Below are 72,089 nucleotides of genomic sequence, written 5' to 3'. Positions count from 1 at the left end.
GTATTTACCAAAGAACACATCTTTTTAAGTGCATTTCATATTTTATCCTTTTGACAAATCTAACATTTTTCTTTTCACTGTCGTTTCTCACTCTCTCTTCTATTTACTTTCTCCTATACATGCAACCAATCTAATTTTTCCTCTCCGCTCTTCTCTTTCCTCTCTTTTTTTTCCATGCGTGCATGCATAACATAGGCCTGATATATAAATCATATCAAGCCCACAACGTTTAGAGTTTAGTTGATTTTTTGATAACATTAGAATATATTTGGAGAAGTCGAAATAATCAATAGATTACATATTTAAATTCTTTGCAACCCCATAAATCAATAGAGACTGATCCATTATTTATTTCAGCTTCTACGGAGATGTAAAATTGTAATAATGATGAATTGACAAAAATCCTCATGTGTGGACCTGATATGATTCATATTAGGGCCAACGTATGAGGATTGTTTTACTAATTCTTTTTTTTTTATTATATTTTAACATCTTTTAGAAGTTGGAATAAATAATAGATAGCATATTTGAACTCCTTGCAATATCAAAAATACACATGAATTGAAATGGGTGCAATCGGAGCTCTCGATATCCATCAATGGGTTTTGACCGAAACCTACTGATCGACCTAGATACCTCATATTGCAGTCATTTTAGGTCCTGTGGATTTCTAAAATTACAAGGAGTTCAAATATGCTCTCCGTTGTTATTTTTGACATTCCTAGTGGTGGACTAGAGGTTTTGAAAAACATAAATCCCTCTTTCTTTCTTTTTTTTCTTTTTTCCTTTTTTTCTGTTGTTAGGCCTAATATGGGGAGATATCATGCCCACATGCTCATGTTGGGCCTAATATCTCTTCATATCAGGGCCAATAACAAAAAAAAAAAAAAAAAAAAAAGGAGATATTTAGGTTTTTCAAACCCTCTGGTCTACCATTAGGAATGATGAAAATAACAATGGAAAATATATTTGGATTCCTTACAATTTTAGAAATCCACAGAACCTAAAATGATTGCAATCTGAGGTCTCTAGGTCTATTAGTGGGTTTCGGTCAAAACCACTGATGGACCTAAAGAGCTCCGATTGCACTCATTTCAATTTCTATGAATTTCTGATGTTGCAAGGAGTTCAAATATGCTCTCCATTGTTATTTTTGGTATTCCTAGCGGTGGAACAGAGGTTTTGAAAAAACTAAAACGTATGGGGATTCTTTTGCTGATTCTTTCTCATTATATTTTAACATCTTTTAGAAGTTGAAATAAATAATAGATAACATATTTAAACTCCTTGCAATTTTAGACATCCATAGAAATTGAAATGAGTGCAATCAGAGCTCTCTAGGTCCATCATTGGGTTTTGATCAAACCTCACTGATCGACCTAGAGACCTTAAATTACGGTCATTTCAGGTCCTGTGGATTTCTAAAATTGTAAAGAGTCCAAATATGCTCTCCATTATTATTTTTGGTGTTTCTAGTGGTGGACCAGAGGTTTTGAAAAATTTAAATCTCTCTCTCTCTCTTTTTTTTTTTTTTTTTTTTCTATTGTTAGGCCTGAAATCTCCCCATATCAGGCCCACATTAAGCCTAATATAGGAAGATATCAGGCTCACATTAGATCTGATATCTCTTCATATCAGGCCCAATAACAAAGAAAAAGAAAAAAAAAGAGGATTTAGGTTTTTCAAAACCTCTGGTCCATCACTAGGAATGTTGAAAATAATAATGAAGAGCATATTTGTATACCTTGCAATTTTAGAAATCCATATGACCTGAAATTGTTGCAATCTGAGGTATCTAGGTCGATCAGTAGGCTTCGGTCAAAACTCACTGATTAACCTAGAGAGCTCCGATTACATCCATTTCTGTTCCTATGAATTTCTGATGTTGCAAGGAGTTCAAATATGATCTTCATTGTTATTTTTGGCATTCCTAGTGGTGGACCAAAGGTTTTGAAAAACCTAAATCTCTCTTTCTTTCTTTTTTCCTTGATCTTTTCTTTTTCTATTGTTGGGCCTGATATCTTCCCATATCAGGCCCAATGTGGGTCTGATATCTCTTCATATCAAGCCCAACAATAGAAATAAAAAAAGAAAAAGAAAAAAAGAAATAGAGAGATTTAGTTTTTTCAAAACATCTGATCTGATATTAGGAATGCCAAAAATAATAACGGAGAGTATATTTGGACTCCTTGTAATTTTAGAGATCTACAGAACCTGAAATGACTACAATCTGAGATATCTAGATCGATTAATGAGTTTCCGTCAGAATCCATTGATCGACTTAGAGATCTCATATTGCAATCATTTCAGGTCCTGTAGATTTCTAAAATTATAAGGAGTCTAAATATGCCCTATATTGTTATTTTCGTCATTCCTAGTGGTGGACCAGAGGTTTTGAAAAACTTAAATCTCTTTTTTTTTTTTTTTTTTCCTTTTTTTTTTTTTCCTATTGTAAGGTTTGATATCTCCTCATATCATACCCACATTGGGTCTGCTATGGAGAGATATCAGGTCCAATGTGGATCTGATCTCCTATTATAGGTTTGAGAAAAATATTGAAAAAAAAAAAGATAAAAAAGAGGACAGAAAGAGAAGATACGTTGTATGCATAGTAAAAAAGATAAGAGAGAGAAATGATAAAAAAAAAAATCAATTAAATTTGTCAAAAGGATAGAATAGGAAAATCATCGTAAAAATATATCTTTTGGTAAATATTAAAGTAATATATATCTTTTAATAAATTTTAAAATTTAAGTACGTATTTTGATAAATTATCGAAAAAAATTCCAAAATTTTCAAAACCATCGAAAAATAATTAATGAAACAAGTGTAGGTGTGTTTTCTTACAATCAGCGACGGTGAGGACACTCCTAACATCAAAAGGGCTACGGTGACTGGTATGTAAAATTAACGCCTCTGTCCTGTGAGAGAAAAGGTCCGAGTTTTTTTTTAAAATGATCAAAAATATTTAAAAATAATAAGCAGTATAATCTCTTACGTTGACTCGATGTGAGCGCACTCAAGACCATAATAAGATCATAATAGATGGATAGGTGTACTTCCGATGATACAGTGACAAAAGTGATTCATTCAGGGGGTTACGGATATATTATTTAAGATTTTATATTAGGATTTAGAAAATGAATTATAGTATTATGTATAAAATAATTTTTTTAAAAAAATGGGTGTTGATGAGATGCTCGAGGTTAGACCCGACCCCGGGCCGGGTCTGGCCCGGACCCGGCCCGGGCCCGTAACCGGGTCGAACCGGAACCGGCCCGGCAAGTTGTCGGGCCGGTTCCGGTTCATTGGATGTAAAACCGGCGAACCGCCGGTTAACCGGCGGGTTGAACTGGCGGTTCAGCCGCAGAATTTTTTTTTTTTTTTTTTTTTAAACGGCTTGAACCGCCGGTTAACCGGCGGTTCATAGCCGTTGGAACCGCCGGTTAACCGGCGGTTCGTAGCCATTGGGAGGGTTTTTTAGGTATTTTTTTTCAACGGTTAGGATCATTTGACCGTTTTTTGATCAATGGCTATGATTTAATGTCCGTTACTATCAAAACTCTATAAATAGAGAGCTTATTTCATCATTTGTCACACACATCTTCTCTACTCTTAATCTCATTTTTGTATTCTCTAATCTCTACACGCTTTCGTTTTCAATTACAATGGAAGGAGGCCGCGGAGGTGCATCATCTCGAGCTCGGAAGGGAAAGCAAATAATGAATCCGCGGGAGGAGGACCCCAACATTCAATCCACCGATGATGAGATCGAGCATCTTCCGAATCCGACACCCGACACACAAGGAAGTACCGATGCAATTACTTCTAAGGTTCGGGAACTTCCTCCTCTAAAATCTTCTATTTTTACTAAACATTTTGAGAAGGTCACTCTTCCGTCGGGAGAAATGCGTGCAAAATGTAAGCACTGCAATGCTTCCTACAAATTCGGCGGCGGCTATGGGTCATTGAAACGACATGTAGAAACGAAGCACCCGACGGAATATGGACTCAACCGTTCTCAAACACAATTATCAAGATTTTTTTTCAACTAGCGGTAGTACCGATTCCGGTTTATTTTTATATTCGGATAATAAATTAAGAGAATCATTAGCTAAATTTGTTTCCGTAGAACATCTTTCTTTTAGTTTTGGATCTAAATGCACATTTGAAGATTTTTGTAAAGAATCTCTTAATCCATGTGCTAAACGTGTTCCTAGGACTACACTTACTCGTACAATTAAAAAATTAATAAAACAAGGAAAAAAGAATTTAATTGATGAATTTAGTAAATTAGATAATAAAGTTTCTTTATGTTCCGATATTTGGAGTGATCATTGGCAAACACATTCGTATATGGGTGTGACTTGCCATTGGATCGATAACTCTTGGAATCTCCAAAAAAGATTATTAGCTTATAGAGTTTTTGATGAATCACATAATGCTCATAATATCGCACAATTATTATGTTTAATTTTAGAAGAATATGATTTAACTCATAAAATATTTTCAATATCATTAGATAATGCTAGTTCTAATACCGCTTGTATAGATGATCTAAAATTTGTTTGTCAACCTATTATTGGAGGTTTATTTTTTCATATTCGTTGTGTATGCCATGTTTTAAATTTATGTGTTCAAGATGGTTTAAAAATTTTAGAAAGTTATATTAAACCAATTAGAATTGCAATTTCTTATTTATGGTCTCATCCATCTATAATGAAACAATGGGGTAGGTTTTGTAAAATTAATGGAATGAGACCTAAAAAATTTCCACGTGATGTACCAACACGTTGGAATTCAACATACCAATTATTACAAGATTCATTTCAATATAAAGAATTATTATGTTCATTTTTTGCACAAAACACTAATGCTAATATATATTTATTTTCACAACAATGGAATATTTGTAGTAGTATTTGTGAAATTTTAAAAGTATTTAATGATGCAACCGAACAACTTTCCGGTGTTTATTATCCTTTGCTCAATTAGTTTTAGAAAATTTTTCTAATATAGTATTAGTTTTAAATGAACATATTAATAATGAATCTTTATCTCCTTGCATCTTAGCTATGAAAACTAAATGAGAAAAATATTTTTATTTAATTCCTGAAATTTATTTAATTGCATTTGCTTTAGATCCTAGATTTAAATTAGAAGTTTTACAAGAAATGTTAACTTTATATTATGATGCTTTAATTCCAATTAAAGATTCTTCTTCCCCGATCCATTAATATTATATATAATGTTAGAATTTATTTATATGATATTTATAATCAATATTATGCAAAATATGGAACACAAATTAATATTTCGAAATTCAACAAACTACTAGTAGTAATTTAAAACTTACAAAAGCACAACTCTTATTGAACAAAACGTCCACGGGGATCCTCAAGTTCCACACAGGAACTTGAGAATTATTTTACGACTTCTTTTGATTTTAATGAAGCAGATAGCCAAAATTTCAATATCTTAAAGTGGTGGTCACAGAAGACTTAAAGCTTTACCATCCTCTCCGTAATCGCCAAATAAATTTTAACTTGTCTAGTGGTCAATTATTGTTGTGGAGCAGATGTTCAGTGTCGGTGGCAACATATTAGATGAATGATGATCAACTTGGTCTTCCGACTCATTGAAAGCCCAAGCATTACTGGACGATTGGACCAGAGCGGAGAAAAAGAATCCAAGGAATGCAACTTTCGGATGACGAAGTTGAAGATTTTGATACTGAAGGAACAAATCTGATAGGAACAGGAAATGGAAGTGAATGAAAATATAAAAGGATAAAAATGTAAAAGAACTACGTGGGCTTTGATTCCCCTAAAGGGATACGTAGGCAACTTAAATATGTGCAAGCCCTTTTTTTAATAAATTTTAATTTCTAATTTTTAATGTTTAATGTTTAATTTTTAATTTTTAATTTTTTTAACATATTAATCTTGAACCGTGAACCGAACCGTGAACCGGCGGTTCTGAACCGTGAACCGTAACCGTCTTGGGCGGTTAAGGTTAAGGGTCGACCTGCCTGGAACCGTCGAACCGGCGGTTCCGAACCGTCGAACCGTCGGTTCCGAACCGTGGTCAGGTCTACTCGAGGTAAGGGGTACGGTGGAATAACTTCGTTCTAGTACCTAAATTTTTTATTTGTTTTGAAAAATTTTCATGCTTAATATTATAATTCAGCACTAAACTATAAGTCCAAATTTTAAATGATATATCCGTAAAAAAAAAAATAACTACAAAAGAGGGTTGGGCAGGATCAAACGAACCACCGTGGAGGTAGGGATTAAAAATGAATTCCATCTATCAATTTGATTATGTACAATATCTGATTAAGATCGGAGGTTGTAGGGTTCGATCAGATCAAGTTGAATTTGAGATCTATTTTTTTTATTTGGATCAGATTTAGATTGATCCGGATTAATTTGAATTAAGTTTGGAGAGAAAAGTAAATTGTCTTTCTATTGTCATTTTAAAGTTATTTGTTTTACTAATATTTTTTAAAATTAAATTATTATTATTATTATTATTTAATTATTTTATTAAAGTATAAAAGAATAATATCAAAAAATTAGATTGGATTGGTGGGTTTACATAAGATAAAATTACCGGTATATTTTCTTATAATTACAGGCAGTAACAACACCGGTTTACATAAAAGACATTTAAAAAAACCTTAAAAATTTAAAATTCTTATCATTTTTATTACTAATCATTAACACCACTACTCATTTTAATGGATCAGAATGTAACAAATATGCAACGCATTTCGTATCATTTGTCAGACAAACAATGATAAAATGAGCAGAATTTAAATTTTTATAATATTTTGACGATTTTAATACTTGAAAAAAGAGAAAATCCATGAGACAAAATGTAATTTCCCTTTCACAAATAAATTCTCATAAGAATTAGGGTGAAAAGCAAAACATTGAAGATGCTATACGTTATCGTGGAGATAAAATGTAAGCTGATAAAAACATATATGGACGGATTGAAATCAACATCAGCATGATGAATTCAGCTGCTCTATAATCTGAAGTAGCTCCCTCGCAAACTTATCATCCCTCGGCGACCAGCTGCAGCAGAAATTTACCATCGACTTGGGAATGTCATGCTTGTTCTTCATCCTATATTGACAATCTTCCTTCGAACAAACAGAAACATGGAAGGAGCGAAGCTGCAGATGATCTGGAGCAATTTGAATGTTCTTACAGTCTATTTTTGCCCTAAATTTCACCAGCAAATCGTGAAGGGAACTAGGGCTGTAAACGAGCTGAGCCAAGTCGAGTTTTGGGATATTCAAGTTTGGTTGATAAGATAATCGAGCCAAACCGAGTTTAAAATGAACTAAGCTTTTGAAATGATTGTTCAAACTTGGTTTGATTTATTTTTTATGAGCTTGAACTTATTTGAAGTTTAACTTGAGCTTGGCTTGTTTAGATGTTATCGAGCTCTCAATTCAAGCTTGGCTTGAGCTTGGTTCAAGCTTGCCTTGAGCTTGGTTCAAGTTTAGTTTGTTTAAATATTATCGAACTCTCAATTCAAGCTTTTTTGATTGTTTGAAAACTTTAGTTATTTGATTGATTATTAAACTTGATAATTTAAACTTATTTGTTTATTTTATTTTATTTTATTATTTATTTAGCATCTTGAAAAGAGTTTTATTAATAAATATGATTTATGAACACTATTCACGAGCATTGTTCACGAACGTTGTTCACAAACGTTAACGAGCTGAACACATATGTGTTCAAGCTTGTTTGTTTAGTTTAACGAGTTGTTCAAACTTGTTTATTTAATTAATCTTATGTATATTGAATAAACATAAACAAACTCTTATCAAGTCGAATATCAAATTTATTTACGAACGCTTAGTTCATTTACAACCCTAAAGGGAACTGTCCGTTGTCGAACTCGTTAGCACAACCACCTCCATGAGAGAGAACTCTCACAAAATGAGATGATATGTGCTTCGTTTGTTGCCAGCTCCATCGAATTCCATAGGGCGGCAAAAGGCATATAGTACTTGATGTTCTTCTACTCCGAGAGTCTGTACAAGCTCATCCTCATCGATAATCTTTGCAGTTTTAGTTTTCTCCATCACAAGAATGCCTTGGGCACCAGAAGCATCATTGGAAGTCGAGTATGAAATGAGCAGCTTGTCATCTGTTTTACCAAGTGATCCTGTCCAGAAACAGAGCTGATGGCAAATTGGGAATGTGGCTTCGTTGTTGACACAGAAGAGACTCCATGTGGATCTGCTGACTCGAAGAAGACTCCTCGCGCACCCTGAAAGCAAAGGGAACGTATTCTCAGCGTTGGCCTTTCGACGCTCAAGTCAGTCTTCGACGATCTCAAGCAGTAGAAAATAGTAGGTAAGAGATGCAGGAAACCAAATAATGCATACCTCTCCTTGTAACTGGAACCCCCTTTTTAGAGTGTCATTGTAGTGTATGTGCACGTTCCCCCAAACATGTGCACACTTTCCCAAATGTCCTATGAAAAGACAAGGCGAAGAGTATACCTGACACCATTCCTTAAACAGTCCCATAATCTTCTGATATAACAGTCTGGAAGCTTCTAAAGGATAATTACTGCTGGACATGCACTGCTATCAGCAGCATAATGTTGGATCAATACACAATTGAGAGGGGGATGAATCACGTAGTTTTCAAAAACTTATTTTCTCATTTTTAAAATCGTGAGTGCAAACGCAGCGGAAAGTAAATAAGAAATCGAAAACAAAAAACACAGTCGGTTTACTTGGTTCTTAGCGTTCGGCGACTCCTACTCCAAGACCCAGGTCCCGCGAACCTACCGATGGGTAATCCACAAAAAAATCTCTTCTGGTACCTCCGGAAGAGGGAATCGAGTACACAAAAGATTAGAACAAGTGCAACACACTGCACTTTTCTTTTTGCAGAAATTAAGTACACAAACAAAATTCGTTACCAACACTTATGGATCGAAATGGGAGCGCTCGTGTGTCGTTGTTGGTCTACCAACCACGATCGGAAGTCCTCAGAACAGTCGTCGAGCACAGTTTCTTTGCAGCAGAAGCCTGGAGCAGTCGGAAGCTCAAATGGATGCGCAGTAGCTCGTATATCAGTGTTCTTTTGAAGCCTTCTCAAGACTGCCTTAAATAGGGCTTGGAAGGCGCCTTCCATAGCTGTTGAAGGCGCCTTCAACCTGGTAAATTTGATCCCGAGTAGCCCAGCAGTTATCCGAGGCTGCGTTCAAAATTTATCCAATAGAAGGCTCCTTCCATAGCCATGGAAAGCGTCTTCTATGAACAATACAAAGGCGCCTTCGGATACTGTTTATCCGAAGGCAAATTTTCTTCTTTGTCCTGCAAAACAATGTTAGTCCAAATAACATGCAATACAAGGACAATAATAATTAATAATAAAAAGTGTAATTAGTTCCTGTCCTCCCAGGACTAGGAACTAAGGTCTCAGTTTAGGGATTCCAAATGGAACTAAACTGGACCGACGCCTACGGTCCCTCAACCGGGACGCGTCCTCACAAGATCACTCTCCTCTAGTGATTTACCTTAACTTACCAATTTCCCAGACATCTAGTCAACCCGTCGACCTGTCTAGATTTCATATCATCTATCTGATCAGCCCGTTAACCTATCTGGACTTCTCGTCAAATATCTGGTCAGCCCGTCAACCTATCTGGACTTCGTACCAGTTATCTGATTCGCCCGTTGACCTAGCTAGATTTCCTATCAGATATCTGGTCAACCCGTCGACCTATCTGGACTTCTCCTACACACTTAATCAAGTGGTTAGATCACAACAAAACCTAACTCAACTTACTTGTCATTCATCAAAACCTGAATTACACCGTTAATGTAAATTAAACCAACAATCTCCCCCTTTTTGATGCAATGACAACCTGAGTTAAGTTAGAAAAAATGCAAACATAAATAGACAAATAATATGGTTTAAGTTATTCAGATTTCGGTGTTTTCTAACTTTTCGGTGTTTGCTAACTTAATCCTTAACCCTCCTCCTTTGACATCCATCAAAAATATGAATAGACAACTAAGCAAACAAAATGTGCTAAGTAATCAGAAAAAAATTGACAATAGGATAATTTTTAGGATTACTTGGGGAAGTTAAAAAAAATTATAATCATAAAAGTTTTTCAAAGGGTTTTCAACATATGTTAAAATACGTTCAAAAATTATTAAAATACATTCAAAATAGTTTTGAAAACATTTATCATTTCAAAATGATAAAATATAGAGAACAATTATTAAGAAGCTTAAAAGTGAAAAATAAGTTTTGCAAGAAAGAAACTTTTCCAAAGTGTTTTCAAAGACATCTTTTAAAGTAGTTTTCAAAAAGTAGAAGAAGTTACAAATTGATTGTTTAAAGACATCTTAAAACAGATTTTAAAACACTCTATATCAGAATTTCACAAGGCTAATAAAGTTGAAATTTTAAAAATCTACTATTTTAAAAAAAAACTTTAAGAGTTTTGAGCATGGGAAAAAACTATAAAATTTTTTTTGAAAATGCTAGGTTTTACAACAATGAAACTTTTCCAAGAATAAAAAGTATTTTCCAATAATAAAATTTAAAATACTAAGTGTCGTAACAATTTGTAAAACTTTTGAAAATATTTTTAAAATAATGGTTTAAAGTAGTTTACAAAAAAAATTAAAACAGTTGCCAAATTTATTTTTCAAAACCTATGAATTGAGAAATAACAGAGTTTTTCAACACATATTTTCAAAGGTGAATTTATGAAAAGTATAAACGTGATTTGAAGATAATTTTTAGAAATATTTTGAAAATCAATCCTCCCCCTGAACCTGATATTATTTCAAAATAATCTAATCAACTATAAATTGTAGGACCGAAAAGAATTTAGATATCTCCACAATGGTATGATATTGTCCACTTTGGGCTTAAGCCCTCATAGTTTTGCTCTTGGGCTCTCCCCGAAAGGCCTCATGCCAATGGAGATATCTTTTCTCTTATAAACCCATGATCCACCCCCTCAAACCAAGGACCACAGGCTTCCCACGTTCGATCCTCGACCCACCAGGTCTTCCTACCCCTCGATCCACCCGACCTACTAGGACTTCCTTGCCTAGCCGCAACTAGGACTTTCTGCTTGGTGGTCCTCTTGATCCGAACATAGGAACCCCCATTTTCTTTATTCGAGGTTAATATTGTACCCACATGGCTCAATCAGACCATAGCTCTTGTGCACAGTCAGTGGTTAAACCTTCTGGCAGTCCGGGCTCTGATACCAATTATAGGATCTAAAAGAATTTAGATATCTCCACAATGGTATGATATTGTCTACTTTTGGCCTAAACCCTTATGGTTTTTCTCTTGGGCTCTCCCCAAAAGGTCTCATGCCAAAGGAGATATCTTTTCTCTTATAAACCCATTATCTTTCCCATGTGTTTTTAATATAGGACTATGTTTGTAATCTTGCAACCCCAACATAAATTATCCTTAACTGTCTAACCGTTAATTATTAACTAACTATCAGAAAATAGTAGTGTTCACTTGGTCAGTTAGATTAAGTCTTTTATCCAGTTAATGTTTGACTAAACTGGATTACTTAATCTGATCACTATAAATTTGGTATTTAACGTCCAGACTTATGTTGATGCACTGATATAAGTATCTTAAGTCCAAACAATCTGCCTATACATCTCACCCCTTTCTATGTTTTGGCAATACACAAAGAAGGTAGCCCTAATGTGTTGATGAGATGCTCAAGTCCTAAATCTATAGACATATGTTTTCTATGGATTTGATCTTAGACTAAGGCTAAAATTGATTTTGAAAATTCTAAAAATAAGGAAACTTTGAGAAAAATAGAAGAAAAAAAATTTACCCTAGAATTTAGAAATTATTTGAAAAATAATTTTGAAAATAGTAGTCCTAGTCTATTAAACATATTCCTAATTATCAACGTAAATTGTTAAATTCACTTTTAGGGAGTTTGGTGAATATGCCAGCTAAGTTTGACTTGAACTCAATATACTTGAGTTTAATGTCACCTTTAGTGACATGATCTCTAATAAAGTGGTGTCTAATTTCGATGTGTTTAGTTCTTGAATGATGCACAAGATTTTTTGTTAAATTAATTGAGCTAACATTGTCAATTAGAACTTTTGTATTTGTAAAGTTTAAATTAAAATCTTTTAGAGTGTGCATTATCCATAATAATTATGCAACACATTCTCCTATTGCTATATATTCTGCCTCAGTAGTAGATAAGGCAACACAATGTTATTTTCTACTAAACCAGCTGACAAGTGATGGTCCAAGTAATTGGCATCCACCACTTGTACTCTTACGGTCTAGTTTACAACCAGCATAATCTGAGTCAGAGTAACCTATGAGTTCAAAGTTGAGTGTTCTAGAATACCAAATTCCTACATTTCATGTTCCTTTTAGATATCTGAAAATTCTTTTTACATTAGTTAAGTGGGATTCTTTAGCATAGGTTTGGTATCTAGCACACATACTAACCGTAAATAAAATATCAAGTCGATTTGTGGCTAAATATAAAAGACTACCTATCGCACTTCTATAGTATTTTAGGTCTACGGATTTCCATTTGGGTCATTATCTAAGGTTGTGTTAGTTGTCATTGGTGTTTTTATTTCCTTGGTAGTTTTCATTCCAAATTTTTTAAGTAATTCCTTGATATACTTTTGTTAGTAAACATAATTTCCTTCATTAGTTTGTTTAATTTGTAAACCTAAAAGGTAAGTTGGTTTATCTATTAAGCTCATTTTAAATTCTTGTTCCATTAAGGTTATAAATTCTTGTAAAAATTCTGATTTGGTTGAACCAAAGATTATGTCATCTACGTATACTTGGGCTATAAAAATATCTTGGTTGATTGCTTTTACAAATAAAGTTGGATCAATTTATCCTTGGTTCAATCCTTTGAAAATTAGGTAGGAGGTCAACCTTCATACCAGACCCTGGGTGCTTGTTTAAGACCATACAAGACTTTCTTAAGTTTAAAGACATGGTCAAGATGATCTAGACTTTCAAACCCAGGTGGTTGACCCACATAAACTTCTTCTTTTATTAGCTCATTTAAAAAGCCAGATTTAACATCCATTTGATAAAGCTTAAATCCTTTATGGGTTGCATAGCTAAATAGCATTCTAATAGACTAAAGTCTAGCTACTGGGGTATATGTTTCATCATAGTCAAGTCCTTTTACTTGACTAAACCCTTTAGCCACTAGCCTAGACTTGTTTCTAATAATTTCTCCATTTTTACTTAGTTTATTTCTGAATACCCATTTTGTTTCTATTATCTTTTTATTGTTAGGTGTTGGTACTAAGTCCTAGACTTCGTTTCTTTCAAATTGGGCTAGTTCTTCCTACATGGCTATGATCCAGTTTGGGTCAAGTAAGGATTCTTCTAGCATTTTGGGTTCAATTTTTTATATCAAAAATATTTGACTTAAATTTCTAAAGGATGATCTAGTCTGAACTCTTAGATCTGGGTCACCAATTATTTGATCAATTGGATTGTTTGGGTTAACTCTTACAGTTCTAGTAGGTTCATTTACATGAGGTTGATCTTCTTCTGCATATTCGTGACTTAGGTTTTCACTAGCTCCCCCTTGATTACTGTTACCTTGAACAAAATCAATTGTTTGAATCTGGGTTTGTTCTAAGTTTTGGTTGGTCTCTTCAAATTTTACATTTGAGATTTCTTCAATTCTTAGTGTAACTTTGTTATATACTTTGTATCTTCTACTGTTTAATGAGTAGCCTACAAAGATTTCATTTTCTACTTTTGAGGTAAATTTTCCTAAGTATTCTCTTGTGTTTAGTATATAGGCTAGACATCCAAATACTTTAAAGTATTTAATATTAGGTTATTTATTATAATAGAGGTTAAATGAGGTTTCATTATAAGTTTTATTTATTGTGGTTCTGTTTTGTACATAGCAGGCTGTGCTAACAGCTTCTGCCCAAAAATATTTTGGTAGTTTATATTCATTTAGCATTGTCCTAGAGGCTTCAAGTAGAGTTCTATTCTTTCTTTCTACTATTCCATTTTGTTGGGTGTTTTAGGATATGAAAATTTGTGATGATAACTATTTTCCGGTAGAATTGATTAAAGTTATGATTTCTAAATTCACCTCCGTTATCACTTCTGATTCTTTTAAATTTTCTATCTTTTTCATTTTTAATTTGTTTGCAAAAATTACTAAAGACTTCAAATGTTTCATCCTTATTTTTTACGAATTTTACCCAGGTGAATTTAGAGTAATCATCTATTATTAATAGGCAATAAAGGCTCCCATTTATTGATTTGATTTCATGGGAGTCAAATAGGTCCAAGTGCAACAATTCTAGTATAAAATTTGTTTGAAGTTGATTAGTTGATTTGTGAGTTGACTTTGTTTGTTTTCCTTGTCGGCATGTGATCCTGTCCGAACGTTGAATCGATGGATACTGGGCATGTGGCGCTCTCCAGACCGATGATGTGGCTCTCTGAATGACTGTATGGAGCTCCAGCGAACCGGCAAAGAAGTCGGGTCAGGAAGGGGTTCCCGGCGACGACCCTCCGACGCTCAAGTCAGGCAAAAGGAAACGAAGGAAGTGACTTCCAAAATGAAGGATTGCGTACCTCAGGCGACGTGTGAGGCCCCTTATATAGAGTTGTGAAGAGGCTCACGCACACATACCGAGGCGAATACGTGTCCTCTAACCATACCTCAGTATGGGCTTGTCAGAAGAGTTTACCTGACACCATACTGCTACAGTCCGAGCACATCTCTGATGGGACAGTGGAACCCTCTGTCGTAAGATCCTGCGTATGGTCTGGTCGTTGAACATACCCGCTGTCAGAAGATGTTCCCTTGTCCTTTTGTCTCTTCTTATTCCATGCCGAGTGCCCGTCCGGTCGACAATCCCCTCACGTCCGGCCGGTCGTATGTGCTGGTCCGCTAAGGAGGTCCCGGGTCGTGTGCTCTGTGGAGACTGTTAGAAGTATGGCTACGTTATACCTTCGGCCGAGCGGCCATACGACCCTGTTCAACATGAGCGTCGGAACCCCGGCTCCCCGCCGAGGTGTCTTTGCTTCCGCTAGGATCCCGCTCGTCCGGTCGGCCTCCTCTTCTCCGATCGGTCGTTTGACTTTTGACCTCCACGTGGCGTTGACTTCCCTCAAAGGGGGTCCCCCGTCGTTACCGTCGGATCACTTGCCTCCCCTTCAAGTCTAGTCGAAGGAGGCGATTAGTCCGACTGACTGGACCATCAGTTTCGCCGAGCGGCGTCCATAAGCAACTGTCCTCCGCTCGACCCCCACGGGAGCAGCTAAAACGCCAGTCAACGCCAACTCTTCTCGGTATCTTTTCGAAGTTTTCGCCAATCTCCATCATTAAGGTCGAGCACGCGCTCTGTGCCTCGTTAAGGCGCTCATTAAATGCTCACCCGTGATGGAATGCCACGTGGCCTTGCTATCGTCATCGTACGGCGGCGGCGCCGCGGGTGACGAGACCGAGGCGGTTCAAAATGGACGGCGCGATGCGTGCTCCGATTCTCGTGACCTGGATCCGACGGTGGAGGTCGCTCGGGCTCCACCCTATAAAGCCTTCTCTTCTTCCCTTCGCCTCACTTTTACTGTCGCGTGCTCACCGCTGCTTCTCGCGTTCCAGATTTCCGGCAATCTCGCTCTTTTGTTTTCGGCGATCTCCGGTTCTCTTCCCTCGATCCTCTTCTTCGTCGTAAGGTTCTCCTTCTTTCTCTCTTTGGTTCTTGTGTTTTCTTTGCATTTCTTTCCCGAGTTTCGATCCTCGGGGCATCGTTTCGTTTGCTGTCTTCTTTCTCCCATTCTCTACCTTTCTTCGCCTTTTTTGATTTCGTCCGCTCGGACAATGGCTAGCTCTTCCCAGCCACAAGACCAAGCCCTCGGCCCATGGTATACCACCATGGAGCCGCGCTTCGATCGGCGCGACGCCGACATTCTGATAAATAGTTTTGACATCCCTTCTGACCTCGAAATTATCTTACCCACTCCCTCCGCTCGGCCACACAAACCGCCGCGCGGCGCCTTTTGTGTTTTCCGCGACCAGTTCACTGCCGGTCTGCGACTCCCCATTCATCCCTTCATCGTTGAAGTTTGCAACTTTTTCAGCATTCCGCTAGGAAGCCTAGTCCCCAACACTTTCCGCCTTCTATGCGGCGGCGTCGTCCTATTCAAAATCCATAACATTCTCCTCCGACCGGAGATCTTCTACTATTTCTATTACCCTAAACAGTCCGAGCTGGGCACTTACATGTTCTAGGCTCTGCTTGGTTTAGTTTTCTTCAATAAACTACCCTCTTCCGATAAGCATTGGAAAGAATTTTACTTTTATATTCGCCTTCCCGAGCGGGCCCCCTTCCTAACGAAGAGGCAGATCGGACCACCCACCTCACCAGAGCTCAAAAGGTTCAAAACCCGACCGGACTATCTTCATGCCGCCAACATGCTGGCCGGTTTGAGGTTTGACATCAGCAAATTCCTGCCTGAAGGGGTGATGTATATATTCAGTCTGAGTCTGATCAAGACCCCCCTTCCGAGTGGCTTCGGTAAGAATTTTACTTTGTGCATTCATTTAAATTGTTAACTGATTTTCTCTATTTTCCTTTGCAGCAAATGTTGTCATGGAGTCAGTGATGGCTGGTATTTTGAAGAGGAAGGCGGCGGCGCTCGAGGCCGCGGCGGCCAAAGAGATGGAGACACTTGGCATCCAGCCGGTCGGCTCTAATGAAGAAGAGAGCGATACCAATGCAGGGGAGTCGGCCGCTCAGGCTTCTCTCCCGGAGCCAGTGGCTGGCACAACTGCTAGTCGAGAGCCTTCCGCCCGGGAGGAAGGCTCGGCTCAAGAGGAAGAGAGACCCACCCGACAAAAGCGGCGCCGCACGGAGACACCACTCCGCTCGGCTACATCGGTGGTCCATCCTTCCGAGCGGACCACGGCTGATTCTCGAGGCAAAGCCCCAGCAGTCGAGGCGATATCGTCCGATCGGACCCCCATCACAATTGGACGCGTCGGCGGACCCTCTTGAGGTCGTTCCAGTTAGCGTCCTTCCGCCCGCTCCCCACCGAGTCCAGCGTTCAACAGTTTTGTCCCAGTTCTCTGCGCCGGCTTCCGATCCTTCTCCGGCTTCCGCCCAGACGACCCCCGGTCAGCACCGCACCGTCCGGGTCTCCTTGCATCTCCCCTCCGAGGAATTAATGTCCGAAGTTGATCGGCCTACCGCGCCCGAGCACACGATCACTTTGAAGGGGCCTCTAGCCGAAATGTGGGCTGACGCCCGGGCACGTGTGGCGATGATTCCACTCAGCAACTTGGCCAATAGCCACATGCAATAGGCCACTGGGGTAAGTGCATTTTCTTCCTAAACTTTTTATGCATTCTTTCCGATCGGCCCTTAATAATTTTCGTTTGTGCCAGAGATGGGTGGAGGAGATTGCTGTCTCCAATCGGCTCGCCATGGTGGATGAGGAGCTCAAAAGGCTGCGGAGTTCGGGCGGTGCTCCTTCCCAAGGCCCATCGTATGCCGAGCTGCAGAAGGAGCTCAAAAAGACTCAAAATCTGTTGGAGGCCGAACGGAAGAAGACGGCCGACCAGGCTCATAATCTGGTCGAACTTGATCGCCTGAATAAATCCTTGGATCGCAAGATAAACCTGGCGACCGAGCGGAAGAAGATAGCTATCTCTGATCTGGAGAAGAAGAATGTAGAGGCTCGTGGCCTGGAGCAGAAAGTGAAAGAGCTGATGGAGCAGCTCGATGGAGAGAAGGCGGGCCGCTCGGCCGATGCAAATAAGCATAAGGAAGAGCTGAAAACTCTACAGGAGTCCCTCGCAGCCTCCCAAGCGGCATTCAAGGAATATCAAGACGCTGAGCCAGGCCGAGTCGCAGCCCTGCGGCTAAACTACATCCGTTCGGCTGAATTTTCAGAGAAAGTCTGCGAATGGATGTACACTGCCTTCGACCTTGCTATGACCGCCACCACGACATATTTCAAGTCCAAGAGTCTTCTTCCCGACTCCGCTCTCATCCCGGCCGCAGATCAAGTGACGCTCCTCGACAACATCCCGAAGGACCTTTACGATTATCTAGAATAGAAGTTTATATGTAATTCGGCCGCTCGGTCAAACACTATCCTTTTTGTAATTCGGCCATTCAGCTTTAATTTCTCTAATGATATGCCATCCTTTTGCTTGCCTTTTTTTTTTTTTTTTGCAAGTCAATACGTGTGATGTCCGCTCGGCTACCCAACTTCCGTTCATGTTTCCTCCTTTCCCCGTGATTCACTTTTCATCCCTCCTCGCGTTCGAAAGGAATTTTTACGAAGTATTTTGCATAGCTAGTCTGCTCGGCTGAATATATCCTATCTCGACAAAAGAGGTTGTCCGCTGGATGTTGACGAAGTACTTTGGGGTACTCGGCCAATCGACTAAACGACTCACCAACGAAACCTCTTTATTGCATTCATCCGGCCGGAGGGTTTATAGTCATCGGCTCGACTCTTGATTTTTAACGTCGGAGCTCGACGGTCTTCAGCTCGGAGGGTTTATAGTCGCCGGCACGACTCTCGATTTTTAACGTCGGAGCTCGACGGTCTTCCGCTCGGAGGGTTTATAGTCGCCGGCTCGACTCTCGATTTTTAACGTCGGAGCTCGACGATCTTCCGCTCGGAGGGTTTATAGTCGTCGGCTCGACTCTCGATTTTTAACGTCGGAGCTCAACGGTCTTCTGCTCGGAGAGTTTATAGTCGCCGGCTCAACTCTCGATTTTTAACGTCGGAGCTCGACGGTCTTCCGCTCAGAGGGCTTATAGTCGCTGGCTCGACTCTCGATTTTTAACGTCGAAGCTCGACGGTCTTCCACTCGGAGGGTTTATGGTCGCCGGCTCGACTCTCGATTTTTAACGTCGGAGCTCGACGGCCTTTAAGGCTAATTTCAACAATTCCGTTCGGCGAAGATTGCCAAATGCGTTTATCTTATCATTTTGCTTCCTGCATTAAGAGAACACAGGTGACCAAGAGATACACAAAATGAATTACACCAGCGCACCTCTCACCCAGCTCGGTACGGATGGAGATGATTTGCGCTCCATGGTCGATCCAGCCGTCGTCCGTCCCCATCTTCCAAATAATAAGCACCCGAGCGGAGTTTTTCGATGACTTTGAAGGGACCCGCCCAAGGAGCCTCCAGCTTGCCAACGTCGCCGGCCGGCTTTACTTTCTTCCAAACTAGGTCGCCGACTTGGAACGCCCTAGGGATCACGCGCCAATTGTAGTTCTGCTTCATTCTTTGCCTGTACGCCATCAGCCGGACGGATGCTTTGGCTCGCTCTTCATCGATCAAGTCCAACTCCAGGTTCCTCCGCTCGGCGTTGTCATCATCATAATTCTGGATCCGGACGGACTCAACGCCGACTTCAACTGGGATGACTGCTTCGCCACCGTACACTAAATGGAACGGCGTAACTCCTGTTCCCTCTTTTGGTGTCGTGCGAATAGCCCATAAGACGCCTGACAGCTCGTCCACCCAACTTCCTCCCATGTGGTCGAGCCGAGCCCGAAAAATGCGAAGAATCTCCCGGTTGGCTACTTCCGTTTGGTCGTTGCTCTGGGGATACGCCACGGAAGTAAAGTGTTGCTCGATGCCATAACTTTCACACCATTCTTCGAGCTGCTTCCCTACGAACTGTCGTCCGTTATCAGATATGAGCCGACGAGGAACGCCGAACCAACAGATTATATGCTGCCAGATGAACTTTTTGACCATTTGCTCGGTGATCTTCGCCAGCGGCTCGGCCTCCACCCATTTGGAAAAGTAGTCGACCGCCACTAGAAGAAACTTCCACTGACCGGTCGCCATAGGGAACGGACCCACAATATCCATTCCCCATTGATCGAACGGACAGGAGACTGTAGATGCTTTCATTTCCTCGGCCGGTCGGTGGGAGACATTGTGGTACTTCTGACAGGAGAGGCACATGGCGATGGTCCGAGCGGTGTCTGCTTGCAGGGTTGGCCAGAAATATCCGGCAAGCAGGATCTTCCTGGCCAGTGATCGTCCGCCCGGATGTCCGCCGCACGACCCTTGATGTACTTCCTGGAGGATGTATTCCGCGTCTTCAGAGCTCACACACTTCAAGAGTGGGCGGGAGAAAGCCTTCTTGAAGAGTTGATCTCCAACGAGTGTGAACCAGCCGGCTCTTCTCCTCAATAGCTGGGCTTCATCCCGATCGAAAGGTGTTGCACCCGAGCGGAGAAACTCCATGATGGCCGTCCTCCAGTCATTCGGGAAAGTGAGGCCCTCCATCCGGTCGATATGTGCCACCATAGATACTTGTTCAATCGGCTGTCGTATAACGACCGGTGATATTGAACTTGCAAGTTTGGCTAACTCATCTGCAGCCTGGTTCTCCTCTCGGGGTATCTTCTGGATAATTACCTCTCTGAAGTTGGCCTTGAGCTTTTCGAAGGCTTCAGCGTAGAGCTTGAGCCGAGAGTTGTTAATCTCAAAAGTGCCCGAGAGTTGCTGAGCGGCCAACTAGGAGTCCGAATGGATTGTCACCCGACCGGCTCCTACATGTCGGGCTGCCTGCAAGCCGGCTATGAGGGCTTCATACTCCGCTTCGTTATTTGTGGCTCTGTAGTCCAGCCGGACGGATAAATGCATTCGTTCTTCTTGTGGAGAGATCAATAACACCCCAATTCCACTCCCGAGCCGAGTGGACGACCCATCCACAAAAATTTTCCACATGGCTTCGGGCTCGGGCTTCTGCACCTCGGTAACAAAATCTGCCAAGGACTACGCCTTTATCGCCGACCGGGGTTGATACTGAATATCAAACTCACTCAACTCCGTTGTCCACTTGATGAGCCGTCCGGACGCTTTTGGGTTCAGCAGCACTCTCCCCAATGGGCTATTCGTCCGGACGATGATTATATGTGCTAGGAAATAAGGACGAAGTCTCCGAGCGGCGAGGACCAAAGCAAAAGCCAGCTTCTCGAGTCCGGTGTAGCGAGATTCAGCGTCTTTTAAAATATGGCTTAAAAAATACACAGGTTCTTCTCCGCTCACCCTCACTAATGCCGAGCCTACTGCCTGCTCGGTTGAAGATAAATAGATACAGAGCGGCTCACCTACAGCTGGCTTGGCTAGCACTGGCAAAGAGTTCAGATATGTCTTCAGTTCTTCAAACGCCCGATCGCATTCTTAATCCCACTGAAACTTGGTAGCTTTGCGCAAGATTTTGAAAAACAGGAGGCTCCGATCGGCGGTCTTAGAGATGAATCTGGACAATGCAGTTATCCGACCGGTCAGACGATGTACTTCCCTTAGATTTCTTGGGGGCGGCATATCTTGCAGCGCTTTGATCTTGCTGGGATTTGCCTCTATGCCCCGCTCAGTCACTATATAACCCAAAAAACGTCCGCCTTTTGCTCCGAACAGACACTTCTGAGGATTCAGCTTAACTCCATACTTCCTCAGCGTTCGGAAAGTCTCCTCCATGTCTTTAAAGAGATCAGCCGCTCGGATGGACTTGATGAGAATATCATCCACGTATACCTCCAAATTTCGTCTGATCTGCTCCTTGAACACTTTATTCATCAAGCGCTGGTAAGTTGCTCCCGCGTTCTTCAGTCCGGACGGCATCACATTGTAGCAGTAAGTGTCGTCAGCTGTAACGAAGCTGACCTTCTCTTGATCTTCTCGGGCGAGCGGCACTTGATGGTAGCCCTGATAGGCATCGAGAATGCATATCAACTCGCAGCCGGCTGTGGAGTTCACCAGTTGATCGATCCGGGGTAAAGGATAAAAATCCTTTGAGCATGCTTTGTTGAGATCCCGGAAATCGATGCAAACTCTCCACTTGTTGCCCGGCTTGGAAACTAGTACTACGTTCGCCAGCCAGCTTGGGAACTGGACCTCGCATATGTGGCCGGCCTCCAGGAGCTTCTCGACCTCCGCTCGGATGATGGCATTTTGTTCGGCGCTGAAGTCCCTCTTCCTTTGCTTCACCGGCCGAGCGTCCAGTCGGACGTGGAGTTCATGCTGCGCTATACTTGGCAAAATTCCGGGCAGCTCATGCGTCGACCAAATGAAGACATCACAGTTTCTCTGGAGACATTTGATCACTTCCTCTTTCTGGCTTGCCTCCAGATCGGCTGCAATGAATGTGGTGGCCTCCGCTCGGGTTGGGTGAATCTGCACTTCCTCTTTTTCTTCATAAACCAAAGAGGGTGGTTTTTCGGTTATAGCGTTCACCTCGATCCGTGGCGTATTCCGAGCGGAATTAGCTTCGGCTCGGACCATCTCGACGTAACATCGCCGAGCTGCCAGCTGGTCTCCTCGCACTTCTCCCACTTTATCTTCCACCGGGAACTTGATTTTCTGGTGGAAGGTGGAGACGGCCGCTCGGAACTCGCTGAGCGCCGGTCGCCCCAAGATAACATTGTATGCTGAGGGAGAGTCGACAACGATGAAGTTTGCAGTCCGTGTCCTTCTGAGTGGCTCTTCTCCCAGCGAAATAGCCAGTCGGACCTGTCCGACCGGCAGAACTTCATTGCCCGTAAACCCATAGAGGGGGGTTGTCATGGGCAGCAGCTCGGCTCGATCTATTTGCAGTTGGTCGAAGACCTTCTTGAATATGATATTGACCGAGCTTCCTGTATCGATGAAAACGTGGTGAATAGTATAGTTAGCTATTACCGCTTTGATGAGGAGAGCGTCGTCATGTGGCACTTCAACTCCTTCCAAGTCCCTGGGCCCGAAACTGATTTTGGGGCCGCTCGCCCGTTCTTGGCTACAGCCGACCGCATGGATCTGAAGCTGTCTGACGCTTACCTTCCGTGCTCTGTTGGAGTCGCCTCCGGTCGACCCCCAGAGATGATGTTGATTTCGTCGCGGGACGTGTTGCTTCTATTTTTTTCTTCCCGGGCGGACGGCCTAGACCGCTCCTTAGATACTCGGGGATTGTCCTCGTGCCTCTGAGGACGATGTCACTCGGGAGACTGTCTCCGATCGGCCTCATGGTGTCATTGTCGCCTGTCGGATGATGGCGATCGACGGTGGCCACCCCGAGGCATGGGGTGGGCGATCAGGGGAAGGCTCCGGCAATCTCTCGTATTATGCGTGTCCATCCGGTGGAATGAGCAAAACATTGGGGTCCATACCTTCTTTTTTGGTTTGGGTTGCTCGGCAGATACCTCTTGAATGGCGTGGGATCTTGCATGTGGCTGAGGGCGGGCTGCTTCAGCTCGTGGTCCTCTGGGCGGCTGGTGACCAGTGTGAGGCTTCCGCTCGGCAGGGGATTGATGCTCGGTTGGAGCTTCTTTCCTTCTGGCCGCTTGGGCTTCCTCCACGTTGATGTACTCGTTGGCCCGATGCAGCATATGATCATAATCCCGGGGCGGCTTTCGAATGAGCGAGCGGAAGAAGTCACCATCTGTCAGACCCTGAGTGAATGCATTCATCATTGTTTCCGAGGTGGCCGTTGGAATATCCATGGCCACCCGGTTGAATCGCTGGATGTAAGCTCGGAGCGATTCTCTGGGCTCTTGTCTCATGGCGAATAGACTGACACTGGTCTTCTGATAATGCCGACTGCTTGCAAAATGGTGGAGGAAGGCCGTGCGGAAGTCCTTAAAACTTGTGATGGATCCGTCCGGCAGCCTCCGATACCACCGTTGCGCCGATCCCGAGAGAGTGGTAAGGAATACCCGGCACTTTACTCCATCTGTGTATTGGTGTAGGGTAGCAGTGTTGTCGAACTTACCCAAATGATCGTCCGGGTCGGTGGTTCCATTGTATTCCCCGATCGTCGGTGGAACATAATGCTTTGGCAGAGGGTCTCGCAGGATAGCCTCTGAAAATTGCCGGTTGATCCGCTCGGGGGAGGCGTTCGTTCGGGGAGCCTTGCCTTTTCTGTTGTCTCGCGTGGGTGCCTCGTCGGATGAAGATCCTTGATCACGGTGAACTGCTGCAACTTCGGGAGGCGTACGGAATAGGACCCGGTGAAAGGGAACTGTAGCAGGCGGTGCCTCCGCTCGGCCTGCCGACGTGGGCGTCGCTTGTTGCTCCATCCGCTCGACTTATTCCTTCTGTTTCTGTTGTTCCATGAGCTTAGCTGCCCTTGACTCGATCAGAGCGTCGAGCTCCTCCGTGGAGAGCGTCACTGTATGCAGTCGTCCAGCTTCGTCCATTGCTTTCGCTCGGATGCAGGTGCGTTCCCACAGACGGCGCCAAATTGATCCTGTCTGAACGTTGAATCGATGGACACTGGGCACGTGGCGCTCTCCAGACCGATGATGTGGCTCTCTGAATGACTGTATGGAGCTCCGGCGAACCTGCAAAGAAGTCGGGCCGGGAAGGGGTTCCCGGCGACGACCCTCCGACGCTCAAGTCAGGCAAAAGGAAACGAAGGAAGTGGCTTCCAAAATGAAGGATTGCGTACCTCAGGCGAAGTGTGAGGCCCCTTATATAGAGCTGTGAAGAGGCTCACGCACACATACCGAGGCGAATACGTGTCCTCTAACCATACCTCAGTATGGGCTTGTCAGAAGAGTTTACCTGACACCATACTGCTACAGTCCGAGCACATCTCTGATGGGACAGTGGAACCCTCTATCGTAAGATCCTGCGTATGACCTGGTCGTTGAACATACCCGCTGTCAGAAGATGTTCCCTTGTCCTTTTGTCTCTTCTTACTCCATGCCGAGTGCCCGTCTGGTCGGCAATCCCCTCACGTCCGGCCGGTCGCATGTGCTGGTCTGCTCAGGAGGTTCCCGGGTCGTGTGCTCTGTGGAGACTGTTAGCAGTATGACTACGTTATACCTTCGGCCGAGCGGCCATATGACCCTGTTCAACATGAGCGTCGGAACCCCGGCTCCCCGCCGGGGTGTCTTTGCTTCCGCTAGGATCCCGCTCGTCCGGTCGGTCTCCTCTTCTCCGATCGGTCGTTTGACTTTTGACCTCCACGTGGCGTTGACTTCCCTCAAAGGGGGTCCCCCGTCGTTACCGCCGGATCAACATGCATTACAAATTGTTGAGTCTAAGTTGGATAACTTTGGTGAGCCTCTAACTCATCCATTTAATTTGCTTAGATTTCTAAAGTTGTGTGTGACATTCTTCTATATCATAACCAGGTTTCTTCTTTTTGTGTTAAGTGACACTTAAGTGAGGAAGTAGTTAGATTGATTGCATAGATATTGTCCTTCCTAAACCCTTTTAGTTTTATGGTAGGGTCATCTATGTGCTGAATTAAGTATTCAGAAGATAGGAACCTAACCCTATATCCAGAATTACACAATTAACTAATGCTAATAAGATTGTATTTGAGATTTTCAACAAGTAATATTTTCTTAACAATAAAATCAATTTTGAGTTCAATATTACCTATCCCAATTACCTTGAGTTTGTCGTTGTTTTCAAAGGCAACTGTTCGTAAGTTTTTGTATATTAATTGAGTGAATTTGGTGTGATCCCCAGTCATGTGTTTGGAATAACCACTGTCCAATATCCACTTAGTTTCCTACAACATGTAGGAGTTAAAACCAATTTAGATTAAGCTTGATTTAAAATTCGATTAGGGTGAACAAGTTAAGTTTAACTTTAAGTTTTAAGTTTTAATTTTAATTTTAATTTCTAAGTTTAATTTTAGTTTAAGTTTAAATTTTTTAATTTTAGTTTAAGTTTAATTTTTGATTTAAAGTCCTTAGTCATCCCACCTGATGTACGTTTTTAATCAGGAAATCGTATAATTTTGTAAGATGAGTTAAGTTTGATTTCAGGGTTTGGTTTAACTTTGTGTTAGATTCAGGTTTAGCTTTAGGTTCAATAAACAGACATTCTTTGAATAAACTTCTGGGCTATGATGAGTCACTTGGACATTATTAGAGTAACCATACCTTTGAGGTTTTCTAAATAGTCTCATCCACTGAACTTAGTACAAAACTTTGGTCTAACTAGTTAGGATTCGTAAGGGGTAACTTCAGTTAATTCCACTAAGCCAAATGCACCAAGTCAAAGCCATATCTTCCTAGACAAGCATAGACAGAGTTTCTCTAACATACTATCATCCAAAATATCACCGGTACATTTGTCAAGTTAAACTATTGTCCCCATTTTATCTAGTCCTAATTACCCAGCCGGGTAAGTTATTATTTTGGAGGTGCCAACTAATTTGGAGCTCCCCCTGAATTGTTGAGTTTGATTTTTAAGTTTTGGGTTTGTGTTGATTTTTTTTATAATTATAGCAAACTTGATGGTAATTTGATTTGTTTGGTTTTATTTTATCTTTTGGATGTAGGTTTGATTTTGTTTTGTTTTTAAGTTTAGAATTTAGTTTTGAAGATTTATTTTGGTTTGAATTTAAGGTTTTAGTTGGATTTGACTTTATATAATGGCACATAATATTGGTTAATTCCTATTCGCGTGGTTAGACACGCTTTTGGAACCCAAGCTTTAGTTTGGATTTTATTTTGATTAACTAAGGATATAAAGGATTTGTTGATTGAGCTAGACTTGTATCCAAGTCCGGACTTGTTGTACACAGCTCTTTATGACCCAAGTATCATATCAAGGTACTTAGATCTAGTTGTGAATTTTTGTAGTAATTCTTTTAGTTCAATTATTTCATTTTTCAGTCTGAAATTATCCTCCTCAAGTTTTGCAACTTGAGTTGGGATTTTAGTTTGAATTGGTTCAGTTGTTGAACTTGATTTTAATTGTTTATTTAGTTTGTTATTTTCTTTTATTAATTCATTTATGTAATTTTCAGAGTTAGTTAATTTCTTATTTAAACATGCAATAATCTTAAAAAATCTTTTGCTTAAAGTAAAGTATACCTCATCGGAACATTTGGAAACGAGTGCGGACTCATGGTTCGATTCAGGTTTTGACCCGTCTTCCGATTCGTTCTCTGATTATGATTCGTAAGTCATCAGCGTGAGGTAGTTGGTGTGCACATTTTCCCAAGCATATGCACACTTTCCCAAATGTCCTATGAAAAAATAAGGTGAAAAGTGTACCTGACATCATTCCTTAAGCAGCCCCACAATCTTCTGATGTAATAGCCTGAAAGCTTCTAAAGGACGATTGCCTAATAGACATGCACTACTGTCAACGGCACAAACTCCCAAAAAGATATGACTGGGTGATGCGCAGCCGAGCGGGTGGTCCGCTTGGCCGGTCTGCTTCCGCTCGGCCTTGTCCCAAGGGCATGCCGAGCTGACTCTTTACTTGCTTCCTGGCTGCCTGTGGTTATCATGCTCTAATCAGACGTAAAAGTCGGTCGGCCAAACCATCTGCTGCTTACTTCTCATTAGCATCAGAGGGTTGTTTATCCGACCGACTTGGTGTCTTCCTCGCTCAGCTTTATATAGTCCGCTCGGTCGTATATAGTTCACTCGGCAGTACATGGTCCGCTTGGCCACCTTGGACACTCCACTTAACTCTGTCCTCCACGTCGGTCGATCATTCTTACTTTGACCTATCTCTGGTAGGACCCCTCATTATTACCGGATCAGTAATATATATATGTACCAAACTGGATCGAGCACTCATTAATGGAAAATGGTTAGAAGCTGAGTTCCAAAGCTTTGCAGAATTCACTTAAGATCACTCAGCATGTCTGGTCTCTATCATGGGTGGAGGAATTCACATTCATAAACCATTCAAATTCTTCACTGTGTGGGTCCAACATGACTCGTTCTCACAACTAGTGGAGACAAAATGGGTTGAATACAAGCAACAAGTGGTCGGAAGCAACAAACAATATGGGCTCTCACATATCCTAAAGACATTGAAGTTAAATTGGAAGAGATTAAGCGTAGAGCATTATCAACAAATATATGTCAGAGTTGTAGTTGCTCGAGAACGCTTGGAAGAGGCACAAGGTGATGGATTGTTGCATGGTCATTAGGGATGTAAATGAGTCAAGCTGAGCTGAACAGTCATAGACTCGAGTTCGAACTCTGTTCGTTGCCCTTAAGTTCGAGTTCGGCTCGAGTTCGATTCGAGTTTTAGTTCTTAAGCTCGAGTTCGCTCGTACTAAAATTAAATAGCTCGAGTTCAACTCGAAAAAAACTCATTTAAAAATTAAACGACCTTAGTTCGAGCTTGTTTAAGATAATTAGTTATAATAATTAATAATATATTATTATATTGATTATTTATGTGATATTTAATTATATATATATAAAAGATAAACAAGTCTCTTAACGAACATGTTTGCGAGCATCTTAACGAACACGTTCACGAGCCTCTAAACAAACATGTTCGCGAGCTCATGAGTCAAATACTGTTAAGCTCGAGTTCGGCTCGATAATGTTTTCGAGCTCGAAATTAGACCCGAGCTCTACTCGTTAACTTAATCTTGGGAGGATATGTGCAGGCCCAAAAGAGGAGGACTGGGATTTCGAATCCTGAAAGCTTGGAACCTCACCTTATTAGCCAAGCTACTTTGGTGGATACAGGCGAAGGAGGATGCTCTTTGGATAAAGTGGATACGTCATACCTACTTAAGGAGGGCGAACATATGGACTTGGGAGGTGGTGCACTCAGATTCACCGTTGATCGAGTGGTTGTTGTAGATTTGTGACCTTATCCTTATAGCTACTGGGTCGTTGGCAAGTGCTATGCAAAGGTTGGCGGATTGGTTTGAGCATGGAGGTGTGGTCAAGGCTTATGACTTGTTTAGGCGTCCCAGTCCTAAGAAGCCGGACAGCATAGAAGGCCTACATCCAACCTAGCCAAGCAGTTACGCTTTGGATGCGGACTAAAAAGTAACTGCCCACCAGAGAGACTTGATTATTTGGAGATTAGTGTTGCGCATTTTGTAGGCGAAATAGAGACGCAAGAGCACTTGTTCTTTGGGTGCCCTCCTGTTGCAGTCTTATGACAGAGGATCCGAGAATGACTACATATGGGGCAAGAGATGTCTATCTACCGACAGATGCTGCGAGTCTTCGGGCGTTTCTTTAAAGGAGTCGTCTCTTGAATAAAGCTCTTGCAATGTCTGCTTTGATACATTTTGTATGGAGAGTTAGGAATAATTATATCTTTGACAAGGGACAGTTGGAGAGTGAGAGAATCTTTAGAAATATACAAATCTATGTTTATCGGTCATTAGGAGTATTTTCTGATCTAATATTACATCAAACATGAAGTGCGGCTAAACTTGCATTGATATAAATATTTTACTTATAAAAAAAAAGAAATTACTATGAAAATATAAAGGTAGGAAGCAAATATTCATAAGAAAATAATTATAAAATATTTTCCACCGACCGATTGTTGAAAGAAAAAGAGAGAGGGAAACTTATTTTTATTAAAAATATCTAAATAATAATAATTTATTTAAGTTCATATTTTGAGTACCATTGCATGTGAAAATGAGTTTCTGTCCAAATTCAATGGTATATATATATATATATAAAAGAAAACTAGGGAAAGATTTCCTTTGAGTTTTCCTTCCCTCCCCAAAATGGAAGGAAGGTGCTGCCGGCATAATTTTCTATCCTTTTATTTCATTCTTAGTTTGCTTTCCTGTAGGAAATACAGCCTATACTATGCAAAAGCATTGCAAGCGATCATTTCTACATCCAGTACTGGTCAATGTTGAAAGAAATACTGCACCAATTCAATGGTATACAAAGCACATAACAAACATTATATATTACATTCCAGTATTTGGCATGAATGGACACGTTAATTACCTAGACTCTTTTGTGACATTTGTGAAAAGAAAGTTTTCCCTACATGTTTCTATAAAGAAATAGGACAAATCTTAATGATTGAGATGAATCACACTTGCTTAGCAGCTCAAATTAAAAATGCATAGGACAGCTCAATATTAATAGTAGATAAACAAGAATCCATCTAAAATGAAATGAGGAAAACAAGATATTCTTCATCCTAAAACTGCCATCTGCAAAAAAGAAAAGAAAAAAAAAAAAGTCAAAGGAAAGATAAAAACTCACAAGGACGTACCAGCAGAGAAGTAGATGGGGACCTTTAACTTCATTCGTTCCCAGTAATCATCCAATAAAATGCAAAGTTCCTGAAACACAAGATATTTTCACGAGAAGAAATGGCACCATGGGTGAAAATGATACCAATATCTAGTACAAGGAGATTCTCATATAATGTAGTCCTTTGATAATGCTCCATTGTTAAGGATTTTCCTAGTGGAATGTGAAGCCAGTCCCCAAATATGTATCAATTGATCCAACGTTATCAAAAAAAAAAAAAAAGAAGAAGAAGAAGAATTTGTAAATCGCCTTCTTGTGTTGGAATAAAAACCCACTAAGAACTCTAGTGTTGGAATGACTTATCCTTTGAACTTGATTAATCAAGATTAAAATTCATGTAGATATTTCTTCTTTCCTTTTTATCTACTTAGCAATTTATATTTTTCCTTGTTTACCTTGGCCTCTAATTTTGTAGGCGAGGGTTAGTTTTGAAGCCTTATTTGGTTTCAACCCCCTGTATAGAGTTGCTTGGAGATTACCGTGCTAAATACCATATTTTGTTTCCCAAGTTTTACTTTTTGTTATGTTCGTTTGTATTATTGTTAATATATATTCTTATTGTACTTTTTATGACAAAGGGATGAATGCATATTTCTGTTGAATAGATGTTGTTTACCTTGAGTTATCTATTGTTGTTACAGTTTGGTTACAAATTAATGTAATGTCATAAAGTGGCGTATGTCCTGTTAAATGGAATTACACCTCCAGCTATGACAATTCATCATTCATATAATAGTTTAATTGGCAACTTCATGGTACAACTTATAATGAAAAAGAGTCTTGGTGCATAGTAAAATTATTACCATATGACCTAGAATTCGAGTCAACAGCCTTTTACAAGACAAAATAAGACTACGCACAATAGACCATTCCCCGAGACTCCGAATTGATGAGAATTTCGTGCGCCGAACTATCCTTTATGGTACAACTTATAATAGAAATAAAAGAAATGATTAGATAACTAAGAAATTTGGAATATTTTTCTATCATCTCTCTTATATGCACAATAACAAATACTGCATACCGCCTTTAAGAACTCTCTTTCTCGAGCATATTCTGAGTCGCGAATAGTTGTTGCATAGGTGGATCTACAATGAGAATATAGATCATACTTACATAATTGTATATTGTGCAAAGAATATAGATCATACTTGCATATAAAAAAGCAGGAACAAGAACACATGGCAGCAGCAAAGAAAAATAAACTTTTTATTTTCCACAGATTTTATAAACAAAGCAATTCAATAAGCCCAGTGATTCCAATTAAATTTTGCGCCAATAGGCGCGTGTTTGTTCCTATATTCAACCATCTAACTAAGTTGAATAAGACTAAAAGGCTCGATTGGCTAGACATAATAACTATCATGGTTCCTAGAATTTTAGATTCTTAAGCTAAAACAATCTATGCAAGTTGTTGCTGGCCAAATTGTTTCTGAATAGTCCATCTGAATCATTTAGTTATACTATGTCAAGATGCCCATCACATTGTTGGAATGGAGATGGTTCCAGCTAGGCTTGAGGAGTAGGTTAGACAACTGATGAAGAAATGATCAACACCCACTTAGATTGCCAAGCTAATGGATATCAGTGCTCAGAGAAGAGCTCCATGTGAATATGATAGTGACTGTGCTTACAACCCTCCACAGCATAATGCCAGAGTACCCATAAAGTGCTAGAGTGGTGCTTGGGATACAAAGGAGATGGAGAATCATCTCTATGACATGGCAGAATACAGTCAAAAAGGCAATGAGAACCAAAAGTAACAACTCAGCCATATACTTGGCGGCAATACCAAGCTATAAGGGCAAAATAGCATGAGAACCAGAGAGAAAATTGTGCATCTGTAGCTGAGAGGTGGGCAAGGCAATTTGTGAGTATGTCAGAGTTCTTGGTAAGTGTGCTTGATATCTCAAGCATAGCCAAGAATAATTTTCCTTATACCTACAATAATAGATTAACAAGAGTAGCAATCTATATGATAAGATTGCATTTATCATTTTTTTTTGTTAATATAAATGGCTATGCAACCAATTTTACCCCCACATTGCCTGTAAGGTTTACTTATAGAAAACTCTAGCTCCATAAAACATGTCGAATGTAAAGCCAGACACTAAGGCCTTGACCTTCATGAACAGATTTGCAGAGATAATCATATTGGTCTATCAAATATGAATTCCCATGACCAAGGTTTTAAAAAAGTGTATGTTGCTAGTACAAGGGCATACATGCTGTTTCATAGTTTCACATGGTCTATGTATTCTTTTTTTTAAAAAAAAAATTATATTGACAATAATGTATTTATCACACTGTTACTGCTACAAACCACTGCCAAGCTCTTGAATGTATTTCTTTGCTCTCAATACCGTACATATGTGCTTCTCCAAAGTTCAAGCTTGCTCCAGTTTGGATAGTTCAATGATAAAATTTGAGTCTATTTGTCCTACTTCCAAAAACAAATAAATTACTAAAAATCGCAAAACATATATGCTGCATTCTCAGTTATAGCAAGATCTAACTGTAAATGATCGATTTGAGCAGCTCCAAGATGTCGATCTGGTGTCATATTGTAATCCCCTTGTACAAAATAGTGCTTTCTCCAACTCTTGCATAATTCATTGCAGCTCCAAGGACCTTGAAAAAAATAAAATAACCAAGATTACGGCAAATTAGATAATTGGGAAAACAGAAAGAGACAAGGAAAGCACATTGGTGTTTCCATATGCAGCAAGCTCTTCCATCAACCTTGCAAGTGGGTTGAGAAAGCATGTACATATCCCTTTCAATCGGCATCATTAATTCACCTTCATTTGCTACTTACTGCCTTGTCAGCAAGGTTTGGAACATGATTTTTAACACAGTAAATCAATTTTCAAGTTAACAATGATATGACAGATTGATAGTGCTGATTCTATTAGGATTGGGGCATGTGCACATACAGTTTTAATTTTCTTAGGCACAGTAGCATCGCGCGTCACGGGATCGGTGCTGGTGGCGCCGAATGTGTCCTACGACGCCTTCAAACGCCTCCAACCCACCTTCTATCGTGCGAGTGCGACGCACATGATGACGCACACAAAATTGTCGAGCGTATGATACCGGTTTCGCTCCCATGTCAAAACAATAAAAATTGTTCATGCCGAACGACACATAATGGTATTTTAATCACTACTTGCCACCATCCTCATTATGTCATTATCTGCTCCTCACCTCTTCCCTAACAACACCATTTGTACAGGAGAACACCAATTCGCCGCCCCACCTACACAGTGCTACATGCACCCACCACCACAAATACGTCTCCTTCCTTGTAGATGACCCTCAACATGCTTCATCGTGACTGCATCTCTTCCGCCTTCTGCTCATCCTCACCATGCTTCATATTATGCAACTCCTTGCATTGACCTAATAATCATTATCATCATCATCAAGCCATGTTATTGTAACTATTGTTACATACACTAAAAAAGTTGTGAACAGAATATAATTAGGTCACTCTGCTCATCTATGACATTACCGAGCGCATCCAATGATGCAAAAACACAAAAAGGTAAAATCATTCAATCAATGGCCTATAAGAATGGGTTTGATTCTCTATTAGTGTATGAGCACAAGAATATTAAAATTGACAACATAGAGTTGACTAAATTGTACATTTCTACTCAATAAAACCCATCACTTGGATGTATCTAGTATGATCTATTTGATTTGGCAAACCCGAAATCGATGTCAATATGAAAGGGGTGTGCCAAACATTGAGAGGATGCTTGGAAAGGTTCAAACACATGTCTTTAGATTTTTGAGTGCTCCTCATTTAAATCCTTGATCTACTTTAATACAATTTACCTTTATAAAAAAAACATAGAAGAGTTAATGAAATTTTACTAGATGATAACGACTGGCTTGCAACACACAACAATTATATATACTCTTTTGACTATCTCGAACTAAAAGCTTATAATTCATCTTCCCAACAAACTTCTAAAAATTAATTCTGACAAGTAAAAAAATTGAATGTGCAAAGACTGAGATGCAGCATACAAGTGGAACAGAGACAAGATGGATAAAAGAAAAGGAAAATAAACTAAAATGTATTGTAAGAAAAACAAAAAAAATGAAAAAAAAAAAAAAACGCACATGTCCAGCATAATAAGCACGAATCTCAAGATCCTCATCAACTTGAATAGTTTGTTTTATGTCCAAGGGTGTAACTGCATAGAGAGATTGTAAACAATACCAATTATCTTTCTCAAATGTTCTATGAACAAGAAAAGATGACAGGAAAAATAAAAGATCACAATAAAACAAGAAACTTAAGTGCTAATGTTAATGTAACCAGGATATAAGGAAAGGTCCCAGCCAAATTAGTTATGTGATCTATTGACCACTGAACTCAACTGAGGTCAATATCACCAATTCACTATAACAACTCTAATTACATAATTTCCTGTCCTCCATCTCTCCTCACAGAAACATTACTAATCCTAATTGTTAGTTGGGCCAGTGTCCTAGGACTCCTTAAACATTTTACACTACTTGCTCAGACTTGTAAATATTTCTAATAAAGTTTTCCTATTAATGTACAAAATCAATCCCAACAAGAGTTGAACCAAACCATCATTTACGTTAATTGGGGCATAATTGGAGTCGAATTTTTGTGTCAATAAATCCATTAGGTGGGCCTTGTGATGAATCAAGTTTGATTTCAATTTATTTTGGCTAGTTTAGAGTTGAACTATTTTTGTTTTTTTTGCTTTTTGATAATAGGCAGATAGCCTTCCCTGTAGTTCACCTGCCAAGTAAATCTTACCTCTGGAGCACAGCTTACACACTTAGAAGCCAAATCTTTCTCTCCTCCAAATTTATGTAGGGGATTCACACAGTTTCTTTTGATTGGTAAAAAGGTCAATTTGATTGGCTTAATTAAGGTAATTCTAAAGTGATACAGTGATATAGGATAAATTACCTGTGCAAAAGAGCATCAAGTTTGGTAATTCATCAAAACAATATGTTTCTACCGAGTCACTTGGAACGGTGTGAGATTGCAAACTGTCTCTAACTTATTGATGAATCAATTTGAATGTAAATTTCTTGATTGTTGTAAGTATTAAAAAGTGAAAACTTTAAGTCTAATTTTTTTAAAAGAGCTTCCGGTCCACAAAGATATAGTAGCATGAGTCGCTCACAATCATTATTTATTATGTGGCAACATATTGTTGTATATATATATATATATATATATGAAGGGGAGCCTTGGTGCAACGGTAAAGTTGTCGCCATGTGACCAAAAGATCACGGGTTCGAATCCTGGAAACAGCCTCTTGCAAAAAGCAGGATAAGGCTGCGTACAATGGATCCTTCCCCGGGACCCCGCATGGCGGGAGCTTAGTGCACCGGGCTGCCCTTTTTTTTATATTGCTGTATATCACTTATGGTTTAAAATCTCGAGCATGCAAAGGTTCAGTCCTAGATCGGAACGATACAATTAAAGTACAGTATCGTGTCATGCCAATATAGTACAATCTCATGTCACGGGTTCGAATCCTGGAAATAGTCTCTTGCAAAAGACAGGGTAAGGCTGCGTACAATGGATCCTTCCCCGGGACCCCGCATGACGGGAGCTTCGTGCACAGGACTACCTTTTTTTATCGTGTCATGCCAATATAGTTTCAGTATTTTTTTAAATATAAAATATATTAACTAAAAAAATTAATCTAAATATTTTAAAATTAAAAAAATTAAAAAAAAATAAATATATATAAATATTAAAATAATAAGACAATTTTATTAGGCTTTAATTAAGCTTATTTAAATTATCTCAATTATAACTAGGAGTTGATTAAAATTATTAACCTAAGTTATTTATTAAAGCCTAAGTTAAAAATCACCCCACCTCCCTTTGTTCCACGACGGCCGCAAGCACGCGCAGCGCATTCGGACAAGTCACCAGAGTCGGGCGACTCATCCAGACATGTTGTCAGGTTTGCGTGACGCATTCAGATGCGTCCTCAGCCCATGCGACGCGTCCGAATGCATCACCAGGCATGCGCAACGTGTCCGAACGCATAGCGGCGTGGCGGCGTTGTGTTGGTTCGTGGGTTGAACGAGATGTTTCCCCCTTATCAGACGAAACGACTCAAGATTTTAATCTATGATATGACTAATGATAATTTTAACCTAAGTGTTGGATAATATTATTCATACCCGGAGAACCTAGATCACTTTTATATATATATATATATATATATGAAATAATTAAAGTTTGAATCATTAACAAGTGACTATTAAAGTACAAATAGTGCTCACTATCTTAAAAAACTAACAATGCTTATAATGTGCTTACTACAAGCTTAAGTGGATGTGAATTTTCATAGTTGTTTTTCTTTTGAATTCTTAATTGAAGATTATAATGTCGTGCACTCCTCTCTTATCCTCTAATTTTAGCCTCTGAGTCAAGCTTTCATAGCAAAGACAACTTCATTATAATTATCAATTATCATTCATCTTAGAAGTTGGTACTAGCTATGTTATTGCATACGATAAATTATAAATATTAAATATAGTCCCAAAATAATTATAGGATCTTACAATCCTATGATCTGAACCTATGGATTGTTGGTGCAATCGACCTCCAAGGTTTTAATGTTAGACAAATATGTTTAAGTATGAAGCTTGATCTAGGGAAGCCCTAGTTGTAGGCTAGGCAAGGGAAGTCCTAGTTGTAGGCTAGGTAAGGGAAATCTCGGTATATCGTGGAAGCCAGGTGAATAGGTCTGGAGGACCTGATCTCTGAGTAGCCGAATACTGAGGTAAGGGAAATCTCGATATATCGTGGAAGCCAGGTGGATAGGTTTGGAAGACCTGATCCCTGGGTAGCCGAATACTGAGTCTTGGTGAGTGAAGCCAGGTGGAGAAAACCCTAGGGGGAGATAACCTTAGGTAACGAGAAGTCTTGTAGGAGTGAACTCCAAGCAAGGTTGATCAGATGGTTTCCGGTCGACCGCTCGCGGTCGACCGGACCAGCTGATCTCGGTAAATCTAGGATTAGGTTTACCATTATATTTTGTATTACTATTATTGTTGTTGGCTAATATAGTATTGCTGGAAAAATCTTAGTGGATCAGGTGATCAGACACTGAGCAGGTAAAGTCCAAACATCTGGAGGACCATGTTTGGCAGGTAGGTTGAGATAAACAACTGGAGGAGCGACAGTGAAGTCGGGTTCCCGTAGGTAACAACCTTAGGTCGCTGATCCAACTGAAGAAACCGGGAAGGTTTCAAAGTTGAGATCAAGACAGTTCTACTGTCTTTTATACTCATACATTATAATATTATTATTGTGATAACATCTATTTTGCAGGTTTATTGTCTAACATTGTTTTGCAAGTTTGGCTGGATCGGTCGACCGAACCAGATAATCGGTCGACCGAACAAGAAGAGATCAAAGCAATGTTCAGATCAGACCAGAACAGACAAAGTCCGATCAAGACACGATCCGTCGACCGAACCGGTGGATCGATCGACCGAACCATTATGACTCAACATAGACAGCAACGATCAGGAGCAGAAGGAAATTAAGCTGATCGGTCGACCGAACCAATGGATCGGTCGACCGAACCAATCAACAATTAATGCACAGTAAATGCGGATCTCGGCAAATCTCGACGAACAGGGAAGGAGCCTGTTCGGTCGACCGAAAAATGGGATCGGTCGATCGAACCCTTAAAGATCAGTAAATGCAAAAGATCAAGCCAGTGTCAGACTCCAGCCAGGAAGGAAGGGAGCGGGTTCGGCCGACCGAATAGAGGGATCAGTCGACCGAACGACATTGGCACTAATAAAAAGGAGCTAGGCTCGAAAAAGACTCTCTGATTGACTCAAGTTCTGTTTTGCAAGTAACCCGTGCTACAAGTCTTCATTAGCTCAGCAAGCCAAACCATTCGGGAGTGCCGACCAAAGCTTAAACTGCACTACTTGTCGGTATCTTTTATTTATAAGCTTGCATTGTAATTTACTTAAGCAAGATAGTAGGTTGTTACTATCTTGTTCATTTGTACGATCTGCTTCTTTCCGAAGATTTCGGAAAGAAGGGTTATAGTGATTTGCCCATCGGTGCGATCAAGGATCGCAGGCCTTCGAGTAGGAGTCGACCTAGACTCCGAACGAAGTAAATGAACTTGTCTATTTACTTTCCGCTGTGCACGACTCTGATTTAAAAGGAAAGGAGAAATTTTAAAAAGGCGCGATATTCACCACCCCCCCGCCCCCCCCCCCCCCCTCTATCGCACTCATTCGATCTATCATGGACCTTTTTTCATTTCTAGGTAGGATTTCAATCCTAAACAACCTTGTTGATAACGAAATTCAGTAAACCAAACAAAAACTAGGCCACCCTTAGCTCTTTGCATTGCCTTCTCTATATCAATGGAGTAGAAGATTGATATATATAATCCTTATTTTACCTCACTGATTACGGAGAGAAGCAGAATATTCTTGAATTGGATGACAATAAACGTCTCATTTTAATTTTTTAAGATATCTTTATATACTTGGTAAATGCAAGAGTCATTCAGCATATAAGCAAATATTTTTATAAGAACTCCTATCTCATTGTAGGTGAAAAGCAACATCGCAGAAGCAATCACAATCAGTTAGATACTTGGGAAGTAATATAAATGCTGAAATTAACTCTTTCATTCTGAATAAGTTGCATTCTTCTAGTTTAGCAGTAGATATGTGAGATGTTTGATCTTTGCATAAGAATCAATTAGAACCTAAAGCACCTAGTCCAAAGAAGACAATTGGAAGCATTGAGTTTGATATTGGTTTTCAGGGAACTATAAGGTTTAAGTTCATTGATCAAGGATGTTATAAGCGAAGAGAAGGTGACAAATTGATTAATAATTAATATTGTAGGACTTAGATGAGCATGATGAAATAGGAGTAACCCTAAGATGAAAAAAGAAATTAATTTAGAATTTATAGTTGAGAGATTACATACCCTAAAACCAGGAAATAAGAAAGGGAAGAAGAGATTTCTACAAGACAGAAAGGAAGAGAGGTTATAGAATGGCTACAGAGTAGACAAGGAGAGCTACTACAAATGAAAAGGAGTGGGAGTGTAATACAGGAGTATGACATTGGAGAGAGGGTGGCGATTTGATCATGATACTAGAGGAGAGTGGAGAACATGTTGTATAAGTGCATCGAAAGAGGAGAGATCATAGTCACCAGAGAAGGGGGATGGGACCAAGAAGGAAAGAGGAAAAGGATGGTGGCAGTAACACAAAGCAGAAACTTCAATTGTGTTAATCAATCAAATACACTGCATGTATAATCTGTTGGAACCTTGACGTCCGCTAGAGGGGGGTGAATAACGTCTCACCCAAAACATCGCTTCTTACAATAGTTAGTACGTACAGCGGAATACAAAAATAAATACTCGCAATAGAAAACAAACCTAACACGTTGATTTAGCGTGGTTCAGAGATAAAGTTCCTACTCTACGACTGTCCGTAAGGTAGACAATCCCGATCCATCGGTGGATGATTCCCCGGAGAACTTCCGTCTAACTCGCGTAGCTCCTTGTGGGTGGAGAAATCTCACCACAACCTCGTACAAGCACGCTAGACCACTTGGGCACTTGGAGACTCTATTAGGGTTAACCACGACTAATTTCGTCAATCTTGGCCAAGCACCCCGAGCTCTATTAAATAGAGCTCGGGAGGAAAACACCTACTGTTTTCCCCGTCAGTCAACTGGTCCTATGTGAAATTCGACTGTTACAATCCAACGGCTCGATACCAGTCGACTGATACTTCCATCAGTCGACTGCTCCACACTAACCGAATAAACAGAAGCATTCTGTTCTCTCTCAGTCGATTGTCCGATCGACCGCACCAGTCGACTGATGAAAACACTAGTTGACTGCTACAGTAACACTACAGTACTGCTGCAGTAACGCTACAGTGAAACCCTAATGCTAGGATTTAATCCCCAAGTACATTCACTCAGCACTCGTCCTCGTCCGACCAACCTAGACCTAGCCTTCTAGCCTCCTCCATCAGTCTTGCGTCCCTTGGATGCCTCTTCATCATTCACGTCTTGCCTTCTGGAGCTTCCATCGGCCTTATCATTGTTGTCGGGTCTTCCTTTGCCAAGAGATCGCACCTCCGGGACTTCATTCATTGCCAAGTCACACTTGGACTTACGTTACCAAGACTACATGCTTGGACTTACCTCCTTTGCCAAGATCACCCTTGTACTTTCCTTGTTGTACTTGTATCCTGCATACTCACAATGCATATTAAATACAACAATAAACCTAACTTAAATATTTGCCTAAACATCAAAACCTAGGGTATCCAGATTGCTCCAACATAACCAACAATCTGGAGCTAAAACCATTAATCAAACAATCAAGATGAGAAGATGAGAAGCAGTAATTGAAAACTAAGTTATAAAAACAAGGGTTGAGTGGAGCTATGCAATTAATCTTACATTACTTGACGGTAGCAATCGTAAACGAAAGAAGGGAAAAAAACTGAGAGATTGTTAATCATTACTAATCATTAGTTGAAGAAACAAACAAAAACAAATTTGGTACAAGCCTAACTCAACTACTATATTAGTCCTCAGCAGCATGCATACTACTGAACCAAAGATAGGCATACAAAATATGTGTTTAAAGATCTTATGGACATCAAGGTCACATTTCAGAAAGTTAGGCATACCTTTGTTCATGCACTCCATAATATGATCATATGTAAACAACTCTTCCTTTCCTCTTCGATCTACAATAACTTTTCTGTAATCTTCTAACATCAATGGGGCCAAGGCCTTAGTTGGATAATGCACAAACAAAGTGAGAATAATGAATTATTTGACCTAAACATATCTGAAACAAGCAAGTATAAATATTCTACTTGTCAAGCCTACCGGAATGATGAAAAAAAAAAAGCAAATAAGTTTCCCAAAACCCATTTGAATTCATACATATAATAGTTCGACCATATTGTCTAAACTGCAGTGTATCAATATGTAAAGTAAAACTCATACATGATTCCATATAGATGCTGATTAGCATCATATACATTCACAACAGCTAATCACATCAATTAGATATACTCAGATAATTTTTGTACTACAATTTGAAGTATAGCGTGTAGTGTATTTGGATCCAAGGAAAGAGAAATACTATGAATAAAACAGAACAAACAATAGATGTAAACAAAATAACTTGTCACAGTTATGATGTACGTAGAGAAAACAGCTAGCAGAAATAGAACTTTGAGAGGTAATGAAAACTTGCCGTCATGCATATGGGTCCACAATACCCACAAACTGCTTAAAGTAAGGAAGAGCACCAACATGATCTAGATGGCTGAAATATAGAAGATTGAATTACTTTCAGCAAATAAGGAGACAAGAAAACAATTACACATCCCTATGCGTCTGGAACAAGAAAGTGAATACAATGTACAAACAGCTTAGACTTTAGAAGGCATGACAGCATACCAATATAAAAACCTCCTTTCAAGTAGTCATGTGTGCATAATATATAATTGTATCCTGGGTGTAGAGAACACTGACAGAAGTGTAAATAGATTGCGCATGCACTTTATATGACATTGAATAATGTGCAAACATGAAACTCAGCATTACGCTTTTTTTTTTTTTTTTTTTTTTGCATATTTCAATTGCATTGACTCAACTCACCAAAAAAGGAAGTATCAGAAATTAAACAAAAAATGTCCATTAGTAGATTTTGAAAATAGAAGCATTTTGAAAAAAAATTTCTTTTTAGTGGCTTTTAAGTAGATCTCCTAAAAACTCAAAACTGAACTTCCCAACAGATATTCCCAGTTTGGTTTTCTAATATTAAATATACCAATTAGAATATTTTCTCAGATTAAAGGAAAGCATCACCAAAAATAGGTCAAAAGAATGCATACAAGTGTGCTATGACGACACAGGTGGGAGCAGAATTGAAATCACCAGTCTCAGAGATGAGAGAGAAATCAGGGAAGCGACGGTGGTCTAGGTATTCCATATGCATGCCACAGTCGAACATAATCCGCTTCCCACCAATTGACACAACAACGCAGCTCTTCCCTACCTCTTGCCCTGCCCCTGATTGGCAAACAAAGAGCAGGCTAGGAGCCCTTCTTTCTGATGTCCGTGCCGCAGATAAGAGAAATACACACAGTGCACTGCAGAGGATACAGGTTCTGGAGGGCTCACGGCTGCATGCGGGAGGACAGGCCTTCGCAGTCACAGGAATCGGTTCGGAGGACCCTTTGATGATCGCGACCGGGGAAGGAAACCACTGTGGTGCGAATGACCGGATAACGGAGAAGAACGGAAATGTAGGGTTGCTGTCCCCGCAAGCTTCTTGCCGAGGTTCGAGCCGAAAGCGTAGGGTTACTTAATTCTTGCAGAATTATAGGACTTGATCGGAGGGGGCTTTGGAAGACGAGGAGAGATCGACGGAGGCCACGATAAGAAGAATCCGAGAGCTCCTCCGGCGGCCGAGTAAACCAGGGAGGCATCAGGCGATGGCATAAACCTCTTATAGCAACATTTTCATTTTGCTCCCAGAAGTTTTTCATAATTTTCACTTCATCCTGAGGAGTTTGAAAAATATGATTCGTTCTTGTTTTTCTGTTTCATGGCCATTGAATTTCCTGATTCCTCTTCCAAACACAGCTATACTCGAACTCAAGCTTGAGAGTTAAACCTCCTTAATTGTTTTCGTACCTATTATTTTTATTTTTAATACTAGGCCCCAATTTTATTGGGATCCATTATATTAAAAAAATTAAATAAATTTAATAATTAAAACTTAATTCTGGATAAGAGAAGCTATTGGCGTTTAGATTTTAATAACTTCCATTTCCGTGCACAGCAGTCAAAGCAATTCATGTGGCACTCCTATATCTTACAACGGCGGCAACCACTCCAATTAATTATATATTAATTATAATTATTATAATCTTTTACAACCCTATCAAAAACTATCGCCGAATTTTATTTTTTTCATCGTATTCTTCTTTTCATAACCTCACTCGTTCTCTCTAAGTCTCATGACTCTCATCTTCTATATTTTTATCCCTCATCGATGATTCTTTATTTTTATCCCTCATTATCTCATCAATAATTCTTTCAGTTTTAGAAGTATAGTTTGACTTCCTCAATCGTCAGATAATATGTTTTTTTTATCTTTTCTTCTTTCTTAAAATATTCTTTATCATTGTATATAAATATTAAATAATCGATAAAATAGACTCAAATATAGTTAGAAAAATAAATTATTAACAATTGTATAAAATTGTTCCCCCATTATTTTCTTTTTAGATGCACAAATTATTACATCACAAACCTAATTTATGCATAAAAAATATAAAATATGATTTATAGATTTTTAATACTCTAGTGCGCTTATCTGATTTATTATATTAAGTGCAATTTATTATAAACTACTTAATTAATCGATTCAAAACAAATTTAATATTTAATATTTTCTTATTATATTTGTAAAAATTTAAAATATCATCAAATTAAAATTACACGTCGTAAATAAGGTTTTATTGCTGATTTAATTCTAAGTAATTTTATTTTGATAAAATAGTAGGGAATTATATTTTCAAATATGTTTGTGAAAAAATATGATTCTGGATATATATAAAATGTATGACAAAAAGAAAAATAGAAGAATTTATTCAATTTCAAAAAGTTGTACTTGATAGAGTTATTATTAATAATTAAAATCAAAACTCAGAAAATAATAAATTTTCATTGGAAAATAATACTTTAGGAAAAAAAAATCTATCAAGAACTTTCTAATGATCAATAATAGAATTTATCAAATATTAATATTAATGAGTAAATTAATTGCAATTCAAAAGAAGAAAAAGAAGACTTAATAAATCATGAAGATAATTTTTGTAATAATATTGATTAAACTATTATTCAAAATATATATAATAAGCCGAATGAAAAAATATAAATACAAATTTAATAGATTTATTAGTTGAAAAGGGTTAAATTAGATAAATTAATATTTCTTTTCCAAATGATAAAAATTCTAGACATTTTTCTATGATTCATTACATTTGAAAATTATCAAAAGAAAAACATAATAGAAAATGGTTGATATATTCAAAAAAAAATAGATAAAGTATTTTGTTTTTGTTGTAAATTATTTAGTCAAAAAATAATTATAATTTAATTAACAAACGAAGGATGTCTAGATTGAAAAAATCTTAGTGTCAAGCTTAAAAGTTATGAAACAAATAGTGAATATATTATAAATATGAATATTTAGATTAATATTGAAATGAGATCACTTAAAAATAAAACAATTGATCAAAATTTACAAGAAAAAATAAATAAGGAAAAAAAGAACATTGAAAGAATGTATTAATAATAATTATTGATATAGTTAAAAATCTTGTAAAAAAATAATTTGACAATTTGTGGTACAAATGAGAAAATTTATCAAGATAATAATGGAAATTTTTTAAGTTTAATTCAAATGATTGAATTTGATCTTATAATACAAGAACACCTTAAACATATTAAAAATGGTAAAAATAATAATTATTATCTTAGTCATAATATACAAAATGAGTTAATAAATATATTAGGAAAAGAAGTGTACAGGTCAATCAAAATAGAAGAATATTTTTTAGAATTTTTAAATGTAAATGATACATGAAAAGGTCTTTTTAATACACTTATTAATATAATAAAGAAGATTGAATTGGATGTAAATGACATAAGAGGACAAGGATATGATAATGGACCTACCATGAAAGGTAAACAACAAGGCATACAAGAGAGTTGTTAGATATAAATTCTAGAGTTTTTTATACATCTTGTGATTGTCATAGTCTTAATTTAGTACTATGTAATATGGCTAATTCTTGTCCTAGTGCAATTATATTTTTTGGTGTGATACAACTTATTTACTCATTATTTTCTTCATCTACAAAAAGATAGGATATTTTACAAGATCATATTTCTAATTTAACTCTTAAACCATTATCATAAAGAAAGTCATCTTGAAAGCATTAAAGCAATAAAATATCAAACTCCACAAATAAGAGAAACTTTATATAAACTAGTGATGATATAATATTTGTGGTTAATACTGTTAGTAAAGTTTTACAATATAAAGATATAAACATTGCTATTGCATTAGAAAATGTAATTAGAAGAAATGAATATAGAACTAAAATTTCATGAAAAATATGTAATTAGAAAAAATAAACGATTTGATGGGAATAAAATTAATGATGTGAAACTTTCCCCTAAAGAATCTTTTAAAATTAATTACTTTAATTATATTATTGACCATGCTATTTATTTATTTCAAAATATATTTGAATAATTTAAAATATATTAAGATAATTTAAATTTTTATAGGACGTAGAAAAATTAAAATTGCTTGATGATGAGTTTTAAAAAATAAAATGTTTAAATCTTGAAAATTTTTTAACAACATGTTATTTGATATTGATGATTTATATTTACTTTTAGAATTAAAAAATGTAAAAGAAATAATAAATTCAAAATTAAAAACTGCACTTGCGGTATTCAACCTTATAAAAAAATAAAATTATTTTCCTAATGCATAGATAGCTTATAGAATATTATTAACTATAGTGTCGCTTTAACATAAAGAAGTTTTTTAAAATTAAAATTAATAAAGTCTAATTTACGTTCAACAATGTCTTAAGAAAGATTAAATAATCTAGTAATTTTATCAATTAAAAAAAATTATTATCAAAACTTGAATATAAAAAATTTAATTAATAATTTTACATCTCAACAATTTAGAAAACTAAATTTTATATAAAAAATATATTTTAAAGTTAATATTTTATTTTTTTTTAAAAAATTAAACCTTGTCAGTCCAAATCTAAATGTAAAAGATGAGGAAAAATTTTATTTTAAAAAATATATTAAAGATTTTTTTTACCTAGAACCTTATGAAACCTTGAGACGGCCCTAATTATTTATTAATTAACACTAGTCTCATTTATGTTAGTCCAACGAAATAGAAAAGTACCTATAATAAAAAATGCATAAATAGATATTTATTGTATAAGTTGTATTATAAAAACCTACGTAATTTTGGTTAAAAAAATAGATATTTTAGATAATTGTCATTTAAAAAAAATATGTATAAGCATTATTATAAAATCGTACTTAATTTTGTTTCAAGAAATGGATATTTTGGAGAAAAATTGGAATTGTCATTTTTTTTAATAAAAAACTTATGTATAAGTATTATTATAAAAACCAACTTAATTTTGGTTTAAAAAATACATATTTTGGAGAAAATTTGAATCGTTATTTAAAAAAAAAATTATGTATAAGCATTATTATAAAAACACTGAAAGACAATAACAACCAATGAACCATGCTGCATAGCATAGATTTGTATAGGTTAAGCTCTTTTTCTTCTTTGACTTGAAAAGAACATATGTGTTCTGTTCAAATTATTTCTTGATTTTCTCATGAATCGTATGCTTGTGATAATAGTGACAAAATTTTCTCAATTCTAATCAACCAAGCGTATTGTGTCGATTCTTTTGAGTAATATATCTATAAATACTCGACTATTCCTTATTGACATCATTTTGGGCACAATCGGTATATTCTAAAATAACTATAACTCTTACATCCTTATCCTTAGCCATAAACGCCCTTTGAATTTTGAATCGGCTTAACTCTTACATTTTTGATCCAAGCTGAAGAAAAAAATAAAAATAAATTAAATAGAAGTTACTAACTTGAAATAGAATTTTTCTAAAAATTTCGTTGCAATTATCATTAAATTCTTATTTATTCAAATTTAAATTAATTAAATTAATTAAAAAATATTTTAATATTAGTTAATCAAATCAAATTAAAGTTTTATTAAAATCAAATTAATCTAATTAAATTAAAAATTAATTATTTTGGTTAACACCGAATTAATTGAATTTGTTTAAAAAGTAATAAAAATTTTATAAAAATTAATATCAAATTAATTGAAATAACTAAATACTTACCTCTATAAAGGTCAAACTGAAAAGAAAGAAATGTAAATTGCAAAACGAATTGTATTAGAAATCAAACTAAAAAGGAAGAAATATAATTGGTAAAATAAACTGTGATCTAGCTGCTTCATAGGACTAGGGTTTAATCAGCAGTCGGGTGTACTTGATGGGCCGAAACGGACTCGAGGTAACAGACTCATCATCAAAATGTTTAACTCACCATTAGAAGGATTAGCAACAGTGGCATTGGCAGCAAAGGTTTCTGCTACAGCTTGGGAGATCTCCATTAGACTCGGGCGGACTCCGCTCCAGTAGATCTGTGAGCTTCCGTTATCGGAGCTTCGCTCTTAGTATGAAGATGGCCAAGATTCTCGACCAATCCAATGGGAAGCCTCCTCTAAAGAAAAAAAAAAGATATTATGCGGCGGAGAATGCTAGCTATTAAAGTAATTGAAGCGGCATAGAAATCAACTAAATCGGTGCAGATTGGGTAGATTTGTGTGCCAATTTAACCGATTTCTACACCGCTTCAATTACTTTAATATCTAGCCTTCTCCATAGTGCTGTGTTTTTTTTTGTCTAGATGAGACTTTCCATGAGAATTATCAATAATCTTGGCCATCATTGGGCTAGGAGCAAAGCTATGGTAATAGAAGTTCACGGATCGGGTCGAGGACCACGCGAGAAGATGACGACATAATCTAAAACCTAGTGGATGGTGGGGAGAGGGGGAGGTGGGAGAGGAGATTAGATCATCTCCAACCACAAAATCTATTTTGATGTATTTTTAATGCTAATTTAGTGTCGTTGCAGCACTAAAAATTTTTCAACTCCACACCATTTCCTACCCTAAAAGGAATATTCCTAGAATATTTTATTTTTCCAACTTATAATTTATTATCAACCTACATATTAATTCGTTAAATATTTTTATTACAATAATAATTACTATTAAAATTAATAATTTTATGGTAACACCGATGATCCGATAATGCGTGAATTTATTGACGGTGAACAAGTCAGAATTATGTAAAAGATGATTGAAAATCAAAAATCTAAATCAATTCCACATCAAGGAGAATGATCTAAATTCAATTCGTTTCAAGAAGAAGGACAAGGATTTCAAGATTCTTTGAATGACTCCAATAAATTTTATGATTATTTCGATGATTTATTAGAAAGTGATTTTTCAAAATATTAAACATCATTTTATTTAGTATTGCAATGTTATTATAGTTATTTAAATGCGTGTTTATTTGTTTGTTGCATATTTAAATTGTATGTTGGATTATATGTTATCTATTTTATATTAATGTAATTTGAAATTTTAAATGTTTAATTGTATGTTTTGTTATGAAATTACCAATATTATAAATTTTAAAATATTTATAATCTTAATAATATAACAAATATTTTAAATATTACTTATTTAAGTTAATAACTAATATAAATTTATAATATATAAAATTTACATAATAAATTAAATTAAATTAAATAATATTAATTTATAATATTTAAGAATATTTTTAAATATAAATTTAATATTATAATATATTTTATTAAAAATAAATCGTACTTGCACCTAAATAGTGCAAATGAACAATGCAACACCATCAAATTTAGGGGTCTCCATGGAAAAAGATTTAGTGTCCCTTTCACTCCAAAATGGTACAAAAAGCCACCGATTTGAGATGGTCTTAGAGACCTAGCCGAACGAACGGGAGCAATCTTAGGGAAGAGAGAATGAAAGTGGCGGAATTAGTGAGGGTGGAGTGGGGTTATATAGAGATATACAGATAGTCATGCCAATTTCTGCTTCGACCCGATGCCCCTTGTCCAATACTTATTTCACAAAACCACCGTATTCTAAAAAAACAAAAAATCAGAGGCCAGGAGGGGCAAAGGGAGGCTAACAGGAATGCCTTTCATAGTTCGAAGTGTTCCTTTTACTAAGCTTATTTACGAAGCTCGAAAAAATGAATAAATAATTAGGTTAGATAACGTTAAATTTAGAAAGATCGATCCGATTTTATTAAATTTTTCTATCAATTATCAAAATAAATCAGAAAATATTCACGATAAATGGTCTAAAAACCTAACGTCATTTCGTCGTGAGTCTTATTTGAAGGAAAAATTCCTATAAATACGCCATAATTAAGAATCGAACCATGGATGTTTAGATAACAATCGGATGCCCTTCTATTGTACCATAGCCCCAGGGACAATTTATTTATTTATTAAATTTGAAAATAAAAAAAATGATAAGCCCAGCTAGCCCTCGATGATCAGTCTGACCCTAAGAAATTTTTCCATCGACCATCAGAATAAATTGAAAAATACTCGCACCGAGTGGCCCAAAAGTCTAGCATCAGCATTCTTTAGTTGCACGCTTCATTTTGAAGAAAAATTCTTACAAATGCGCCATAGTTGGAGGATCGAACTGCAGGTGTCCAAATGACAACTTGGATTCCCTGCTGCGATACCATAGTCCCGGGGGCAAAAGTAAATTTATTTTTTAAGCTCGAATATGGTAAAAGGTAATTCGCTCACCCCCAACGCCCCCCGTCAATCCATCCCTAGATCAACAAGGAGAAAGTAAATCAAAGATGACTAATAACCATTAGTACGACCAAGATATTGGGAAAGACATACTCAGATATGTCAAAATTTAACCTTTTGACCTAATATGATAGCACCTCATGTCTTAACTATTGCATCGTTCTGAGAGAACTTATTTTTTTTAGCTTAAAAAAAAATATCCCCAGAGCTATGATGTCACGATAGGACATCTAAGTTATCACTCAAACATCCACGATTTGATCCCCAACTATAATGTATTTCCAAAAAATTTTTCTCTAAATGGAGCATGCAATCAAAGGATGGTAGCCTCTTAGATTGCTCAACGCACACACTTTCTGATTTATTTTAAGGTCGATAAAAATATTTTATAGAACCGAACTAATCACCCTAGAACTAGTCAATCAAATGAGAGAGAATTTAAAATTTAGGCTAATAATATTTTAAGAGTAATTTTAATTAAATTTAAAATTTTTAAAAAGTTATAAAATGTATTTTAATATAATGATACTTTATAGTAATTTTGATTAAATTTATATATATAATTGTACTTGTCATTACTAGTAATTTTGAAATACACATTGTCCAGACAATCATACACACCGATGTTATTTATTTATTTACTTGATAATGTATATATGAAAGCAAAACCCATTTCCATGGAATTAGACTTTAAACCCAAGAATTGAGATCATTACCACCTTGGAACCAAGTTGGCACCTCTCGTACACATAAAGTGATGCTACTTGGTACTGAGAGACTCCTCACTCTCAATACTGGACTTTTGATCTGCTGTGAGTGATGACTCCTTCCCGTTGCCAGAAAGATTGATATCAGTTAATGAAGATAAGCTTGATACATTGCCACTCTCTGGGGTTATCTTGGAGCAAGAGTAGGGCATGACACTGGTTAACCTAACAAAGGTAGAAGATTTGTAACTACTAGCAGTTTTTAAATGTAGTTCTACAAAGTCATGGAGAAACCCAGTAGCAAAGAAGTGAGACAGCAAGAGAACAATCATAACCCAGTGAGTACTTGAAGCATAAAGGAGTGAGTTTAACACAATAAAACCAACCTCTCCTTGCGTTTTTCTAGGAAACGTGTTAGTGATGCCTTCCGAGCTTGAGGAACGGCTGCAAATAGACAACCAGTGTCATATTATCAAAATTGTGAGCTAATAGTTAGTTTTGCAACGCAAGAAAACGATTAAACTGAGATGTGATTAGATGAACTAGAAAATATGGTCTCTACTGATAGCGTTCATAATTAAATGAACTCAGAATATTGGAGGAATCACCTTTTGGAATGTTAGTTTCTGCAGTTTGCAAGCAGAAAACAGCAGATGAAATTGTGGCAGCCCCTTGCTCGTTTGCTGCTAGTTGAAAAGCAGCTTTAGAATCTGCTGCATTGCTATTCATTCTAAAACCACCTAGTGAGCTAGCCACTGAATGTGATGTGACTGATGATGAAATACACTGCTTCTTCGGCGTAGGGATTATGGCATGCTTCTTATTTGTCCTTGAATCAATAGATCCTGCCATTTTGGTTGGAGCCATTGATGTGGTTGGTATGGGTGCATGGGCTGTTTGATCCATAATATTAGAATTCATATTGGATCCCTGGCTTGCCAAAGAAATAATCTCTTGTACCTGAAAAAATAAAACATTTGATGACATAGCTTCACAAACATGCTATCTCTTATATCTCACAAATGGCATAAACACCATTGAACATAAATACTAACCTTGTCTGATGAAACATCATCATACACATTCACATGACCAGCATAAAAGATAGTTAATTGAGCAGTCATTTTAGTGGGCCATGAAGTATTCCTGATGAAACTAATCAAATATACCACAATGTCACCAATATATGAAAAACTAATGTTGATAAGAACAATAGAGAACTTGTACCAAAAGCCTGAACATGTCTTACAAGCTGCCAGGATGACCTAAAAAGTTACTGGGGCCAATTTGACCACCAAGAAATTGTTGCTTCGGATAGGCAACTCTTACATTAGGGTTATTATGTGCATATTGGATGTTGGAGAAAGGGCTGCTGTCAGTGTCAGGAAAGCCATGGTCCAAGAAGACAGGAAATGTTGGGAGTTCATTCAATCGGTGGTGCAACTGGTGGTGCAAAGCAGAGAAGGATTCTGCTTTAGAAGGCTGATATGCACACAGGGGATATTGACTGAAGCCTTGTTTATCAAAACCCAAACAATTCTACATAAGCATGACACCAAATTTGTCACTTTGGTAAGGTATTATTAGAACAATTCATGAATCGTGATATATAAAACTAACATGTAAAAGACAATATACCTGAGCTGCTAAAACATGGGGAGTTTTCTGATTGACCTCAATGGCATCCATCAAAGATAAATGATGAAATCTTGAAGATGAATGGTTATTAAAGACATGTTTCCTAGGCTTCTCTTCTGGTGGGCACTTGGGGAACCTGAACTGCTGGGTGGTAGATACCATATTTGAGAAAGGCCACTTCACTGATGGGAGAGCTGAGGTTCAAAACCAAAATACTCAAGGCAATCATACAGCACAACCAAAATTACTGATCAGAAATCCTGTAAGACTCATCAACCCAAATGACAATAAATAAATCCACCATAAAATCAAAATATCAGTTATTTGTGACAAATGCTCTCTTTCTTAACAATGTTTCTTGTCATGTAAAAGATATAATCTCATGCAAATTTATAGATGTAGAAACTAGAGCAACAAGAGATCATAAAAATTCCTTGCATGTCAGAATATGAATTTAATGAGTTATTTATGACAGTGTTATTAATAATAATTTTTTAAAAAAAGGTATAGAAGTATATAGTCATGAAAAGTATATAATAGATCACTATACAAATGGAAATAAAGAAGATTCAGTTGCCAAGGCTAACTAAAGAGGAGTATTAAGAATACTACATAATGTTCTACCGCTGCACTTGTAAATGCAAGTCTTATTTCTGATTAACGTTGCTTTCAACATTGCTTGGCTTTAAAGGAATTCTAATCACCACTGCTTTAGACAGTAGCTGCAATAACTGGGAATTTTAGTCATAATTACCAAACCACACCCTCGAATATTTTGTTCTTTTACCAAATCATTCCCCATCGCAATTTTGATTCAAATTAACCTTGATTTTTTATATCTACATTTTATCATCTGACAAGTTAATTTGCAAATTGGTAATTGACTTGAGCCTCAAAGGACTCAAATTTACATAAAATTGTGGTTTGACATACCTGAAATAAACCAAAATAGGTCGAAAGGTACCTAAAAGTGTTTTTTTTTTGTCAAGATAAAAACAAAAAAAAAAAAAAATCAGATTTGCGAATCCACTTGCAGAATATTCTGTGCATTTTTTCATTCTGATACAATTAGGTTCCAAATACCCCAATATTATATTTGTTGGTAATACTCAAAAATATAGTTTTTAACCCAAAAAAACTCGTGGATCATCATTCAAATTGTACTTGCATTTTTCCAGTGGTGGTTAAAATGTAGCTTTTAATCCAAAATATAGTTGGGTCTGATTTGATAAATCCGCATAATTTGAATGTCAAACTGGCAAACAAATATATGATTCTTTGGTGTTGGCATTTTTTAAAATAAAAATTAAGCATGGCCTATTCTTCATAATGGGTTTCTCACATCTTATTTATTTTCTTCCTTTAAATTTCTTTCAATTCATGAGGCAATGGCATAGAGAATTGGCCTATGGTTTCTTTTACAACTGATGATTAGAGACAATTTGTCAGATTACCCTGAATAGGTAATACAATAAAAGGGCAGCCCAGTGCATGAAGCTCCCATTATGCGGGGTCTTGGGGAAGGATCCATTGTACGCAACCTTACCCTGCTTTTTGCAAGAGTCTGTTTCCAGGATTCGAACCCGTGACCTTTAGGTCACAAAGCAATAACTTTACCGTTGCGCCAAGGCTCCCCTTCTAAATAGGTAATACAATGATTTTTATTAATCTTTCAGTGTGCTAAAGAAAAAATAGTAGAAATAAGATCTAATTCTTCTTCTTCTTTGTTAATTTCACAGTATAATATGATGATTTTACAGCAGATAAGGCAATCTAATCTTTAAGGAAATGGAGACAGCCAACACCGATAAAAATAAATCATCCAGCAAACATTACTACGAAATCACTATGATCCAAAAAAGAAAAAAAAATCATAATTTACTAGAGAACAATAGGCTAATCCACCATAAAAATAGCCTAATATATCCGTAGCTTACTCCTATAAATCACTACAATAGGAAAATTTCCTGGAAATTCTATATTAAACAATAGGCTAATCCACTATAGACGTAATACATCGTTAGCTGACAATCAGCTGAACATTAAAATAGCTTATTACATTTCATCAAACAGTTTAGCAAAAATCAGATCCTCAGCAAACCTACAGCTCCAGTTCCAAAAATAAACAGGAAGAAAAAAACATATGAAGAATAGAACCAACCCTAGGACCTAGGCTCATGGATCCAACAGAAACGCTTAGAACGATTATAAAATTAGCACACCTGCTTCGCAGCGGCCCGCGGCGGCGCCGTCGCCTGAATCCCGCCCGAGGATTCCAAGGAAGTCCCTCTCCATCGCCGGATCCGATTGAAAAATAAATCAAGTCGATGCAACCCTCCGTCCCTCCCTTTATCTAAATCTCTCCTCTTCGCGACGCCACCGAAGTCTTGGATAGCTCTGTGACGGTTCATTTGTTTTCTTTTCTTTATATTATCGAACTGGAAATTAAGAGGTTACCGGGTGGCGCCGGTGGAAGCCCACGTGCTGCCACAAAGGAATCGACAAAGCCGGTATCGACGCGGGATGACGGCGACGTGCCGGCGTGGGTAGCCGGATCGGCTTGATCTGAGCCGAATAAATCGGCTTCATAGCTCACAGGCATCCCGGCACAGACGGTAAACAATTCAAATCGAGTTAAGTTTTAAAATGATCAAATTTATTTAATAAGCTAAAGCAAAGTTTAAAATGAACTTAATTATTAAAATAATTATTGAAGTTTAGTGTCATTATTTATGAGAGTTTAGTTCATTTATACGTTATTAAATTTTCAGATTTATTTAATTATTTAAAATGTTAATGTAAAAATAAAATATAATAATTTTAATTAAAATCATATCATTTAGTTACTAAAAAAATATGCATAGGCTCGAATGACCTTGTAAAATGCACTTAATATTTTATTTTAAAATTTTAGTACAAAATATCAATATAATAATTTTGCATCAAAATTCTACATGCTTTTTAATTTTAATTTACATTTCAAAATATATTTTTTAAAATATTACTTAATTCCTATTCATATGGTAATTTAAAAAATAAGTAGTTTTATATCACTCCACTCTTTATTATTATATTTTAAAAAATATATTTTTTTGTGATCTATTAATTTTTAAAACTATATTTTATTAATTATTTTAATCAAAACAAATATTATAGTGCCCAAAACCAATCCATTTTAACACTATACATAACTAGAGTAGGTCAAATATTTAATTGAAACAATGTTGATTTATTAGCCATAATTATAAATTTTTAGAAAAAATATTTCTAATCTAAATTGTTAAATAAAAAAGATTGTAATTAGTTTCATAGATAAAGGAAGAACTAGTAATTAATATAATTGCTATATAGGGTAACTCTAATTTAAGGATTTATTTAAGATTTAGAAATTTATATGTATTAAAAATTGACAGGTTTAAATTTTAATACATATAAAATTTATATGTATAAAAATGTATAAAATTTATTTTATATATATATATATATATATATATATATCCAAATTTTTGTAAAATATAATTTAGGATGTATAAATTTATATGTTATGTAAATTTTTATTATGTATAAAAAATTTATTATGCATATATAGTATGTAATAAATTTGAGATATAGATAAATTTTTCCATAGAAAAAATTTATATGAAAATTAATGTGTATAAAATTTTAATTTGTTATATAATCATTCAAATTTCCTTTGGGATAGATTTGGTATAACCTTGTATATAAATCCCCCTATGATATTCGGATAGGGAGTTTTGGGAAGAAAGAAAATTAAATATCCCCTTAACACTCCCAAACCGCCGCCCCTAGAGCTTTCACCCTCACCAATTCCCGTCAATCATCAAGCTCCAAACAAAGGAGAGGAGGAGGGAGGGGTTTTGGTAGCAAAGGTTTAAGCCATGTTCTATACTTTGTTATGTTTTATTTAGTTCCTTAAATTCATGGATGTTTAGATGTTCTTGAAGTTCGATTTTAATGGTGTTAGGAGGCCTTGAAATCTTCATGTTTTGATAGTTGTACCACATCATGTAATCATGCACATTCTCTACTTGTACATGCATTAGTTAGTTCTTGTAAGTTAATGGAATACGGTTTATATGGAAGTTATTATCCTCACTATTGTTAGAGGTTGCTAAACATGTTCTTACTCTACAATCATAATCATGTTGTTTTTTTTGTACTTAGAAGTTAGTAAATTTCTTATGTTCAAAATGGTTTGTAAAATTTGTAGATTTTGGATTATGTAGGAATTATTTTCCTCGCTATTTTTAGGGGTTAATAATCATGTTTTTACTATACAATCATTCTTAGGATCTTTTACTTGTTTCCAATTAAAAGTTAGCAATTATGTTTTGATATCATTAAAATACAAATTAGTTTCGGACTAGGGTTAGGTGGTTATGAAGCCAACCGTGTATTGATGTCTTGGCATGTTATATTAGTCACTGATTTTTTTTTAGGGATTTAAAATGATATGAAGCCAACCATATTTGATGCCTTAGTCATGCTTATGTAGTGATCATGTTTATGTTTATGTTCATGCTTGTGTAGTGGTCATATGTCTAGGTACATAATCATGTTTAAGTACATATCTATGCTTATGTCCATGTTTATTTAGGGATCAGGTTTGTGCTGAGTACATGTTTAGAGTCCAGATCCTTTGTCCCAATGATCATATGTCCATATGTCCCCTCGCCTATCGGACGATCATGATATCCTCGAGATGTGTATGATATCCTCGTGATGCGCACTATATTCTTGAGATGTGATCTGGGTCGTTCGATCGGCGAGGGGACTCAGGGACACATGGTGACAAAAGGCGAATATGCTCTCCCCCAGCACCCCCGCCAACCCGTCCCAGGGCCAACACGGAGGAGGTAAATCACGGGCGGCTACTAGCCTTTGGAATAGTGACTAGCACATAAGGGAGGTATTTGTAGGACCGTTAGATTCGATAGAGGGGGGGGGTGAATATCGATTCGAAAAAGACGAGTATAAACGCAGCGGAAAAATAAAATAGACACAGATGTTTTTACTTCGTTCGGAGCCTGTGACGACTCCTACTCGAAGGCCCGTGGTCCTTGACCACTTTCGTTGGGCAATCACTAACAAGTCGAAATATGATTACAGAATAAGTACAGGAAATGCTAGTGACAATAAAACAATACCGACAAAGAAAATTAAATAAAAACCGGAGGAGCACTTTTGTCGGAGCGTTGTTGGCGTCGCACTGAACGTCGAGCAGCAAGACCAGTAGTAGAAGAGTTCTCAGTAAAAATTGATTGTTCTGAAGCTCCTGTCTGGGGCTTCTTTTATATGCTGTTCCAGGCGCCTGGATCCCTTCCGGGCGCGGGCGCACGGAACAAACCCTGATGCCTCCCGTCGTGGCGACCGGAAGGGATCCGGGCGCCCGGATCCCCTCCGGGCGCCCGGACCACCTTGTTTCAGAAAACTTCCTTTTCCTGCAAAACAAAGTTAGTCCGAGGCAAATATGTATCCTGTAAAACAGTTTGTTAGCACAGTTAAAGTTCAACAGATGGATAAAAAAGAGTATGACTTAGATTTCGTCTTTCCGAGACCGGAATCTAGTCACGATCTCGACTTAGACATCCGAAATGGATCTAAGCCGGATCGACGCCTAATGTCCCCTTCCTGGGAACGCGTCCTCATAGTCACTCCCCTCCAGTGACTTACCTCACTTACTTGCCAGACGTCCGGTCAGCCCGTCGACCCGTCTGGACTTCTCGCCAAGCGTCCGGTCAGCCCGTCGACCCGCTTGGACTTCTCGCCAGCTATCCGGTCAGCCCGTCGACCTAGCTGGACTTCTCGCCAAGCGTCCGGTCAGCCCGTCGACCCGCTTGGACTTCGTGCCAGACATCCGGTCAGCCCGTCGACCTGTCTGGACTTCTCCTGCACACTCGATCAAAGTGTCAGACAACAACAAAACTAACTTAACCTATTTGTCATTCATCAAAACCTGGGTTAAATCGTTAGTGCTAACCGCACCAACAATCTCCCCCTTTTTGATGGAATGACAACCTGGTTAAGTTAGTGTTAACATATGCAAGAAACAATATGCATTTATGTGGTTTTTAAAGTTAGTTTGTATTTTTAAATTGGTTTAGCTAACTTAACCACCTAACCCTCCCCCTTTGACATTCATCAAAAAAATAAGCAAGGGTAAATAATCATAGTGTTGAGTTACTGCAAAAAGTAATCAGATTTTGTAATATATTTAAGTTTGGTTTAGTTTTTAACACAAAAAAAATAGTCAAAATGCCTTGGGGGAGACAAGTTGAATTTTTGAAAAGTATAAAGTTAATCAAGTTTCACTTTTCAAGTGTGTAAAGATTTTCAAATCAGTTTTTCAAATTTACTTTGCATGTTTAAATAACATTTACTTTTCAACAAGGTAAATTTTCAATTTCGAAAAAAAAACTAAGGTAAATTTAAGCAAGTAAGAATAATTTTTCAAGAAGTAAAATTTTGCCGACATAAATTTTTAAGGATAATTTGATAAAAGCTAAGTTTGGAAAGTTGAATTTTCAAGCATATGTTACAAAAACTGAATAAGTTTAAATTTGCTATATTCAACTTTTAAACTCAGGTTTAAAAAATTAGATGGGATTAAACTTTCAAGTTTTGCTATTAATTTCTCCCCCTGAACTTGACATCTTAAAATTAAACAGCTGTCTAACCAATTAGGTACTAACTAACTATCAGAAGATAGTAGCTTTCACTTGGTTAGTCAGATTAAGGTCAGTGTATGACTTGACTGATGATCTTTAATCTGATTACTGTCTGATTTGTATTTAACGTCCAGACTTATGCTGATGCACTGAAATAAGCATCTTAAGTCCAGACAGTTGGCCTATGCATCTCACCCCTTTCTATGTTTGTCAAACACAAGCAAGGTAAGCCTAAGGTGTTGGTGAGATGCTCAAAAACTAGTCCTATGGGTACATGCTTTCTAAGGATTCAAAACTAGTCTAAGGCCAAAACTGTTTTTGAAAATCTAAAAATGGCAAGTTTTGAAAACAAATAAATTTGACTTATAATTTGATAAAACCATTTTTGAAAGTATTTTTGAAAGATCCTAGTCTATCAAGTTGGAACATAATCAATGTAAGTTTGAAATATCACTAGATAGATCCAAAATATTTTACAAGTAGTGTAGATACAGAAGTGAGTCATAACTAGATCTACTGAGATGATGAAGGGGGTGGTCCTGATCCCAAGGATCGGAGAAGCGTCATCAGCTCAGTGTGTCGGGTATCCCCGGCAGCTCGTAACTCGGCTACCTCTCGTCGAATGTCTCGATGAAAATCAGAGTTCTCCTGCTGGAGACTCGCCATAGCTCTCTCTAGTCCGGTCATACGGTCGGATAGAGAGCGGGGAGCGTGACGTGGTGCTCGAGCTGGGGGAGGTGGTGGAGCCGGTGCGGCTTCCTCCGGAAATAGTGCGAGCATGAACTCGTCCACCTGTGCGTCTGGATCAGGCTGGTGCTGTGCCCCCTCCGCCAAGACATAGTCCTGTCATCTCTATTTATCTGGATACCGGCTAGGGAGAAGTTCCGAGCTGCTATAACATCGAACTCGGTCATATGGGCAATGTCTCCTCTAGTGACATCAATACGCAACGAGGACATATAAGATGTCAGAATGTGATCGAATGGCATATCGACTCGTCTATCAGTCACGAATCCAGCCGAGTAGATAATGGTGGAGAAAATGTGTAGGCTGATGTCAATTTCTAACCTATGAATCAGGGCATAAAGTAAGAATGAATGGAATGGGCGCATCACAACGATGTCCCGAGTAGTCAGTGGTAAAATGCAAAGAACTACAACCCTATAAAGAGCGTAGTCCTGGACCCGAAGTTCTACTGACCTAAACTGTGTCGATTCTTTTTATAGTTATGGTTAACTTGGTGATAATTTTGTTGATTTTTAAGGTGTTTAGATTTTGAATTTGTTTTAGGTTTGTATTTTGGATTTTGGTTTGGTTTATTCGATTTTATATAATATATTTTTTCTTTAGGTATATAATATTGATTAATTCCTACTTGCGTGGTCAGACACGCTTTCGGGACCCAAGCTTGATTAGTTGATTTGTATTGAGTTATTAACGACTTAAAAGTTTTATTTGAGTTTGACTTGTATCCGAGTCCGGTTTTATTATAACATGCCTTTTGATTATTTAGGATTAAGTCTAAATTTTTTGATCTTGTTGTGAACTTTTCTAACATTTCCTTTAAATTGTTGATCTCATTTTTTAGTGATAAATTTTCTTCCTCAAGTGTTGGATCTTGAGTTGGATTTGAATTTATGATTTGTTCCTTGAGGTTTTGATTTTCCTCAAGAAGTGATTTGTTTTCATTTTCTAATTTAGTTAATTTACTATTTAAACAGGAAATAATTCTAAAAAATTTTTTGTTTAAATTAAAGTATACCTCATTCGGACCTTCGGAAACGAGTACGGACTCGTGGCTTGTTTCGGGTTCAGACTCGTCTTCATCTTCCGATTCGTTTTCTGTTTCAGCTTCGCGGGCCATCAGTGCGAGGTGGCTCTGATGTTTCTACTCTTCTTCCTCCGATTCGTCCGAGGAGTCGTCCCACGTTGCTTTGAGTGCCTTCTTTTTGGTTGGCTTTGATTTGTCGAACTTCAGTTTTGGGCATTCGTTCTTGTAGTGTCCCTTTTTATTGCAGCCGTAGCAAGTCACGTTCTTTTGTTCTGAGGGAGAGCTGATCTTTTGAAGGTCCTTTTTGCTGAAGCTCCTCTTTCTCTCGGTGAACATTTTTCTTACCAAGTTCACCAGGTGTTCTTCATCTTCGGAGTCTTGGTCGGAGTCTTCTTCAAATTCAGGCTTGCTTTTCTTTTCTTTGGAGGACCCTGCAAATAGAGCTATACCTTTCTCGGCTCCAGCATTAGTTTGTTCGTGTAATTCTAATTCACAGAAAAGCTCATCTAATTTTAATTTAGAAAGATTCTTAGAAATTTTGTAGGCATCCACTATTGATGCCCACAAACTATTACGTGGAAAGGCGTTTAATGCGTACCTTATCAAGTCTCTGTTCTCCATCTGGTGGCCTATCGCATGAAGCCCGTTGAGGATGTCCTTGATCCTCGCGTCGAGTTGATTCGCTGTTTCTCCTTCCTGCATTTTTATATTAAAAATTTTATTTAAAAGCAGGTCTCGTTTTGTTACCTTAGCGTCGCTTGTTCCTTCGTGCAGCTCGATCAGTTTATCCCACAGTTCTTTAGCGTTTGTGTGTGGACCGACTCTGTTTAGCTCTTCTCTTGTTAGTCCGCACTGTAGAGTGTTGATCGCTTTGTTTTCTGTTGACGCCTTCTTCTTCAAGTCAGCTGTCCATTCTTCAGGATCCAGTATATTCCCGGAGGTGTCTGCCGGAATTTTGTAAGGTCTCGTAATGCTCATCCACTGGTCAAAGTCAGTTTTGAGATAGACCTCCATGCGCTTCTTCCAGTATGGAAAGTCGTCCCCGTTGAAGAGTGGAGGTCGTACTGTGCTGAATCCTTCTTGTTGGGACATTCTGTGCACAGGTAAATAACCAAAAAAATATCCCAAGACTTGGTCTTGGATTAGTAGTGCGGGAAGAGAAAAATAGGAAAAATGAATCTAGATTCGTGTTGCACTAATATAAATTGATTAAGTTAACGAAACACCAGTTTTAAAATTAATTAAAAAAAACAAAAGAAAATTCACCCCCTGTCTGATTGGTGGTTGCACCAAATCAGAGCGGTACCTGCTCTGATACCACTTGTAGGACCGTTAGATTCGATAGAGGGGGGGTGAATATCGATTCGAAAAAGACGAGTATAAACGCAGCGGAAAAATAAAATAGACACAGATGTTTTTACTTCGTTCGGAGCCTGTGACGACTCCTACTCGAAGGCCCGTGGTCCTTGACCACTTTCGTTGGGCAATCACTAACAAGTCGAAATATGATTACAGAATAAGTACAGGAAATGCTAGTGACAATAAAGCAATACCGACAAAGAAAATTAAATAAAAACCGGAGGAGCACTTTTGTCGGAGCGTTGTTGACGTCGCACTTGAACGTCGAGCAGCAAGACCAGCAGTAGAAGAGTTCTCAGTAAAAATTGATTTTGAAGCTCCTGCCTGGGGGTTCTTTTATATTTTGAGTCTGGATCCCTGGACTGAATCTGGGCGCCTAGACCGCCTGGGCACCCCATGCCCGCTTGGGGCAAGCCTAGTTTGGGCGCCTGGACCACCTTTTTCAGACTCCCTTTTTCTGCAAAACAAAGTTAGTCCAGGCAAATATGTATCCTGTAAAACAGTTTGTTAGCACAGTTAAAGTTCAACAGATGGATAAAAAAGAGTATGACTTAGATTCCGTCTTTCCGAGACCGGAATCTAGTCACGATCTCGACTTAGACATCCGAAATGGATCTAAGCCGGATCGACGCCTAATGTCCCCTTCCTGGGAACGCGTCCTCACAGTCACTCCCCTCACTTACCTGCCAGACGTCCGGTCAGCCCGTCGACCCGTCTGGACTTCTCGCCAAGCGTCCGGTCAGCCCGTCGACCCGCTTGGACTTCTCGCCAGCTATCCGGTCAGCCCGTCGACCTAGCTGGACTTCTCGCCAAGCATCCGGTCAGCCCGTCGACCCGCTTGGACTTCGTGCCAGACATCCGGTCAGCCCGTCGACCTGTCTGGACTTCTCCTGCACACTCGATCAAAGTGTCAGACAACAACAAAATTAACTTAACCTATTTGTCATTCATCAAAACCTGGGTTAAATCGTTAGTGCTAACCGCACCAACAGTATTTACCTCGGCTTTGCCAAGATTCGAACCCCAGACCTCATGGTGACAATACCTCGTGCGCTAGCCACTATCCCCTAGCCCCATCCGAGGAGACGGGGACACGGGGACACATGATCGTTGGGATAGAGGATCTGAACTCACATGTTTATGCTTATGTTCATACTTATGAAGTGATCAAGTTTAAGTTGGGTGCATGTTTTTGGTTATGTTTGTAAGTACCCTGTGATAGTTTTGATGTGATTAACCAAGTCAAGTTAGGTCCTGTTGTTATTTTGATGTATTGTGTCTAAGTGTGCAGAAACTTAAGAGCATGAAAAGTCAAGCGAAAGGCGCAGCTAGCGAGAAGGACGGCACGGGAGAGAATCGACGAGATTGATGTGTCCAAGGTATGAGGCACTATGGAATAGTACGCTGGTAGATGAGAAGGAGGTGCGTGGTGTTTCTGAGGGATGAGAAATCGAAGTGGAAGACTACTCGAGAAGGCCGGAAAATGGGTTCGGATGAGCCCTATTCTGGATGGCCGAAAGCACCCAAGCTAGCGGAGCCGAGCGGAAGACCCAAAAAAAAGTCAACTTGAAGTTGGCTGTGGTTCGAGTGCCCAAACCGGTCTGGTTCAGCCGAGGCGCTTCGCCAAGATGCCCTGTACGAAGGTGATTTGGACTAAAAATTTTATCCAGATATTTTCTATCATGATCCATTGCGACGCGGATAAAATTTTATCCACACCCAGACGCTCGGAATCCTTCTAAACGCCCGGATCAGGCCTATAAATGTAGTCCTGATTTCTATAGTTAGGACAACACTTGTAATAACTTCTGTGCTTACACTTCTAGTTTTGTTCTTTACTTTTTACTCTTTCAATGTTGTAAGAGGCTACTTTACCTTTGGAAGAAGGAGACTTTAGTGACCTTTATTTGTCTTGAATTAGTAATTCTCTTATTGCAAACCAAGTAATTCTTTCTTGCCTCTATCTTTATTTTATTCATTTCTTTTCTGTTGTTTTACAAGTATTTTGCCTAACTTAGTTCGAAGTTCAAGAAAGGGTATTCGTTTATTTTTCAGGGCTATTCACCCCCTCTAGTCGACCGCTAAAGGACTATCAATTGGTATCAGAGCCAAAATGCTTTAGAAGCACTAACCGCCGACCGAAGCAAAGAAATCGATGGCTAGACCAAGCTTCATCCTGCCAAAATTTGAGAGGGAATTCGCTGGAAACTCCAAATGGAGGTATTCCTTAAAACTGACTTTGAAATTATTTTAATAATTAAGCAAGGTTTTATAGTTCCAAAAGATCAACAAGGCGTAGAGAAAGAAGAGTATCTCTGGACGAAAAAGAAGAGTATCTCTGGACGAAGGAGCAAAGCGATTTTGTAGCCAACAGTAGAGTGGAATATCACCTTTTAAGTGTATCACTACCTCAAGAAGTAAATCACATTGGAAGCTACACATCAGCAAAAGACCTTTTGGAGAAGTTCCTGGAACTCTATAAAGGAACATCCGAAGCGAAACTCGCATGACGGGACATTCTTTGGAACAAGCTAACGAACATCCGTCTGGAAAAAGGTGAGAAGGTAGCCGAACTACACGCAAAGATCAAGAAGCTGATTACCGGACTGGTCAACCTCAGCGAAACAGTAATCAACTGAAATTTGGTACGCTATGCACTCAACGCTTTCCCCAGGACTCTAGAATGGACTTCTATAATCGATGGATACTATATCTCGAAGAACCTAGAGGTAAGTGTTGGAACCCCAAGGTTGTCTTGGTGTGATCAACAAGTTAAGTTAGGTCCTGTGTGTTTTTAACCTTGTGTCTAAGTGTGCAAGAGTTTATGAGCGCAGGTAGTCAAGCGGAAGACGCAGCTAGCAAGAAGGACAGCACGTGGTGCGTCCGAGGGACGAGGCGCTGCGGAAGAGTACACCGGCGGATGAGAAGGAAGCGTGTGGTGGTTCCGAGGGACGAGAAGCCGGAGTGGAAGATTGCTCGAGGAGCAAGAGACACAGCTAGCGAGAAGATCGGCACGAGGTGTGACCGAGGGACGAAGACTGCGGATGAGTACGCTGGTGGACGAGAAGGAAGCACGCGGCGATTCTGAGGGACGAGAAGCCGGAGCGGAAGCCTACTTGAGAAGACCGGAAGTTGGGTTCGGGTGAGCCCTATTCCGGATAGCAGAGATCACCCAAGCGAGCGGAAGACTCGTTCTGAGGCAAACGGAGCCGGAGCAGAAGACCCGGGCAGGGAAAAGTCAACGGGGTTGACTTTTCCCTCCGGGGTGCCCGGAACTGTCCGGGGCGCCCGGAACCTCTCCGAGGCGCCCGGAACCCTTCCAAGCGCCCGGAGTTGACTTTTTAACCAGAACACATCAATCGCGATCTGAACGTTAGGGGATAAAATTTTATCTCCCCCAGGGCGCCTGGAACTCCTTCGGGGCACCCCGACCAAGGCTATAAATACAGCTTTGGTCCAGAAGCTTTTCAACAATTCTAAGCAATTCATTTCAGACACTTGTGTGCTTCTTTTTAGAGTTAAGCTTCTGTTTTTTTGTACGTCAACGCTGTAAGAGGCTTCTCCGCCTAGAGGAGATTTATTAATACGCTTTTCATCTACCTTGGATTAACAACCTCCCCGGTTGTAACCAAGTACATTGTAGCCTCGTCCTTTCTATTTTATTTACTTACTCTTTATATGCAAGTGTTAGTTTAAGAAGTCGAGAAGGGTTGTGTTTTTTGTTTTTGCAGGCTATTCAACCCCCAACCCCCCTTCTAGCCGGTCGCCGCGATCCAACAAGTGGTATCAGAGCGAAGGTGCTTCAGGAGGACTAACCGCCAATCGAAGCAAAGACAATGGTCGGACCAAGTATCTACCCACTGAAATTCGAAGGGGATTTCGCTACCTGGAAAAAGCGAATGCAGGTATTTTTTACAACAGATTTTGAGTTAATTCTAATAATGGAATTTGGTTTTGTAGCTCCAGAGGGCAAAGAAAAATACCAATGGACGAAAAAGGAGCAGACCGACTACGTGGCGAATGGAAAAGTAGAATGTCATCTGCTAAGCGTTCTTCCATCACAAGAAGTCAACCGAATCGGCAACTACAACTCCGCGAAGGAACTTTGGGAGAAGTTCCTCGAGCTACACGAAGAGATGCCCGAAGCCAAGCTCGCTAGATGAGATATACTTCGCAATCAGCTCACCAGCCTGCGACTTGGGGAAGACAAGACAGTTGCACATATGCACTCTAGAATTAAAGAAATCATCACCGGACTTTCGAATATCGGAGAAAAGGTAAGTAACCGAAATTCACTCAGGTACGCGTTAAATTCTTTTCCGAGAAATTCAAAATGGACGTCACTAGTAGATGCCTTTTACATTTCAAAAGACTTAGAAAAAATTTCATTAGAAGAATTCTTTTCTACATTTGAAGTGCACGAATCAAGATGTGTAGGTATGAAGGAGCCCAAGAACAACGTCGCCCTCAAAGCATCGAGAGACGAACCTGAGTCGGAGTCTTCTCTCGACGACGAGGAAATGGTAATGATAGTAAGAAGGTTTAAGAATATTTGTAAATCTAGGAAATCTAACCATCCACAGGGGAAAAAGAAAAGGACCATCCGTTGCTACCACTGCGACGAAGAAGGGCACGTCAAGGACAACTGCCCCAAGCTAAAGAACAAGGACAAGGATAAAGGTAAGAAACTTGTCCAAAAGCGCAAGACCCTAAAGGTGACGTGGGACAATACGTCTTCCGAATCGGAAGTCTAGGCGTTCTCCGGCCTTTCACTAATGGCGAGTCATCAAGACGACGACTGCGATTCAAGCTCTTCCGAAATGAGCATTGAGAGCATCGATGAAAGGGGCGCTACGTCGGAAGAAAGTAGCGGTTCAGGGGGAGACACGGACAACGAGATCGACAAGGTAAGTCAGGTACGATCTCTTCCTCCTGATAAATTGTTTAAGTTCGTTAAACTGTTAACAAAAGATTGCTGCAAGTTAGAAAAAGAAATTAAGAATTTAAAAATAATATTAGCTAAATTTTGCCCAATAGAAGAATTCGATAGAATTAAGTTAGAAAATGAAAAATTAAAAGAAGAAAATGATACCTTAAAAAACTATGCATACTCATCTAAAACCAATGTTAAAAAATATAACAATTTAAATTGGTATTTTAGATATCATAAGGGACATTTCAAAAACCCCTCTTACAAATGTTTGATTTTGTATACGTCCACACTATCGTGGCATACAAAATTCACGGTGTTTGAGATAATTTTATTTGTCATAAAGATTTATTGACAAGATAATTAATGGGTAAAACCCTCCTCTTACAAATGTTCAATTTTGTATACGTCCACACTATCGTGGCATGTAAAATTCACGGTGTTTGAGGTGTTGGTGAATTTAAATAATATTGTTTGAGGAATCAATGTTATTTTAAATTCAAAAGTTTTGACCAAATATTTGATCAAAGACAGATCAACTATTAATTTTATTCGTCATAAAGTAAAGTTGACGAGATAATAAAATTAATGGATAAAATCTCCTCTTTGATTTTGTATACGTCCACACTATCGTGTCATACAAAATTCATGGGGATTTTAAGGAGTTGGTCTTGACCAAATATTTTTGTGATTTGTAGGATTTAAAATATTTGTCAATCCCCTAGTTGTTATACTATAGAAAAGATTTAGTAGTCTCAATTATAATGATTGAAAATAGGACTTGGACATTAAGGTAGACTGTTCTCTTAGAACTAAGAACAATATAGGTGTATTTTAGTTGATACATATTTAGTGGTGTTATCTACCGGTATCTGGTGTGTAGATACATGAACCACTGATTATGTCTGCAATTCATTGCAGGGGTTCCAGGAAACCCGACAACTATAAATCACTGTCCACATGGGCACTGCTGTAAAAGTAGCAGCTGTTGCAGTGGGAGATGTTTATCCTCTAATAGGAATAAAATATAGATTTTCAGAAATTGTCTTTACGTACTAAGTTTAGAAAGAACCTGATTTCAGTTTCTAAACTATTAAAGAATGGATATTGTGTCTATTTTGATAATAAAGTTGTTATCGAGAAAATAGAAAAGATATCTGTTCTGGTACGTTGGTTGGCAATTTATAAATCCAATAACTCCCACGATGCAATAAATGGAAATTAATAACACATCTTCTAATAAGAGAAAGCAACCTTCGAAAATGAACCAATCACATCTTTGGCAGTTTAAGGCTAGGTTATATTAACTTGAGTAGGATTCAAAGGATAATAACCAATGAACTCTTGGGTTCATTGGTAGTGGAAATCTTTCCAACCTGCGAGTCTTATTTGGAAGGAAAAATAACCAAGAAGCTTTTAAGTCTAAGGGGTATGGAGCCAAAGATATGTTGGAAGTGGTTCATTCTGATTAGTGTAGACTTTTGACTATCCAGGCAAGAGGTTGTTTCGAATATTTCATCTCTTTTATAGACGACCATTCGAGATAAGAATACATTTACTTGACGTACCGCAAGTTTAAGTGCTTTGATTAGTTCAAAGAGTACTAGGCTGATGTGGAGTAACGTCAAGGTAAAAGTATCAAGACACTACGGTTAGATCATAGTTGCGAGCACCTCTTAGGAGAGTTTAGGAGTCACTTATCAGAAGTCGAGACTTAATCCCAACTAATTACACCTGGTACACCCCAACAGAATGGTGTAGTAGAAAGAAGGTATAAGGCTCTTATGTGTTGGTTAGTCCTAGGAAAATGTACCGGTTCCACTGTACAAAAATTTTTGTACAAGTGTCGAACCTTTCCTTAAATAACCTATTGGGTTCTTTAGAAGTTAAATTAGGAATCGCAGACGGAACTTAACATCATTGATTCCAAATTTAACTTATCTGTTCTTAATGGTTTAGATTTGAATCGCAAGCGGAACTTAACACTATTGATTCAAATCCACCTATGTTATTAATTTCATTAAATATTAATTTCCAAAATTGGCTTCCAGGACTGCATGACGAGGCACATGACCTTCTTGGATATGGGAGCAACCACCACCGCCTAGACAAAGCCTTTTAAGGAAAGCTAATATTTAATTTCCTTAAATAACTCTAGGTTAACAAAAAAGAACAATCGAATCACATATTCGAAAAAGAAGAAAACATAAACTCGAAAAAATAATTCGAAAAACTAGATCTAATGCCTTTTGTGTTTGGAATTCATACAAAAGAAATACAACTAGTATGATACGGAAATTAATTACTAATTATACATTTCTTTGTAAACTTTAATGACCTCTTGATCTTCTACCGTATTCCTCTTCTTATCTCGGACGTTGTGTGGGCAACGATCTTCCGAGACGAGAACCACCAAGCTCCTTCTTCTCCAAGCTAGATTCGGCCACCATTAATTCTCCATGAGAAGTAAAGGTCCGGCCACCACCACCAAGCTCCAAGGGATGCTAGAAACGAAGCCTTCTTTCTCTCCTTCTTCTCTTAGCTAGAACCGGCCACCATGGACTTCCCTTAAGTTGATGTCGCTGGTCACAAAAAACGGAAGAGAAAAGAAAGAGAAGAGGAGACCCTAGGGCTGGCCACACCAAGGAAGAAAAGAGAGGAAGAAAAGAATAGAATCGTTAGCCATGAAGGCACCTCTACCCCCTCTTTTATAATCCTTGGTCTTGGCAAATAAGGAAATTTAAATAATAACTTCCTTAATTCTTTTGCCATGAAAATAAAAAATTTAATTAATTAAAATCAAATTTCTTTTCTCAATTTCAATGGCCAACCACTTTCTCCCCAAAACAAGGAAAGTTTTAATTAAAACAAGAATTAAAACTTTCTAATTTATTTTCAGAAATTTATAAAAATTTCAATAATTTTAATCCCTTCATGATTGGTTAGTAAAAAGGAAATTTTATAAATTAAAATCTTTCTTTTAAACATGTGGATAATTTCCAAAAAGGAAAGTTATCTTTAAAAATTAAAATCTCTTTTCAATCTACAAATAAGGAAAGATATCAAATCTTTTCTTAATCTTTTGTAGAAACTAATAAAAGAGAATATTTAATTTTTAAACTTTCTTTTAAAACATGAATATGGTTAAAAAGGAAAGTTTTCTAAAAAAATTAAAAACTCCTTTCAATCTACAAATAAGGAAAGATTTCAAATCTTTTCTTAATCTTTTGTAGAAAGCTATAAAAGGAAAGATTTAAATTTTAAACTCTCTTTTAAAACCATGATATCCACATAAGAAATAATTTTAATAAAAATTCCTTTTAATTTTCTAGTGGCCGGCCACCTAAGCTTGGGACCCAAGCTTTGGCCGGCCACCAACTTGGCTCATCCACTTGGTCTTGGCCGGCCCTAGCTTGGGTTCCAAGCTAGCTTGGCCGACCCCATTAGGATGGGTAAGAAGGTGAGTATGTGGTGGGTATAAGTCTCTATATACAAGAGGCTACGATAGGGACCGAGAGTAGGAATTGGTTTTGGTCTCTCGATGAAATTAAGCTTCCCGTGTTCGCCCTGAACACACAACTTAACTTCATCAATAATAATTTATACCACTAAAGAATTATTATTGAACTATCGCACCAATCCTAAATTAAATTTTTGGGCTCCTTCTTATTATGAGTGTGTTAGTCTCCCTGTGTTTAAGATATCGAATGTCCACTAATTAAGTGAGTTACTGACAACTCATTTAATTAATATCTTAGTCCAAGAGTAGTATCACTCAACCTTATCGTCATGTCGGACAAAGTCCACCTGTAGGGTTTAACATGACAATCTTTATGAGCTCCTCTTGGGGACATTATCAACCTAGATTACTAGGGCACAGTTTCCTTCTATAATCAACAAGTCACACTATAAGTAACATCATTTCCCAACTTATCGGGCATTTTGATTTATCGAACTAAATCTCACCCTTTGATAAGTCAAAGAAATAAATATTAAATATATGTGCTTGTTATTATATTAGGATTAAGAGCACACACTTCCATAATAACTAAGATCTAGTTCTTTTATTAAATCAGTATAAAAAGAACTTATCTTAAATGGTCCTACTCAATACACTTAAAGTGTACTAGTGTAATTTATTAGTCAAGATAAACTAATGCCTAATTACACTACGACTATTCCAATGGTTTGTTCCTTTCCATCTTAGTCGTGAGCTACTGTTTATAATTTATAAAGAACCGATAACACAATCTTCTGTGTGTGACACCACACTATGTTATCTACAATATAAATTAATTGAACATCTATATTTGGTATATATAAATGTAGACACTTGACCAATGTGATTCTTATAAATGTTTTTACAAAAGCTAGGGTTTTAGTATACACTCCAACATTATGGAATAATTAGATAGATGATGAGTTATTAAGTAAATTACCAAATTCATTTTAAGGATATACACTGGAAATGGAAGTGAACATAGTACCTTCTAAGTCAGAACTCTCTACTCCCATAGAATTGCAGAATGAGCGTAAGCTTAGTCAGATGCATATTCGGATTTGGGTAGTCTAGCACATGAGAGACACTGATAAGTTGAACATAAGTTCACTTGTTTGTGAGTTATCCTACAAAAACGAAAAGAGGTTTATAGTCCTTAAAATCGGAAGGTCATTGTTGGCACTAATGCCCGATTTTAGAAAAGGACTATACTATGAACCATAAGCCCATAAGTAAATTTGTTCTTAAGAAAATAATAAAGGATATGTCTAATCTAGTACCAACTATACAAGATGAAATATCACAATAAACTGTAACACGTATCACAATTGATACACAACAACAGACAGTGTCTCGTCGTAGTGGGAGGGTTGTGAGGCAACCTGAGAGATTCATGTTTTTAGGAGAGTCTTCGGACTTGATCCCAAGTAAACATGAACCTGATCCCCAAACATATGACGAAGCACTCCAAGATAAAGATGCAACATCTTTGCAAAATGCAATGAATACAGAATTAGAATATATGTATTCTAATAAAGTCTGGGAGCTTGTAGAATCACCAAATGGTGTAAAAGCCATTAAGTGAAAATAGGTCTACAATAGGAAAAGATGATAGACGGAAGGTGGAAACTTTCAAAGCAAGGCTTGTTGAAAAAGAAAACTTTTTATCGGTAGCCATGCTTAAGTCTATCCGGATAAATTTTATCTATTATGAGATTCGACAAGTGGATGACAAGACAACTTTCCTTAATAAAAGTCTTGAAGAAAGCATCCATATAAAGCAACCAATAGGGGTTTATTGCAAAGGGCAAAGAGCAT

At 38.0% G+C, this 72,089-nt stretch overlaps 2 protein-coding genes across 11 annotated transcripts; both read right to left on the bottom strand.

Moving 5' to 3' along the window:
- Positions 1-29,955: 29,955 nt before the first annotated feature.
- Positions 29,956-42,597, bottom strand: LOC121988698 (cleavage and polyadenylation specificity factor subunit 3-II-like). 10 transcript variants are annotated; one of them, XR_006114081.1, is made up of 8 exons: positions 40,802-41,373; positions 34,206-34,279; positions 33,008-33,473; positions 32,777-32,888; positions 32,395-32,702; positions 31,096-31,159; positions 30,875-30,999; positions 29,958-30,100 (listed from the first exon to the last, which is right to left on the bottom strand). XR_006114081.1 is itself a non-coding variant. In XM_042542263.1 (5 exons), exons 2-5 carry the CDS (start codon positions 41,383-41,385, stop codon positions 32,631-32,633), a joined length of 258 nt encoding a protein of 85 aa, XP_042398197.1. In that variant the 5' UTR covers positions 41,386-41,451; positions 42,023-42,597; the 3' UTR covers positions 31,178-32,630. The 10 variants fall into 10 exon arrangements, 1 of the variants encoding a protein (XP_042398197.1); XR_006114080.1 differs by having other exon boundaries at positions 29,956-30,100; positions 30,875-31,159; XR_006114082.1 differs by adding an exon at positions 42,023-42,597 and having other exon boundaries at positions 29,994-31,159; positions 40,802-40,907.
- A 7,637-nt stretch (positions 42,598-50,234) lies between these two features.
- LOC121988697 (protein TIFY 6b-like) lies at positions 50,235-54,421 on the bottom strand. Its single transcript, XM_042542262.1, has 7 exons — positions 54,246-54,421; positions 52,024-52,217; positions 51,635-51,924; positions 51,441-51,540; positions 50,994-51,345; positions 50,772-50,829; positions 50,235-50,610 (listed from the first exon to the last, which is right to left on the bottom strand). The coding sequence occupies exons 1-7, from the start codon at positions 54,316-54,318 to the stop codon at positions 50,439-50,441; spliced, it is 1,239 nt and encodes a 412-aa protein (XP_042398196.1). The 5' UTR covers positions 54,319-54,421; the 3' UTR covers positions 50,235-50,438.
- Between the last annotated feature and the right edge of the window lie 17,668 nt (positions 54,422-72,089).

The sequence above is a fragment of the Zingiber officinale genome, chromosome 6B, assembly GCF_018446385.1.
Source record: "Zingiber officinale cultivar Zhangliang chromosome 6B, Zo_v1.1, whole genome shotgun sequence".
NCBI lineage: Eukaryota > Viridiplantae > Streptophyta > Magnoliopsida > Zingiberales > Zingiberaceae > Zingiber > Zingiber officinale.
The sequence above is the reverse complement of the archived record's forward strand: the minus strand, read 5'-3'. Positions and strand labels throughout refer to the sequence as shown.

Bases quoted from the DNA above. Each gene is read 5' to 3' on its own strand.
- LOC121988698 (XM_042542263.1), bottom strand. The intron at 34,280-40,801 runs GTATGCCTAACT...CTCTCTATGCAG, and splicing joins TATGGAGTGCATGAACAAAG to TTACACCCTTGGACATAAAA. The intron at 32,703-34,205 runs GTGCGTTTTTTT...ATTTTTTTCAAG, and splicing joins GTGCTTATTATGCTGGACAT to GTCCTTGGAGCTGCAATGAA.
- LOC121988697 (XM_042542262.1), bottom strand. From the start codon at position 54,318: ATGGAGAGGGACTTCCTTGGAATCCTCGGGCGGGATTCAGGCGACGGC. The intron at 51,925-52,023 runs GTATATTGTCTT...ATGCTTATGTAG, and splicing joins CCCATGTTTTAGCAGCTCAG to AATTGTTTGGGTTTTGATAA. The intron at 50,611-50,771 runs GTTGGTTTTATT...TACCTTTGTTAG, and splicing joins CTAGAAAAACGCAAGGAGAG to GTTAACCAGTGTCATGCCCT.